This window comes from Oncorhynchus nerka, unplaced genomic scaffold (assembly GCF_034236695.1).
Source record: "Oncorhynchus nerka isolate Pitt River unplaced genomic scaffold, Oner_Uvic_2.0 unplaced_scaffold_1256, whole genome shotgun sequence".
NCBI lineage: Eukaryota > Metazoa > Chordata > Actinopteri > Salmoniformes > Salmonidae > Oncorhynchus > Oncorhynchus nerka.
The window spans coordinates 25078-97166 of NW_027040085.1; the positions used below are offsets into that span (position 1 = coordinate 25078).

General features: G+C 39.8%; 3 protein-coding genes across 3 annotated transcripts; 1 reads left to right on the plus strand and 2 right to left on the minus strand.

The window, feature by feature from the left end:
* Window positions 1–9618: 9618 nt before the first annotated feature.
* Window positions 9619–36616, minus strand: LOC115106022 (zinc finger protein 532). Its single transcript, XM_029628604.2, is given in 16 exon segments — window positions 9619–11650; window positions 12255–12396; window positions 12646–12758; window positions 14942–15205; window positions 15471–15633; window positions 16618–16794; window positions 19056–19237; window positions 19930–20258; window positions 20457–20620; window positions 20819–20975; window positions 20978–21047; window positions 21232–21480; window positions 25763–26158; window positions 26381–26513; window positions 26515–27552; window positions 35595–36616. Coding segments are annotated over 15 exon segments (4062 nt in total). The 5' UTR covers window positions 27528–27552; window positions 35595–36616; the 3' UTR covers window positions 9619–11140.
* Window positions 36617–50659: 14043 nt separating this feature from the next.
* LOC135569022 (gastrin-releasing peptide-like) lies at window positions 50660–52468 on the plus strand. The gene is made up of 3 exons (XM_065015837.1): window positions 50660–51053; window positions 51608–51882; window positions 52192–52468. Exons 1-3 carry the CDS (start codon window positions 50909–50911, stop codon window positions 52246–52248), a joined length of 477 nt encoding a protein of 158 aa, XP_064871909.1. The 5' UTR covers window positions 50660–50908; the 3' UTR covers window positions 52249–52468.
* Window positions 52469–69009: 16541 nt separating this feature from the next.
* LOC115104754 (gastrin-releasing peptide) lies at window positions 69010–70879 on the minus strand. Its single transcript, XM_029626104.2, has 3 exons — window positions 70487–70879; window positions 69661–69935; window positions 69010–69352 (listed from the first exon to the last, which is right to left on the minus strand). Exons 1-3 carry the CDS (start codon window positions 70629–70631, stop codon window positions 69296–69298), a joined length of 477 nt encoding a protein of 158 aa, XP_029481964.1. The 5' UTR covers window positions 70632–70879; the 3' UTR covers window positions 69010–69295.
* Window positions 70880–72089: the final 1210 nt, after the last annotated feature.

A 72089-nucleotide genomic window follows, 5' to 3' on the forward strand; every position in this document is an offset into this window, starting at 1 on the left:
CCAGTATGAGTTAGACACAGGGCTCAGTGGCAGGGTTAGGTGTCAGTGGTTAGGGTGAACTGTACTCACAGGCAGGTGACACCAGACCGGTCTGGAGCACCAGTATGAGTTAGACACAGGGCTCAGTGGCAGGGTTAGGTGTCAGTGGTTAGGGTGAACTGTACTCACAGGCAGGTGACAACAGACCGGTCTGGAGCACCAGTATGAGTTAGACACAGGGCTCAGTGGTTAGGGTGAACTGTACTCACAGGCAGGTGATAACAGACAGGTCTGGAGCACCAGTATGAGTTAGACACAGGGCTCAGTGGTTAGGGTGAACTGTACTCACAGGCAGGTGACAACAGACCGGTCTGGAGCACCAGTATGAGTTAGACACAGGGCTCAGTGGTTAGGGTGAACTGTACTCACAGGCAGGTGACAACAGACCGGTCTGGAGCACCAGTATGAGTTAGACACAGGGCTCAGTGGTTAGGGTGAACTGTACTCACAGGCAGGTGATAACAGACAGGTCTGGAGCACCAGTATGAGTTAGACACAGGGCTCAGTGGTTAGGGTGAACTGTACTCACAGGCAGGTGACAACAGACCGGTCTGGAGCACCAGTATGAGTTAGACACAGGGCTCAGTGGTTAGGGTGAACTGTACTCACAGGCAGGTGACAACAGACAGGTCTGGAGCACCAGTATGAGTTAGACACAGGGCTCAGTGGTTAGGGTGAACTGTACTCACAGGCAGGTGACAACAGACAGGTCTGGAGCACCAGTATGAGTTAGACACAGGGCTCAGTGGTTAGGGTGAACTGTACTCACAGGCAGGTGACAACAGACAGGTCTGGAGCACCAGTATGAGTTAGACACAGGGCTCAGTGGTTAGGGTGAACTGTACTCACAGGCAGGTGACAACAGACCGGTCTGGAGCACCAGTATGAGTTAGACACAGGGCTCAGTGGTTAGGGTGAACTGTACTCACAGGCAGGTGACAACAGACCGGTCTGGAGCACCAGTATGAGTTAGACACAGGGCTCAGTGGTTAGGGTGAACTGTACTCACAGGCAGGTGACAGCAGACAGGTCTGGAGCACCAGTATGAGTTAGACACAGGGCTCAGTGGCAGGGTTAGGTGTCAGTGGTTAGGGTGAACTGTACTCACAGGCAGGTGATAGCAGACAGGTCTGGAGCACCAGTATGAGTTAGACACAGGGCTCAGTGGCAGGGTTAGGTGTCAGTGGTTAGGGTGAACTGTACTCACAGGCAGGTGATAGCAGACCGGTCTGGAGCACCAGTACGAGACAGACACTGGGTCATGAACAGGCCCTGAGTGGACTGGGCCAGTAGGGTGAACTGTACTCACAGGCAGGTGATAGCAGACAGGTCTGGAGCACCAGTACGAGACAGACACTGGGTCATGAACAGGCCCTGAGTGGACTGGGCCAGTAGGGTGAACTGTACTCACAGGCAGGTGATAGCAGACAGGTCTGGAGCACCAGTACGAGACAGACACTGGGTCATGAACAGGCCCTGAGTGGACTGGGCCAGTAGGGTAGACGGTACTGGAGGGATCAGGGAGGTCCTGGCCTGCTGGAAGGTCTCTGAGGACACAGACACAATGGGTGCCAGTCATAATAACAACATAATACATGCTTATAACTGTTTATAAATGCTTTATGGATAATTATAAATGCTATTCATGCTATTGCAGACAAAGCTACTGACCGTAAACAACTAGTGTCTGAACCTCTTCTTCCACACAGGAATCAGGAACACATATTCCAACAAAGTACTGGATTGGGTCCTGTGTCAGAACAACATTATAGTACCGTAATTCATTTATCTGAATGTACATACTGTAGTTAGAATCAAATAGAATACAATAACATATGATATAATTAAATACAGTAGAAACAGTAGAAAGTTGCAGCAGTGTGACTATATATATATATATATATAAAAAAGAAGGGTTTATTTCCTCACTTGTTTGAGGAAGACCTGGCAGTACTGTCCAGTAAAGGAGGGTCCCTGGACAGACAGACACTCCTGGAGAGACCCAGGCCTGTTCACGTTGCCCCCCACCACATCACTACCCATCTTCCCAAAGGCATCATACACTAGATGGACACAAAACATACACATAATCAATGAGTGATTGCTACGCTAAGCTATGAGATATCTTTTGAAATGTTTTGAAAATGGTGTTTTAAAACTAATGCAGTCGTGTCTCTGACAAGACATGTTGTTATAAAACTAATGCAGTCGTGTCTCTGACAATACATGTTGTTATAAAACTAATGCAGTCGTGTCTCTGACAAGACATGTTGTTATAAAACTAATGCAGTCGTGTCTCTGACAAGACATGTTGTTATAAAACTAATGCAGTCGTGTCTCTGACAATACATGTTGTTTTAAAACTAATGCAGTCGTGTCTCTGACAAGACATGTTGTTATAAAACTAATGCAGTCGTGTCTCTGACAATACATGTTGTTTTAAAACTAATGCAGTCGTGTCTCTGACCATACATGTTGTTATAAAACTAATGCAGTCGTGTCTCTGACAATACATGTTGTTATAAAACTAATGCAGTCGTGTCTCTGACAAGACATGTTGTTATAAAACTAATGCAGTCGTGTCTCTGACAATACATGTTGTTTTAAAACTAATGCAGTCGTGTCTCTGACAATACATGTTGTTATAAAACTAATGCAGTCGTGTCTCTGACAATACATGTTGTTATAGAAATAAATAACTATTAATTTAATTAACATTAATAAAAGGTTTGCCCCAAAAATATTTGTTGTAAGTAACGAGACCCTGAGAATTACAGAGAAATCTGAGAAGGATCGTAATTAAGCCCCCTGATAAACTTCAGACAAGTGAAAACATAGCAAATAGTCAGTCCTATCTTTCTTCAATCACATTTTATTTTAAATGTAACCTTTATTTAAGTCAGTTAAGAACAAATTGTTATTTACAATGACGGCCTACCAGGGAATAGTGGGTTAACTGCCTTGTTCAGGGGAAGACTAACAGATTTTTACCTTGTCAGCTCAGAATTTGATCCAGCAACCTCTCGGTTACTGGCCCAGGTGCTCTAACCACTAGGCTACCTGCCGCCTCTACGCTCTAACCACTAGGCTACCTGCCGCCTCTACACTCTAACCACTAGGCTACCTGCCGCCTCTACACTCTAACCACTAGGCTACCTGCCGCCTCTACACTCTAACCACTAGGCTACCTGCCGCCTCTACACTCTAACCACTAGGCTACCTGCCGCCTCTACACTCTAACCACTAGGCTACCTGCCGCCTCTACACTCTAACCACTAGGCTACCTGCCGCCTCTACACTCTAACCACTAGGCTACCTGCCTCCTCTACACTCTAACCACTAGGCTACCTGCCGCCTCTACACTCTAACCACTAGGCTACCTGCCGCCTCTACACTCTAACCACTAGGCTACCTGCCGCCTCTACACTCTAACCACTAGGCTACCTGCCGCCTCTACACTCTAACCACTAGGCTACCTGCCGCCTCTTCACTCTAACCACTAGGCTACCTGCCGCCTCTACACTCTAACCACTAGGCTACCTGCCGCCTCTACACTCTAACCACTAGGCTACCTGCCGCCTCTACACTCTAACCACTAGGCTACCTGCCTCCTCTACACTCTAACCACTAGGCTACCTGCCTCCTCTACACTCTGAACCACTAGGCTACCTGCCTCCTCTACACTCTGAACCACTAGGCTACCTGCCTCCTCTACACTCTAACCACTAGGCTTCCTGCCGCCTCTACACTCTAACCACTAGGCTACCTGCCGCCTCTACACTCTAACCACTAGGCTACCTGCCGCCTCTACACTCTAACCACTAGGCTACCTGCCGCCTCTACACTCTAACCACTAGGCTACCTGCCGCCTCTACACTCTAACCACTAGGCTACCCTGCCGCCTCTACACTCTAACCACTAGGCTACCTGCCGCCTCTACACTCTAACCACTAGGCTACCTGCCGCCCCACATGTCAACAATAAGAATTTAATTTAAACATATATCTTTTTTTAAATAGAGGTCAAGTACTCACTTAAAGCAGCATATTCACTGGGCAGGTCCTTGTTTAGCTCTGAGAGGAAAGTCTTGGTGTCCTGCGTGCATTTCTCAGAGACATTCATGGAATATACTGCTAAAGAACACAACATTAAGCAGTGGACCAAACAACAAGCCCTCCACAGTTGCACCATCTTGGGGAGGATAGCATCCTTCCATTTCGTGACTAGGACCTTTAAATAATGTTAAGAGTCACATGGTCACAGTGGAAGTGATGATGACTTCCTGTTAGGTAATCTGTAGCTTGACCAATCAGTGTGGTAATTGGTGGCTTCACACATGGATGTGAGTGACCAGTCCCCTGGCACTCTAAACCAGCTGTCAATGGCTTTTGATGCAACAGGTACATGTAATGGTTCTTTCATCACAATTATCATTCATTCAAACGTTCATTCATGAAGCAATAACGATCTTCTCTCATAATATTGATTGATTAGTGAGGCCATACAGGCTTGAATTCAAATGTTACGGTGTCACTAAGTTGTCAGTCTAATCAAATCTAATTGAAATTCAAATCCCATGAAGACCAACTACGCATTTTGGACAGGAAATTAGTACATCATGTGTGTTGAAGGTCAAATGTGACTCATAACATGGATGTAATTGGCAGTTAAGAAGTCTGTAAACTGCTTGCTTGACGTCAACACATGTATTACTGTGTGTCCTAATGACACCCTTGGATGGGATTAACGTACACCATACAGCCTTGAAGCAAAGAGAGAGGAGAGAAAGAGACCATAGCAGGGAAGACTAGGGAGAGACAGTCTGTAGCAGGGAAGAGAAGGGAGAGACAGTCTGTAGTAGGGAAGAGAAAGGAGAGACAGTCTGTAGCAGGGAAGAGAAAGGAGAGACAGTAGCAGGGAAGAGAAAGGAGAGACAGTATGTAGTAGGGAAGAGAAAGGAGAGACAGTAGCAGGGAAGAGAAAGGAGAGACAGTCTGTAGCAGGGAAGAGAAAGGAGAGACAGTAGCAGGGAAGAGAAAGGAGAGACAGTATGTAGTAGGGAAGAGAAAGGAGAGACAGTCTGTAGTAGGGAAGAGAAAGGAGAGACAGTCTGTAGTAGGGAAGAGAAAGGAGAGACAGTAGCAGGGAAGAGAAAGGAGAGACAGTCTGTAGCAGGGAAGAGAAAGGAGAGACAGGAGCAGGGAACAGAAAGGAGAGACAGTATGTAGTAGGGAAGAGAAAGGAGAGACAGTCTGTAGTAGGGAAGAGAAAGGAGAGACAGTAGCAGGGAAGAGAAAGGAGAGACAGTATGTAGTAGGGAAGAGAAAGGAGAGACAGTCTGTAGTAGGGAAGAGAAAGGAGAGACAGTCTGTAGTAGGGAAGAGAAAGGAGAGACAGTCTGTAGCAGGGAAGAGAAAGGAGAGACAGTAGCAGGGAAGAGAAAGGAGAGACAGTATGTAGTAGGGAAGAGAAAGGAGAGACAGTCTGTAGTAGGGAAGAGAAAGGAGAGACAGTCTGTAGTAGGGAAGAGAAAGGAGAGACAGTAGCAGGGAAGAGAAAGGAGAGACAGTCTGTAGCAGGGAAGAGAAAGGAGAGACAGTAGCAGGGAAGAGAAAGGAGAGACAGTATGTAGTAGGGAAGAGAAAGGAGAGACAGTAGCAGGGAAGAGAAAGGAGAGACAGTAGCAGGGAAGAGAAAGGAGAGACCGTCTGTAGTAGGGAAGAGACAGGAGAGACAGTCTGTAGCAGGGAAGAGAAAGGAGAGACAGTCTGTAGCAGGGAAGAGAAAGGAGAGACAGTCTGTAGCAGGGAAGAGCAAGGAGAGACAGTCTGTAGCAGGGAAGAGAAAGGAGAGACAGTCTGTAGCAGGGAAGAGAAAGGAGAGACAGTCTGTAGCAGGGAAGAGCAAGGAGAGACAGTCTGTAGTAGGAAAGAGAAAGGAGAGACAGTCTGTAGCAGGGAAGAGAAAGGAGAGACAGTCTGTAGCAGGGAAGAGAAAGGAGAGACAGTAGCAGGGAAGAGAAAGGAGAGACAGTCTGTAGCAGGGAAGAGAAAGGAGAGACAGTAGCAGGGAAGAGAAAGGAGAGACAGTCTGTAGCAGGGAAGAGAAAGGAGAGACAGTCTGTAGCAGGGAACAGAAATGAGAGAGTCTGTAGCAGGGAAGAGAAAGGAGAGACAGTAGTAGGGAAGAGAAAGGAGACAGTCTGTAGTAGGGATGAGAAAGGAGAGACAGTCTATAGCAGGGAAGAGAAAAGAGAGACAGTCTATAGCAGGGAAGAGAAAAGAGAGACAGTCAGTAGCAGGGAATAGAAAGGAGAGACAGTAGTAGGGAAGAGAAAGGAGAGACAGTCTGTAGCAGGGAAGAGAAAGGAGAGACAGTAGCAGGGAAGATAAAGGAGAGACAGTCTGTAGCAGGGAAGAGAAAGGAGAGACAGTCTGTAGCAGGGAAGAGAAAGGAGAGACAGTCTGTAGTAGGGAAGAGAAAGGAGAGACAGTAGCAGGGAAGAGAAAGGAGAGACAGTAGCAGGGAAGAGAAAGGAGAGACAGTAGCAGGGAAGAGAAAGGAAAGACAGTCTGTAGCAGGGAAGAGAAAGGAGAGACAGTAGCAGGGAAGATAAAGGAGAGACAGTCTGTAGCAGGGAAGAGAAAGGAGAGACAGTCTGTAGCAGGGAAGAGAAAGGAGAGACAGTCTGTAGTAGGGAAGAGAAAGGAGAGACAGTAGCAGGGAAGAGAAAGGAGAGACAGTAGCAGGGAAGAGAAAGGAGAGACAGTCTGTAGCAGGGAAGAGAAAGGAGAGAGTCTGTAGCAGGGAAGAGAAAGGAGAGACAGTAGCAGGGAAGAGAAAGGAGAGACAGTCTGAAGCAGGGAAGAGAAAGGAGAGACAGTCTGTAGCAGGGAAGAGAAAGGAGAGACAGTAGCAGGGAAGAGAAAGGAGAGACAGTAGCAGGGAAGAGAAAGGAGAGACAGTAGCAGGGAAGAGAAAGGAGAGACCGTCTGTAGTAGGGAAGAGACAGGAGAGACAGTCTGTAGCAGGGAAGAGAAAGGAGAGACAGTCTGTAGCAGGGAAGAGAAAGGAGAGACAGTCTGTAGCAGGGAAGAGCAAGGAGAGACAGTCTGTAGTAGGAAAGAGAAAGGAGAGACAGTCTGTAGCAGGGAAGAGAAAGGAGAGACAGTCTGTAGCAGGGAAGAGAAAGGAGAGACAGTAGCAGGGAAGAGAAAGGAGAGACAGTCTGTAGCAGGGAAGAGAAAGGAGAGACAGTAGCAGGGAAGAGAAAGGAGAGACAGTCTGTAGCAGGGAAGAGAAAGGAGAGACAGTCTGTAGCAGGGAACAGAAATGAGAGAGTCTGTAGCAGGGAAGAGAAAGGAGAGACAGTAGTAGGGAAGAGAAAGGAGACAGTCTGTAGTAGGGATGAGAAAGGAGAGACAGTCTATAGCAGGGAAGAGAAAAGAGAGACAGTCTATAGCAGGGAAGAGAAAAGAGAGACAGTAGCAGGGAAGAGAAAGGAGAGACAGTCTGTAGTAGGGAAGAGAAAGGAGAGACAGTAGCAGGGAAGAGAAAGGAGAGACAGTCTGTAGTAGGGAAGAAAAAGGAGAGACAGTAGCAGGGAAGAGAAAGGAGAGACCGTCTGTAGCAGGGAAGAGAAAGGAGAGACAGTAGCAGGGAAGAGAAAGGAGAGACAGTCTGTAGCAGGGAAGAGAAAGGAGAGACAGTAGCAGGGAAGATAAAGGAGAGACAGTCTGTAGCAGGGAAGAGAAAGGAGAGACAGTCTGTAGCAGGGAAGAGAAAGGAGAGACAGTCTGTAGTAGGGAAGAGAAAGGAGAGACAGTAGCAGGGAAGAGAAAGGAGAGACAGTAGCAGGGAAGAGAAAGGAGAGACAGTCTGTAGCAGGGAAGAGAAAGGAGAGAGTCTGTAGCAGGGAAGAGAAAGGAGAGACAGTAGCAGGGAAGAGAAAGGAGAGACAGTCTGAAGCAGGGAAGAGAAAGGAGAGACAGTCTGTAGCAGGGAAGAGAAAGGAGAGACAGTAGCAGGGAAGAGAAAGGAGAGACAGTAGCAGGGAAGAGAAAGGAGAGACAGTCTGTAGTAGGGAAGAGAAAGGAGAGACAGTAGCAGGGAAGAGAAAGGAGAGACAGTCTGTAGTAGGGAAGAAAAAGGAGAGACAGTAGCAGGGAAGAGAAAGGAGAGACCGTCTGTAGTAGGGAAGAGAAAGGAGAGACAGTCTGTAGCAGGGAAGAGAAAGGAGAGACAGTCTGTAGCAGGGAAGAGAAAGGAGAGACAGTCTGTAGTAGGGAAGAGAAAGGAGAGAGTCTGTAGCAGGGAAGGGAAAGGAGAGACAGTCTGTAGCAGGGAAGAGAAAGGAGAGACAGTCTGTAGCAGGGAAGAGAAAGGAGAGACAGTAGCAGGGAAGAGAAAGGAGAGACAGTCTGTAGCAGGGAAGAGAAATGAGAGAGTCTGTAGCAGGGAAGAGAAAGGAGAGACAGTCTGTAGCAGGGAAGAGAAAGGAGAGACAGTAGCAGGGAAGAGAAAGGAGAGACAGTCTATAGCAGGGAAGAGAAAGGAGACAGTCTGTAGCAGGGAATAGAAAGGAGAAAGTCTGTAGCAGGGAAGAGAAAGGAGGAGAAAGGAGAGTCTGTAGCAGGGAAGAGAAAGGAGAGACAGTCTGCAGGGAAGAGAAAGCAGGGAAGAGAAAGGAGAGACAGTCTATAGCAGGGAAGAGAAAGGAGAGTCAGTCTGTAGCAGGGAAGAGAAAGGAGACAGTCTGTAGCAGGGAAGAGAAAGGAGAGACAGTCTGTAGCAGGGAAGAGAAAGGAGAGACAGTCTGTAGCAGGGAAGAGAAAGGAGAGACAGTAGCAGGGAAGAGAAAGAAGAGACAGTCTGTAGTAGGGAAGAGAAAGGAGAGACAGTCTGTAGCAGGGAAGAGAAAGGAGAGACAGTCTGTAGCAGGGAAGAGAAAGGAGAGACAGTCTGTAGCAGGGAAGAGAAAGGAGAGACAGTCTGTAGCAGGGAAGAGAAAGGAGAGACAGTCTGTAGCAGGGAAGAGAAAGGAGAAAGTCTGTAGCAGGGAAGAGAAAGGAGGAGAAAGGAGAGAGTCTGTAGCAGGGAAGAGAAAGGAGAGACAGTCTGTAGCAGGGAAGAGAAAGGAGAGACAGTCTGTAGCAGGGAAGAGAAAGGAGAGTCAGTCTGTAGCAGGGAAGAGAACGGAGAAACAGTCTGTAGCAGGGAAGAGAAAGGAGAGACAGTAGCAGAGAAGAGAAAGGAGAGACAGTAGCAGGGAAGAGAAAGGAGACAGTCTGTAGCAGGGAAGAGAAAGGAGACAGTCTGTAGCAGGGAAGAGAAAGGAGACAGTCTGTAGCAGGGAAGAGAAGACTCAGTCGGCTGTTCTAATTGCTTAAACATCCGTCCTCTCCTCCCCTTCATCTGCACTGACAGGAACAGGCTTGATGGGTAAAATACTATATGGTGGAAGAAAGCTCATCGCTGTATCATATAGTGGTTTATCTCAGCATTGAGATTAGATGGCAGTAGAGACAGTATTTCCCAAGGAGGGACTGATGCCTGATCATGTGCAGTCGACATCAGGGGCAGAATTCAGAATTTATTATTGACATCAAGAACTGCTTCTACACAAACATCTGACATCTCTAGCGAACAAGCAGCAAGACACATTCTAAGAAACAAATAAGAACCATTGACAGCTTCTCTCATGCACGTTGAGTTCTACACAAATAGATTCATATGTCATTTTCATAGAATAAAAAAGTTACTTCCAAAAACAATGTGTCCTTTTATGAAATACATACATGACAACAAAAAAAAACATGGAAATAAAAATGTACAGTATCGTGATCGTTTTCTAGTACAATTAATTTTCTCTTTTCAAATGTAAAACACATCTTGAAATGTAAAGACACTGAAATGAGGAAATGGGTTTCAATTCCAGTCTCACATTCACATTGACATTGTTTAATGCGAAGGCAAGTTTTTTCTATTTTATTGGTTCATTTACACTCTGAACTATGATCAGAGAAATGCATTGGCACCCTACAACCTTCCAAATGGTACACTTGGTGTTCAGGAAATCCAGAATCATAACTATTAGCCAGTGTAATCTTGTTAATTTGGCCAAATGAAAAGGCTGATATACAGTATGGTCAATTGAAAGGCAGAAGTCTATATACTGTATCTGTGTGTACATGCAAAGAAAGACACGTTGCTATCATCATAACTCAATTAATATCAAAACTGAGCTGCCAGAGAATAAGGAAATTGAAAAGACAAACATTCCGAGACATTCTGAAACAAAATGTCTCCGGTTTCTTTAAACAAAGAACAGAACGAATTGGCCCATAGACTGACGGAATAGAGGTGTGAAATAGACAGGCTACTCTCGTGTGGTCTAGTCTGGAGTCTGGACTGATTGTCCTGACAATATGAGCAGAGTTAGGGTCAAATCCATTCTATATCATTCGAGTCAATTCTAGAACTGACTTGAATTGACAGAATTGAAACAGAATTGACCCAAACCCTGTGAGGATGACAAAGTCATGCAGAGATAAAATGTTTCTTTATAAGCTGACCCCAGATCTGTTTGTACTGCATAGGCAATAGCCATAGGAGTTGACGGGACAGCACAAACAGATCTGGGACCAGGCTAGTTTCTTCAGACATTCCATGGACATTAGCAGCAGTTATAAAACGTAACACTGCCAATAGTTGAGAAGTCATCTCCCATAACATAAACATTTATACAGTACCTAACACAATTGAAACCTTTTCAAAATAAACATTTTCCTACAAAAGATCTATCCAACATCCATAGAAACATCTATATCGTAAAGTGTACAAAATGTTCTCATAGATTGATTTAAATACACATACATTTACTTTAAATATATTACATATTTTAAAACACATTAGAAATGTGTATATATATTGTGTATATACTGTATATTTAATATATGTGGGTAGACGAGTCAATGGAGAATGTCTTATTCCTACTCTAGCATTTACAACACAACATTCTGAGGCAAATTTGGTCAGAGACAACATTCTGGTAGATGCCACTATGCTTCAACAATAGTGTCCCGATGAGGCCGCTCCATCTCTATTTCTCTGTTGTGTTCAATCTCTTAGACCTGATAAAGGCCATGCCATGTGTCCTCATGTGTGTGTTCAAACTCCCCTCTGTCTCAAACATCTTGTCACACACTTTACATTTGGTTTCAGGGGTCCCGTCGTCCAGGCCGTCCCCCGAGCCGGAACCCAACTGGTTCTCTCTCTGGTTCTCATCGGCAGCAACGGTTCCATTACGTCTGGCCAGCTCCCGCGGCTCCTTCTGCTTGTGGATAATGAAAAGATGTCGGGCCAGGGAGCGGGGAGAAGTGTAGCACAGACCACACTCCCTGCACTGGAAGGAGGATCTGTCAGACTTGTGCTGCGGAATGTGGTCGTGGAAGGTGACGAGGTCCTCGGTGGTGAAGCTGCACACGGCACACTTGTGGACCTTGAACACGTTAACCTTGAGCTTCTTTAGGGGCTGGGTGGGTGTGGAGTTCCTGGAGCGAGAACCGGGAGGCCCCTCGTCATCCTGCTGCTTCCTCTTGGGGCTGAGGGCCTGCAGGGGGGCGAAATAGGGACATGAGGGTTGCTGCATGTACAGATTGCCATTCAACCCAACACAGATAAACAATCTTTGCATTGCCGTGATTTTTAGAGGCAAATTCCCTCATGTTCGCAGAGATCACGTTTGTTTTAAATGCCGTAGATGTTAGCTCAAGCACAAATCACCTTTTAAAAATCAATGGCAGTGCACAAGCCGTTAATCTGCGTTTCTTTGAATCCTGGTCACAGTATCAGGGAGAGGAACAGCACAAACTATGGATCAGTGGGTGCAGCTGATTGGTCAGTTACTGTGCCTTGTCAGGAGGGCGGGTGCAGCTCATTGGTCAGTTATTGTACCTTGTCAGGAGAGCGGGTGCAGCTGATTGGTCAGTTTATTGTACCTTGTCAGGAGAGCGGGTGCAGCTGATTGGTCAGTTTATTGTGCCTTGTCAGGAGGGCGGGTGCAGCTCATTGGTCAGTTATTGTGCCTTGTCAGGAGGGTGGGTGCAGCTGATTGGTCAGTTACTGTGCCTTGTCAGGAGGGCGGGTGCAGCTCATTGGTCAGTTATTGTACCTTGTCAGGAGGGTGGGTGCAGCTGATTGGTCAGTTACTGTACCTTGTCAGGAGGGCTGTCCTCTGTGTGAGCTGGGTCTGGCGCCATCTTCCCCTCAGCATCTTTAATGCCACCATGCATCAGCTGGATGTGTTTGTCCAGCATCACACGCTTAGTGAACGTACGGTTGGGGTCTGGACAGTGACTGTAGTCATACAAAGAGAGAGAGAGAGAGAGAGAGTTCTTAAAGAAGAGGCCATACACGTGACATATTAAATGCTAACATGTCATCACAGGAATTTGTTGCCCTATTGAATCTGTGTAGACTGAATAGTTGTGCATCCACATATAGGTTAAACTTATATATTCTAGCAGCAAATGCCACAATAACCGAACCCAAAAATGTACCCCCTCCCCCCCCCAAAAAAATGTGATCCAATCCAGCATTACTCACGGACAGGAGTAGACCTTACGTAGCCCCTTGTGCTTGATCCTGTTGTGTCGACACAAGCTGTGGGAGGAGCTGAACGACTTGTCACACTGTCGGCACGGGTGCTTCTTCAGTTGCTGCATTCATAGTGGGAGAACAAATAGAATTGAACAGTTATGGTTTTATTACGATCACCACGGCGATAGACTGTATCACAGCAGTCTGAGGCTCTGTCACTACAGACACCCTGGTTCCACTCCAGACTGTATCACAGCGGTCTGAGGCTCTGCATCTCAGTGCTAGAGGCATCACTCCAGACTGTATCACAGCGATCTGAGGCACTGCATCTCAGTGCTAGAGGCATCACTCCAGACTGTATCACAGCGGTCTGAGGCTCTGCATCTCAGTGCTAGAGGCATCACTCCAGACTGTATCACAACCGGCCATGATTGGGAGTCCCATAAGGCGGCGCACAATTTTCCCAGCGTCGTCCGGGTTAGGGTTTGGCCGGGGTAGGCAGTCATTGTAAATAATAATTTGTTTTTAACCTACTTGCCTAGTTAAATAAAGGTTAAATAAAAAAATATATATATATTGTTTCAACCTTTCCAATCCTTTCAGATCTACAGTTGAATTCAGAAGTTTACATACACTTGGGTTGTCATTAAAAATCATTTTTCAACCACTCCACAAATTTCTTGTTAACAAACTACAGTTTTGGCAAGTCGGTTGGGACATCTACTTTGTGCATGAAAATTAATTTTTCCAAAAATGGTTTACAGACAGATCATTTCACAGACAGATTAATTCACTGTATCACAATTCCAGTGGGTCAGAAGTTTACATTCACTAAGTTGACTGTGCCTTTAAACAGCTTGGAAAATTCCAGAAAATATCATGGCTTTAAAAACTTCTGATAGGCTAATTGACATAATTTGAGTCAATTGGAGGTGTACCTGTGGATGTATTTCAAGGCCTACCTTCAAACTCAGTGTCTCTTTGCTTGACATCATGGGAAAATCAAAATAAATCAGCCAATACCTCAATTATAACAATTATACACCTTCACAAGTCTGGTTCATCCTTGGGAGCAATGTCCAAATACCTGAAGGTGCCATGTTCATCTTTACAAACAATAATACACAAGTATAACCACCATGGGACCACGCAGCCGTCATACTGCTCAGGAAGGAGACACGTTCTGTCTCCTAGAGATGAACGTACTTTGGTGAAAAAAGTGCAAATCAATCCCAGAACAACAGCAAAGGACCTTGTGAAGATGCTGGAGGAAACAGGTACAAATGTATCTATATCCACAGTAAAACGAGTCCTATATTGACATAACCTGGAAGGCCACTCAGCAAGGAAGAAGCCACTGCTCCAAAACCGCCATAAAAAAGCCAGACTACGGTTTGCAACTGCACATGGGGACAAAGATCATACTTTTTGGAGAAATGTCCTCTAGTCTGATGAAACAAAAATAGAACTGTTTGGCCATAATGACCTTCGTTATGTTTGGAGGAAAAAGGGGGAGGCTTGCAAGCCGAAGAACACCATCCCAACCGCGAAGCACGGGGTGGCAGCATCATGTTGTGGGGGGTGCTTTGCTGCAGGAGGGACTGGTGCACTTCACAAAATAGATGGCATCATGAGGTATGAAAATTATGTGGATATATTGAAGCAACATCAGTCAGGAAGTTAAAGCTTGGTCGCAAATGAGTCTTTCAAATGGACAATGACCTCCAAGCATACTTCCAAAGTTGGGGCAAAATGGCTTAAGGACAACAAAGTCAAGGTATTGGAGTGGCCATCACAAAGCCCTGACCTCAATCCTATAGAAGATTTGTGGGCAGAACTGAAAAAGCGTGTGCGAGCAAGGAGGCCTACAAACCCGACTCAGTTACACCAGCTCTGTCAGGAGGAATGGGCCAAAATTCACCCAACTTATTGTGTGAAGCTTGTGGAAGGCTACCCAAAACGTTTGACCCAAGTTAAACAATTTAAAGGCAATGCTACCAAATACTAATTGAGTGTATGTAAACTTCTGACCCACAGGGAATGTGATGAAATAAATAAAAGCTGAAAGAAATCAATCTCTCTACTATTATATTGACATTTCCCATTCTTAAAATAAAGTGGTGATCCTAACTGACCTAAGACAGGGAATTTTTACTAGGATTAAATGTCAGGATTTGTGGAAAAACTGAGTTTAAATGTATTTGGCTAAGGTGTATATAAACTTCCGACTTCAACTGTACACACGTACTACGGGGTATTGGCTCAGGGTTGATTTGGGATTCAAACTAGGACTACACGGTACCTTGCCATGCTCCTGCCTGACGTGTGCTACGAAAACCTCTCTCTGGATGAAGAGACGGTCACAATCTCCACATGTCCAGACAGGAGCAGGTGGCTTCTGGGGGGCTGAGGTAGGGGTGATCTGGGCCTTTTTCAGGGGTGTAGTTGGGGCATTCTTGTCCACCCTGTCCAGACCGTTGGTGTTGGTGTTGGGGCTGGAACTGAGGGGCAGGTTGATACCCAGGTTGGGGGGACCCTCGATGGTCTTTAAGGTACCATGCATCGTCTACACAGGGATGACAAACAGCTCCGGTTCACTAACAGGCATATTAACTAATCATACAGACTGCACAAGGACAATGACTTATAATTATCACTTGCTGATTAGGATTATACACAAATATATTTCAAGTGCTTGTCATTACATTGTAGTAGATTTTGAATAATTTCCTGAAAAATAGAAGTGCCTGTTATAAGTTTTTATAAGTTAAATAAGTTATTTGTTCACATCGAGCACAAGAGAAGAAGATCTTTTCCCCTTCATACAGTACCTTGATGTGGTCCAACATGAGCTGTTTCTGGGCGTAGTGCATGGAACAGTCTGGGCATTTGAAGACAGACACCTTCTGGTTGGCTATGTGTTGATCAAAGTGTGACTGAAGCAGTGTCTGCTGGGTGAACACCGTGTCACACATGGAACACTTGTAGATCAACCTGGAAGACAACACAAAGAATGTTTTAACAACATATTCCACTCTGAGAGACATGTGGCTTGATAAAAATGAATGAGTTTCAATAAATCCTGTATACAGAAAAGGAATAAAATCAATGTTATCTAATAACAATGATTTTTTTCAATTGTACTAATGCATTGTATACGACAACAGTACCTATTCATGTCCATGAATACACTTAATAATGTTAATGTCCATAATAGGAGTTAATGATTTATTTCAAATCAATCCGTCAGTTCAAAAGGTCTATCACAGAACCTGGCAGCACACTGTCTGTCTGTTCTGTCTGTCTGTTCTGTTCTGTTCTGGTCTCTGTCTGTCTGGTCTGGTCTGGTCTGGTCTGGTCTGGTCTGGTCTGGTCTGGTCTGTCTGTCTGTCTGTGTGTGTGTGTGTGTGTGTGTGTCTGTGTGTGTGTGTGTGTGTGTGTGTGTGTGTGTGTGTGTACCTGTCTGTCTGTCTGTTTGTCTGAGAGACCACCTGGCACCTGCTCCTGAACAGGTTCAGTCATCAGTGTGCGTGTGTGTGTGTTCATTAGAGTGTGTTGACGGTGTTAGGAAAAGGTCAGGGTGCTGGAAAAACACTCAGTTAAAGCTACTGTGTCTAATAACATTAAACGCAAACCCATTCAACGTTGAAAATGAAGACGGTTCTGACAGGAACATGACTTGGATATGGATATCGGATAACTTTCCCTCATTGAAGCAGAATTAATTTGTGTTAAACAACTGAGGATGTTGGTGTCACCTTTCCAATCAATGATAGAACAGCATACAGTAGAATAGAACAATAATATCGTATATTCTATTAAATAGAAGACAAAGGTCTTCAACATAGAACGAAAACTTTCTAGGATAATATTAAGTTTAGATAAATACTTTACTAGACTAGACTAGACTAGACTAGACTAGACTATACTATACTAGATCACATGAATAATGGGTTGTGAGAATCTGAAGAGACTTACTTGGGCTCTCCTATCTTGACCCCAGGGTGCTGTGTGCGTGCGTGTGAGTGTGTGCCAGGAGCAGACTTGAAGGCCATGGGGCAGATGGGACACTTGTAAAAGATCTCACAGTGAGAGCTCTGGATGTGAGTCTTCAGAGCAGCCACGTCAGAGTAGATGACGCTACAATGCACACAGCTGGAGAGAGAGAGAGAGGGGGGGGGGAAATAAAAACATACATACATACAGTGAGCACCAGAATTCGTTGGACAGTGACCATTTTTCTGTTATTTTGGTTCTGTACTTTGAGTTTGAAAGGATACAATGGCAATGAGGGTGAAGTGCATACTGTCAGCTTTAATTTGAGGGTATTTTCATACATATCGGATGAAACGTTTAGAATTTATAGAAACTTTTGTACATGGTCCCCCATTTTCGAGCATCAAAAAACATTGGACAGTTGAACATAATGTAGAATAAAGTAATCATTGTTAATATTTGGTCGCACATCACCAGACGCTGGGTATCTTCCCTGGTGATGCTCTGCCAGGCCTGTACTGCAGCCATCTTCAGTTCCTTATTGACTTCAGTCTCCTCTTCAGCACGTAAAATGCATGTTCAATTGGATTCAGATCCGGTGATTGACTTGGCCAGTCAAGGATTCTCCACTTTTTGGCCATCAATACCCCTTCGTTGTTCTAGCAGTATGTTTAGGGTCATTGTCTTGTTGCGTGATGAAGTGCCGTCCAATGAGTTTGAAGGCATTTGGTTTTATCTGAGCAGATAAAATAGACTTCAGAATTAATTGTTCTACTTCTATCTACAGTCACATCATCGATGAAGACAAGTGAGCCTGTTTCCCTAGCAGCCATAGCCTGTTTCCCTAGCAGCCATAGCCCGTTTCCCTAGCAGCCATAGCCTGTTTCCCTGGCAGCAATAGCCTGTTTCCCTAGCAGCCATAGCCTGTTTCCCTAGCAGCCATAGCCTGTTTCCCTGGCAGCCATATCCTGTTTCCCTGGCAGCAATAGCCTGTTTCCCTGGCAGCCATATCCTGTTCCCCTGGCAGCCATACAGGCCCAAGCCATAACACCCCCTCCACCATGTTTCATGGATGAGGTGATATGCTTTGGATCATGGGCATGTCTTTTTTTCCTCCACACTTTCCATCACTCTGGTACATGTTCATCTTTGTCTCATCTGTCCACAATACTTGTTTCCAAAAATCTTGGGGCTCTTTTAGGTGCTTTTTAGCAAACTGTAATCTGGCCTTTCTGTTCTTCAGGCTTATCAGTGGTTTGTATCTTTGTAGTGTACCCTCTGTAGTCTTGGTGGTGTAGTCTTCTACGTATGGTAGACTTTGACACATCTACACCTGCATCCAGGAGAGTGTTTCTGATCTGTTGGGGTGTTGTCAGGGGGGTTTCTACACCATCGAGAGTATTCTCAGTGGTCTTCCTCAGTCTACCAGGTCTTTTGACATAATTGAGTTCACCGGTTGTTTTTATCTTGTTAATGATGAACCAAACTGTTAACTTGGGGATGCCCAGGGTTTTTGCAATGTTCCTGATTGATTGATGTTCCTTTCTGAGCCTTATGACGGCCAGCTTCATTTGCATCGACACTGCTGTCTTCCTCATGTTGTCACACCCCAACAACAACCTCCAAAGGCAACAGCAAAGTCTAGAATCAATACTCTTCATCAACAGCTCTCCTGCATTCACTAACGACACAAATGAATACACCTGTCTAACGACACACATCTGTGAAGCCAATTCAACAAATACTTGTAGTACCTTAAAATGGGGGAGACTATGTACAAAAAGTGCTGTCATTTCTAAATGGTTCATCCGATATGTATGAAAATACCCTCAAATTAAAGCTGACAGTCTGCACATCACCCTCATTGTATCCTTTCAAACTCAAAGTGCTAGAGTACAGAACCAAAATAACAGAGTACAGAGTACAGAACCAAAATAACAGAGTACAGAACCAAAATAACAAAATAAGGATGGTGCTCACTGTATATATATAAAACAAAATATACAGGACCTTTAACTCAACACTTTGGATGATTTTGATACTCAATGCAAGTTACAAAATCAACTGACATTGTAATTACTGTGATTAGCAAGCGGCACATTGATAGGTGAAATAAATAATTTTCAGTGTGGAGACTTAAAGGTGACATTATCAAAGAACTACAGTATTGCCTCTTCCAAGTATGCACCCTCCACATTGGGAAGAGCCGATATTGGGGGTCTCGTTGCTGTTGATTTCTGTAGGAAGAAAGTTGCCTTTCTGTATGGCGTCATATTGCTACGTCTACCTGAGTGAGTGGACCTTTTAAACAAAAGTCATCTGACTGCTCCTAAAGAAAATCTCTAGAGAAGAAGAAGAACCGTGGTAACAAGCTAGACAGAAGTGTTTCCTGTTCAGGCAGGAAGCAATGTCAGACTAACCGGTAGCCCACCCTGCGGGTGTAGTGCAGACAGTTCCTGGTCACATGGGACTGGAAGTGGATTGAGCGACAGATAGCCCCACACTCAGGGCAGATGTAGGGAGACTTGTGCTGATGGATCCGTTGGTGCGACGCAAAGCTGCACACGTTAGGTAGTAGCATTTGGCAGATTGTGCAGGTTTTCTACAGACGTAAACAGAGACAGAAATACACAAAACGGTATTATAATTCTCTAGAAGGAATGCAATCTTTGAGAGTTGGTTCAATAATGGAGTTAAATTAACATAACATTTGACAATTTACATCATTAGCTGGTGCTATAAAGGGATGATATGATGACAAAACACAATGCCATTAAAGATGGCATCTGCAGGGAAACAGCGCCACTGGCCGCCCCACCACCGTTGTTATTGTTGTTGTGGCTGAGCTGAGGAGCGTCATGTAGCATGGTGAAAACGAGGCAGTACATATTAAGCTCTTCTGTCGAGGCGTGCAATGATGTCAGGGTGGGGGGGGAGGGGACACATTCTCTGTTTGCAGTAACTTCTTTGTTGTAATATGACAGATGGACGTGGTTCATTTACCATAAAGGATTCCAGCTTTAATATATATATATATATATATATATATATATATATATATATATATATATTTTATTCATGATATATTATTCAAAAGGGAGTGATGGATGGATTGTAAAAGGGAGTGTTGATTAGAAGTGGTGACACAGTGGGTGTGACACAGTGGGTGTGACACAGTGGGTGTGACACAGTGGGTGTGAAATACACAATAGACAAGGGAAGTTTAAAAAGAGCAAGAAAACAATCACTCAACACCCGCTTATAGACATAGACACAGTAACCACACATACACACCTGTCCGCTGGACTCTGGCGCCTGCTGATAGTGCATTGCTAGAGAGTTCTCATCCAGGAACATCTCACTGCACTCTAAACACTTCAGACTGGTTCTGCAGAGCCGGGACACATCCTCATCCAGGGGCATGGCAGCAACCGGAGGGGCGTTGGAGGGGGCACAGATCACCGCTGCCTGGGCCTGAGTACCAGCACCCTTCCCTGGGTAGTGGCCGGTGGAGCTGTAGGTAGATCCAGCGGTGGTGGTGGAGGATAGCGGAGGTGATGTAGTGATCATCTGGTCTGTAGGGATGGGCTTGAGGATGAGGTGGGAACACTGCATAACCACCCCTTTGAGGAGAAGAGAAGAAGAGACGAGGTTAGAAGACAAGAGGAGAGGAGACAAAAGGAGAGGAGAGAAGACAAGAGGAAGAGAGAAGAGGAAAGGACAAGAGGAGATAAGAGGTTTTATTAGTCTCAATTTAGAAGCATTGCAGAGTATCAACGGCAGTGAACGCTTTAGGCATTTCATATTTGAAGAAAAGTCACCTTTGTCTTTGTGTCCCCGGGCGTGGGAGAGCAGACTGCACTTGTTGTAGAAGACCAGGTTCTTGACACAGTGGTTGCAGGTGACCTCGATGCGGACACTGCGACGGTCGTAATGCTGGCTCAGGCTTCTCTCCAGGGCAAACGAGTCACCGCACTCCAGGCACCTGTAAATAATAATATACATTTACATTTACATTTAAGTCATTTAGCAGACGCTCTTATCCAGAGCGACTTACAAATATAAATGAATATACATTCATTCGAACATATATATTATATAAACTGCATTTCAAGAAGCCCAAGGACACTGTATAAAATAGGAAGAAACAATTAAAATGCTATATAGCTAGCTAGCATTTTACCTATAGCCGCGGGAGGGTAGGGAGATACAGGCGGCCGAGGGGGGGCTGAGGTTGGGGACGTAGACTGGGACGGGGTTGATGCTGCTCAGGACCTTATTGAAGGCCTCCACTACAGAACTCTGGGAGCTGGCTAACACCTGGACTCTAGAGACACCTTCTTCTGGGCCTGGGCAGCCAGCAGGGCTTGCTTCACCGGCTGCTGCCCCTGGGGCTTGGAGCTGGACAGCACCTGGTGAAACGAACAGACATTCAAGGAGTTACTGAATGAAATGTTAGGGATTTATTGTTGTTATTATTACTCATGTTCCTCATGTTTATTTCATTATTACTGTATGATGTTATATTTTGTTGTCTATAGCGTGTTAGCATAGAAGATTAGTTCTGATGTACAAAATGAGGTTAATAAACCAAACCTGGTGGAGCTCAGACACAGAGGTGGCCTTGGTCAGGGGGAGTAGGTTGAGGTTGGTGAGGTGGACAGTCTTTGGCACGGTGAGTTTGGCGTTTGCCAGGCTGGATGCGGGCACCATGACAGTCTGCTGTTGTTGTTGATGGATGGCGTTGGCAGCTTTGAGGATGGCGCTGCTGGCACTCTGTACCGACGCAGCGGGGATCACTGTGGCTTTGACCATGGTGTTGTTGGCCAGCTTTAGGTTAATGACCTGAATAGGGGGAGGAGAGGATGGGAAATACAATTGTATTTGTCATATGTAGACTAACATTGAAATGCAGTGCGTGCTAACCAAGGTTGCCAGGTGCACGGTGTTTCCTCCGACACATTGGTGCGGCTGTCCTTGTTTTCCATGAAAACATACATGAAATGAGTTGCAAAATGAATAGGAAATATAGTCAAAATGTTGACAAGGTTATAAATAATGACTTTTAATTGAAATAATAATTGTGTCCTTCAAACTTTGCTTTCGTCAAAGAATTTGGAGCAATTACAGCCTTGCAGACCTTTGGCATTCTAGTTGTCAATTTGTTGAGGTAATCTGAAAAGATTTCACCCCATGCTTCCTGAAGCACCTCCCACAAATTGGATTGGCTTGATGGGCACTTCTTATGTACCATACGGTCAAGCTGCTCCCACAACAACTCAATAGGGTTGAGATCCGGTGACTGTGCGGGCCACTCCATTATAGACAGAATACCAGCTGACTGCTTCTTCCCTAAATAGTTCTTGCATAGTTTGGAGCTGTGCTTTGGGTAATTGTCCTGTTGTAGGAGGAAATTGGCTCCAAATAAGCGCTTTTCCACAGGGTATGGCATGACGGGCAAAATGGAGTGATAGCCTTCCTTCTTAAAGATCCCTTTTTACCCTGTACAAATCTCCCACTTTACCACCACCAAAGCACCCCCAGACCATCACCCCAGACCATCACCCCGGACCATCACCCCCGGACCATCACCCCGGACCATCACCCCCGGACCATCACCCCCAGACCATCACCCCCAGACCATCACCCCCAGACCATCACCCCCAGACCATCACCCCCGGACCATCACCCCCAGACCATCACAATGCCTCCACCATGCTTTACAGATGGCATCAAGCACTCCTTCAGCATCTTTTCATTTTTTCTGCGTCTCACGAATGTTATTCTTTGTGATCCGAACACCTCAAACTTAGATCCGTCTGACCATAACACTTTTTTCCAATCTTCCTCTGCCCAGTGTCTGTGTTCTTTTGCCCATCTTAATCTTTTATTGGCCAGTCTGAGATATGGCTTTTTCTTTGCAACTCTGCCTAGAAGGCCAGCATCCCAGAGTTGCCTCTTCACTGTTGACGTTGAGACTGGTGTTTCGCAGGTACTATTAAATGAAGCTGCTTGTGAGGCGTCTGTTTCTCAAACTAGACACTCTAATGTACTTGTCCTCTTGCTCAGTTGTGCACTGGGGCCGCCCACTCCTCTTTCTATTCTGGTTAGAGACAATTTGTGCTGTTCTGTGAAGGGAGTAGTACACAGCGTTGTATGAGATCTTCAGTTTCTTGGCAATTTCTCGCATGGAATAGCCTTCATTTCTCAGTACAAGAATAGACTGACCAGTATCCGAAGAAAGTTATTTGTTTCTGACAATTTGAGCCTGTAATCAAACCCACAAATGCTGATGCTCCAGAAAAATCAACTAGTCTAAAGAAGGCCAGTTTTATTGCTTCTTTAATTAGAACAACAGTTTTCAGCTGTGCTAACATTTTTCTTATGTAGCAGTTTTGGAGCAGTGGCTTCTTTCTTGCTGAGTGGCCTTTCAGATTATGTCGATATAGGACTCGTTTTACTGTGGATATAGATAATTTTGTACCTGTTTCCTCCAGCATCTTCACAGGGTCCTTTGCTGCTGTCCTGGAATTGATTTGTACTTTTCGCACCAAAGTACTTTCATCTCTAGGAGACGCATCTAGGAGAACGCATCTCCTTCCTGAGCGGTATGACGGCTGCGTGGTCCCATGGTGTTTATACTTGCGTACTGTTGTTTGTACAGATGAACGTGGTACCTTCATGCGTTTGTCAATTAGGCTATCAGAAGCTTCTAAAGCCATGACATAATTTTCTGGAATTTTCCAAGCTGTTTAAAGGCACAGTCAACTTAGTGTATGTAAACTTCTGACCCACTGGAATTGTGATACAGTGAATTATAAGAGAAATAATCTGACTATAAACCATTGTTAGAAAAATGACTTGTGTCATACAGTAGATGTCCTAAACAACTTGCCAAAACTATCATTTGTTAACAAGAAATTTGTGGAGGGTTTGAAAAACAAGTTTTAATGACTCCAACTTAAGTGTATGTAAACTTCCAACTTCAACTGTATATATATATAGAGAGAGAGTACTGGTCAAAAGTTTGGACACACCTACTCATTCATGGATTTTCTTTATTTTTTAAAACTATTTTCTACATTGTAGAATAATAGTAAAGACATCAAAACTATGAAATAACACATGGAATCATGTAGCAACCAAAAAAGTGTTAAACAAATCAAAATATATTTTATATTGAGATTCTTCAAAGTAGCCACCCTTTGACTTGATGACAGCTTTGCACATTCTTGGCATTCTCTCAACCATCTTCATGAGGTAGTCACCTGGAATGCATTTCAATTAACAGGTGTGCCTTGTTAAAAGTTCATTTGTGGAATTTCTTTCCTTCTTAATGCGTTTGAGTCAGTCAGTTGTGTTGAGTCAAGGTAGGGGTGGTAAACAGAAGATAGCCCTATTTGGTAAAAGACCAAGTTCAAACACTCCCATATACAGTGACCTCCATAATTATTGGGACAGTGAAGCATTGTTTCTTATTTGGCTATATACTACAAAATATGAGGTTAAAGTGCAGACTGTCAGATTTAATTTGAGGATATTTTCATCCATATCGGGTGAACCATTTTGTTCCCCTAAACTAGTCCCCCCCCCCCCCCCAATTTAAGAGTAGCGAAAGTATTGGGACAAACACTAACACTGTATTAAAGTAGTAGTCAACACATCCATCAACACAGGGGCCACTCAGGGGTCTGTGCTTTGTTCTATGTCATCTCTGGGGACTGGGGAGAAAACGCAATAACTCTCTCCAAATATGGGGAAGTTTTTCTGTGCAAAATTTCCAAATGACATCTGATTGACCGGATGTAAGCTAATAGAAAGCTGTGTAAACAGCCCAAATTGTGTCTCATTAGATTTCAGTTCAGCTTGGATGCATATGGATGTGGTTGAAATACTATCAGCTTTAATGACGCTGATAAAAGACAGCACCTGTCACGTTCTGACCGTAGTTCTTTTGTTATGTCTTTGTTTTAGTATGGTCGGGCGTGAGTTGGGTGGGTTGTCTATGTTCCTTTTTCTATGATTTGGGATTTCTGTGTTTTTGGTATGGTTCTCAATCAGAGGCAGCTGTCATTCGTTGTCTCTGATTGAGAACCATACTTAGGTAGCCTGGTTGTCTCTGATTGAGAACCATACTTAGGTAGCCTGGTTGTCTCTGATTGAGAACCATACTTAGGTAGCCTGGTTGTTCCTGATTGAGAACCATACTTAGGTAGCCTGGTTGTCTCTGATTGAGAACCATACTTAGGTAGCCTGGTTGTCTCTGATTGAGAACCATACTTAGGTAGCCTGGTTGTCTCTGATTGAGAACCATACTTAGGTAGCCTGGTTGTCTCTGATTGAGAACCATACTTAGGTAGCCTGGTTGTCTCTGATTGAGAACCATATTTAGGTAGCCTGGTTGTCCCTGATTGAGAACCATACTTAGGTAGCCTGGTTGTCCCTGATTGAGAACCATACTTAGGTAGCCTGGTTGTCCCTGATTGAGAACCATACTTAGGTAGCCTGGTTGTCTCTGATTGAGAACCATACTTAGGTAGCCTGGTTGTCTCTGATTGAGAACCATACTTAGGTAGCCTGGTTTCACCTTTGAGTTGTGGGTGATTATTTTCCGTGTCAGTGTTTGTTCCACACAGTTTTGTTTATTTAATTTATTCACGTTGTTATTTTGTACTTTTCAGTGTTCTATTAAAAGTAAGCAATATGAACACGTACCACGCTGCACATTGGTTCTCCGATCCTTCCTACTACTCCTATTCGTCAGAAGCACCTCTACAAACTATCCCTAACTGTGCATTTGCATTCTCTCAAGATTCTGAAAGAAAATTCATAGACCTACAGTCAGTGTCCAGATTACAGTTTCCATTTAATGATGAGTGAGAAAGTTACAGACGCACAAATGTCATACCCCCCAAAGATGCAAACCTCCCCTGTTATTGTAATGGTATTGGTGCATCTATAACTTCTCACACATCATTTTTAACGATTCATTCATTTTAAGTCTGCATTTTAACCTCTTAGTCATTGTTTGATTTCAAATCCAAACTGCTGGAGTGCAGAGCCAAAACAAAACAGTCACTGTCCCAATACTTACAGAGGGCACTGTACAAAGAAAAAGGTTGGTTACCTGGGAACCCGCTGTCTTGACTGCCGACACAGGGAGGAAAGCAGTGGCCACAGGTTTGATGGTCATCTGCTTGTTGATCTCCATGGCAACACCTGGGGTGGTGGTGGGCAGGGAGGAAGTCCGCGTCGAGTTCGGGGAGGACAGGAAGGAGGAGACCATGATTGAAGACCCTCTCTTCAGGCGTTCAGGGTCTGACTCTACCTGGGCCAACGGCAGCACTCTGGTGACGGTGCGTTTGATCTGGCCAGAGGAGGTCTTAATGGTTTTGATCCGGACCTTTGGGATGACGGGTGTGGACGGGGAGGAGGAGGGGGAACCAGAGCCTCTACTGCTGTCCTCGCTGGTGGTTGGGCTGCCGGGGCCCTCTGGCTGTTTGGACTGCAGCCTCCTGGCCAACTAGGATAGGATAGAATAGGATAGGATGAACTTTTTTGTCCCGGGCGGAAATTTGTCTGGGACTAATCTATTGTGGACAGACTGCATAACATAAATGTTACCGTAGTCGTTAATGGAGCATCTAACCCTTCCTAGAGGTTAGTCTTAGACACATAGTACTGATGTATACAAGTAGACAGTACAGTAAAACATTTACACACTTGACTTATACACAATCCATACCTCCAGAGCTGAGGGGGACTCCTGGTCTGGGGGCTTCTCCGGGACCAGGTCCCTGGGGCTCTCCCTCTCCTTGGCCTCCTTGGGTGCTTCCCTCTGGGTGTGGATGTCAGGGATGGTGGTAAATGAGTCTCTGGGTGGTAGTGGGGGACTCAGAAACTACAGAGTTAGTGGTGTCTGATACTGTGGCTTTCTTAGCACTGAGAGCTGCAATAGCAGCAATGCAGGAGGAAAGTTTGGCTGATGAATTGGCTTGTTTGGCCTGCGAGAGACTGGTGGACACAGCCTGGACACAGGGCTCCCCAGCCTCCCTCCCCGACCCCTCCTGGGTGCGAGGGGCCGTTGTCTCTTTGGCTTTCTCTTCTTCAAGTTTCCTTGATTTAGAGGACTCGTAAAGGTTCAGACTAACGGTGACCAAAGTCTTGTTGTTGTTTTTATCAAGTTTTGATTTGTCGCAGTCTCCATTAGACTTGTTCGCAGGTTTGGCCGTGCTATGGGAGTCTGCCAGTACGGCTTTTGTGGTCAGCTCCTCCTCTCTCTTGGCAGGTGGTTCTGTCAGAGGGTTTGTCCTAAAAAATGGCAGGGTGCTCTGCTTGACCCTGTCCAGAGAGTCATCAACTTCAATCTTATCGTCATCGTCAAACTCCTCAGCGCTGGAAATGGGACTGAACTGGTTAAAAGTAGAGTGGGAGATGAAGTTGGAGGTGATAGCCAATCCATGATGAGCCTCCACATCTCTCAGAACCTTTTCGGCTCCGTTGTTCTTACTGTACCGGTCGTTAGGTGACATTGACAGGTACCCGTTATGAAGCCCATTGTGGTTCACCATGGTGGTGGGGTCAGCCTGAACCACCTCCTCTGGTCGTGTGTGTTCTTCACCGCCGGCGTCCATTTTGTGGACATTCTTGACGATGACGCTGACGCCCACGTCTGGAGCTCCAGAGGGGGTGTGTGCCTCGTCCTCGTGGGGGACGCTTGGGTGTTTGAGCTGGCCATCATGAGGGTCCTCGTGGGGGACGCTGGGGTGTTTCAGCTGGCCATCGTGGGGGTCCTCGTGGCCTGACTCTATGGCTGTCTTCGGGTCTACCATGTCTGGGATGTCAAAGGCTGCCAGGAGGTCGTCAAAGTCTGGGGTCTTCATATCGCCCATGTTTTTGATGTGATGATGCAAGAACCTGGAAGAGATATAACGAAAAAATACAACTAGTTAGCTAGTACACAAATTAATACACAAACTCATTTTGTGGGACACGCTGTATATTGTCAAATTCAACTGCGCGACAGACCACACATCATTTAATGGGGCGGCAGGGTAGCCTTATGGTTAGAGCATTGGACTAGTAACCGGAAGGTTGCAAATTCAAATCCCCGAGCTGACAAGGTACAAATCTGTTGTTCTGCCCCTGAACAGGCAGTTAACCCACTGTTCCTAGGCCATCATTGAAAATAAGAATTTGTTCTTAACTGACTTGCCTGGTTAAATAAAGGTTTAAAAAAAAGTCCAACTTTTTACCTGAATTATTCATAGTTATTTATATGTTAGTATCTACTTTCTCAAAACATAAGATTAATCTGTAAAATAAACAAGACTTTATTTGGTTACAACACTGAAGAAGATGTGAAGAACCAGGCTACGCAATGAAAAGTTGACAGGCAAGTCTTGTTTTTTTACTGAAAAGCTAGCCAACTATCTAGTAAAAACTTGACACGAGGTTGGTGTCTCTTTTTAACAAAATGAAATGGATATATCTTGTAATTGAACAAAATAGTAAGGTGTCCATTAACTGGAGACTGTATGCCAATAATACGGGAGGTTTATCTTTGCTAAACCGCATATCAAAAAGCTGATACAGTAGTAGTAGTATTTCCACTGAAATGTCAAACATGCTAATCACTAACCCGTTAGCTAACATTTTTACGACACCAATAATCACAAAATATTTATAGCTCGATCACGAGATAACACTGTTGAAGGTAATATATTTCTTAAACGCTGTTGAATACGCCGATAATAAAGGGTGCTACGCTAGCAGGTTAGGATAACTAAATGTAGCAGGTTAGTATAACTAAATGTAGCAGGTTAGTATAACTAAATGTAGCAGGTTAGGATATCTAAATGTAGCAGGTTAGGATAACTAAATGTAGCAGGTTAGTATAACTAAATGTAGCAGGTTAGTATAACTAAATGTAGCAGGTTAGTATAACTAAATGTAGCAGGTTAGTATAACTAAATGTAGCAGGTTAGTATAACTAAATGTAGCAGGTTAGGATAACTAAATGTAGCAGGTTAGAGAATCACCAGCAGCAAGAGCGACATCATTGATGTATACAGAGAAAAGAGTCGGCCTGAGAATTGAACCCTGTGGCACCCCCATAGAGCCTGCCAGAGGTCTGGACAGCAGGCCCCCGATTTGACACACTGAACTCTGTCTGAGAAGTAGTTGGTGAACCAGGCGAGGCAGTTATTTGAGAAACCAAGGCTGTTGAGTCTGCCGATAAGAATGTGGTGAGTGATAGAGTCGAAAGCCTTGGCCAGGTCGATGAATACAGCTGCACAGTACAGTATTGTCTCTTATCGATGGCGGTTATGATATCGCTCCATTCCGTTTCTTTTTCATCCTAAAAAAACTCCCCAGTCTTTATTGATTACACACATACACCTAACATGATACAGTCACCACTATGCTTGAAAATATGGAGAGTGGTACTCAGTAATGTGTTATATTGTATTTCCACCAAACATAACACTTTGTATTTAGGACAAAAAGTGAATTGCTTTTCAGTATTACTTTAGTGCCTTGTTGCAAACAGGATGCATGTTTTGGAATATTTTTTATTCTGTACAGGCTTCCTTCTTTTCCCCTCGGTCAATTAGGTTAGTATTGTGGTTGTGGTTAGTACTACAATATTGTAGTTACTCCTCAGTTTTCTCCTATCACATCCATAAGTCACCATTGCCCTCACTGTGAAATCCCTGAGTGGTTTCCTTTCTCTCCGGGCAACTGAGTTAGGAAGGCCGCCTGAACCTTTGTAGTGACTGGGTGCTGATACACCATTCAAAGTGTAATTAATAACTTCACCATGCTAAAAGGGAAATTCAATGTCTGTTTTTTTTTTCATCTACCAATATGTGCCCTTCTTTGCGAGGCATTGGAAAACCTCCCTGGTCTTTGTGGTTGAATCTGTGTTTAAAATGCACTGCTCGACTGAGGGACCTTACAGATCATTATATTTATGGGGTACAAATAGGGTTGAAAAAAGGCAGACACAGTCCGGTAAATTTCCATGGCAACTTAAGCCCTGGAATTTGGAGAATTTTGCTTAAATTCATCAAAAAAAGTTAGCTTATAACAGTGAACCGTTTTTTGTGGGATACACAAGGCAATTCTAGGTCTTGTGGCATATTTTGGTTAAACTATCCTCAATTCAATGGAATTGTAACCCTCTGCATGCACAGTGCATTCTTCCATCACATGTACAGCTGATTCTTAAGATCTTGCACACTAATGAGATGCTATTGAGCCCATACTATTACACTCTGAGCCAAGGACTACATGCTTTCTGGTAAGTTTTGATTACAATACTGGGTGGGGTGAATATATTTTATACGACATACATTATTTTTTGTTAACTAGTAAACAGTAGCCTACAGCAAAGTGTGTTTAAATAATTTATAACTTGTTAACAATTTCTGCTAGTTTGTTTTTGCTACCATGTGGGTTTTAGCTTGCTTGAGCCTGCTAACTGAGGAGTGTTAATTCACCTGTTTCCATACATGTTTCATTTTAAGACATTTATCTTACAAAGGAGTTGTTTCTTCTAACTGCTTAACTATTTATCTGTACATGGAATTGTATTTGGGTTTTTTACTTGTTTTTTTTATAATCTTTACAGGAAAATGCCACAGGCATTATCTGATGTGTGGAGACATTTCACTGCAGCTAATGTAGAAGGAAAAATTGTGTACATTTGCAAATACTGTGCTAAATCATGTGCATAAAGTTCCCTCAGCGCTCACAACCTCTGACAAAAAGTCCCTCTACTTCTTTCGAGGTGAAAAGGATGAATCAGACACCTTATCGATAGCAACAGCTCAAGTTCTTTTTCCTCAATGGAGGAACGTAGTCAGAGAAATGCTGATGAATGTCTTGCTCAAGCTGTGTATGCAACTGGTTCACCTCTGGTGCTCACAGACAATGTGCATTGGAAGAGATTTCTGAATGTTCTGAAATACATCAAAAAGCGTGACGACTTCTGCCTGAAGCCCATACACACCACAGCGTACACGTTGGACCCCAAATATGCTGGCAAGAGCATTGTGTATGGTGCAAAGATCAACAAGGCCTATGGTGTCATCACTACCGTGTCTCGCCACTTTGGCCTGGATGAGGGCAAGGTTCTTGGCATCTGGCGTAGTACACTTACAAGCAAGGGCTTTGGGATGGAGATGCAGTATGGCAGTTATGCCAACATATCTCGTCAGCCACCTGGTGGAAGGGACTTTGTGGATCTGAGGCTCTTTCCCCTGTTGCCTCCATCATCCTCCAAATCCCACCAACATCAGCCGCCTCAGAGTGCAACTGGTCCTTGTTTGGGAACACACATACCAAAGCAGGCAATAGGCTGACCAATACAAGGGCTGAAAAATTGGTGGCCATCCGGGGAAATTTGAGGCTTTTTGAGCCTGACAACGAGCTATCCTCAACCAGGTTGGAAAGTGACAGTGAAGATGAGGCCTCAGAGTCTGATGTTCAAGAGGTGGACATAGAGGAGGTCCAGGGAGAAGACATGGAAGCCTGAGAGGAGGACAACCAAAGCTTTAGTTTCTAGACTATAATTTTACAGATGTATGTTGAAAACATTTTTGGGAGAGGCGATAGGTCATTGGGGATCATTCATATTCCCTTCCTTTTGTTGTTCAGTGAAATCATCCCATGTGAAGAGTCAACTCACTTAATTAAAGTTACATTTGTAACTAAATTGTTTTTAAAAATTTCTATTGGAAGGATTTAATCATTTGTAATTATGTCTACTTATGATGAGGTAAAAGGTTTATGTTTCTGTCTCCATATGATATGGTAAATATATCCAATGCAAAAAAACATCTACATTTAAATGGTATTAATATTAATTTGCATATATTGCCGTTAATTCCCATATATTCCCGTTAATTCCCATGGAAAGTTTCCACCTCTGAATATTCCCCAAAATGTGCAAGTAGTCATTCAAAATTCATGTTAAAATGCTATTATTGTCAATACAATTTATTATGTGACTTTTTAAAGAACATTTTTACATCTGAACTAATTTAGGCTTGACATAACATACTTATTGACTCAAGACATTTCAGATTTAAAATTTGTAACACTTTTGAAAAAACATAATTGCACTTGGACATTGAGGCCAGTGACAACAAAAAATAAATCTATATTTAATAAAATGTTAAATTCAATCTGTCACACAGCAAAATGTGGAAAAAGTCAACAGGTGTGAATACTTTTTGAAGGTACTGTACATGGAACTCTCGGTCACCCCAGGTAACTCAAGTTAGCAATAAAAACAGATTTTAAAAACCAGATAAAATAGCACTTTCACTGTGAAGAGACTAACATTTTGATATATTTTGTATTACATTACGTATTGCATTACGTAGTGTTATATATTCTATGTATTTTATGCATTTTGTTTTGTTTCATGTTTGGACCCCAGGAAGAGTAATTGGGGATCCTCATAAAATCAGAATTGGGCTGCCTGTCTAAACGCAGCCAATGAGACACTATCTTATACCGACTTTATTTGGCTTCAATGCGCTATTGAGTCTTCACATAGGAATGCATTGTGTCATGAGATCGATGGCTTTGTCCATTCATGTACAGTGCCTTGCGAAAGTATTCGGCCCCCTTGAACTTTGCGATCTTTTGCCACATTTCAGGCTTCAAAACAAAGATATAAAACTGTATTTTTTTGTGAAGAATCAACAACAAGTGGGACACAATCATGAAGTGGAACGACATTTATTGATATTTCAAACTTTTTTAACAAATCAAAAGTGAAAAATTGGGCGTGCAAAATGATTCAGCCCCTTTACTTTCAGTGCAGCAAACTCTCTCCAGAAGTTCAGTGAGGATCTCTGAATGATCCAATGTTGACCTAAATGACTAATGATGATAAATACAATCCACCTGTGTGTAATCAAGTCTCCGTATAAATGCACCTGCACTGTGATAGTCTCAGAGGTCCGTTAAAAGCGCAGAGAGCATCATGAAGAACAAGGAACACACCAGGCAGGTCCGAGATACTGTTGTGAAGAAGTTTAAAGCCGGATTTGGATACAAAAATATTTCCCAAGCTTTAAACATCCCAAGGAGCACTGTGCAAGCGATAATATTGAAATGGAAGGAGTATCAGACCACTGCAAATCTACCAAGACCTGGCCGTCCCTCTAAACCTTCAGCTCATACAAGGAGAAGACTGATCAGAGATGCAGCCAAGAGGCCCATGATCACTCTGGATGAACTGCAGAGATCTACAGCTGAGGTGGGAGACTATGTCCATAGGACAACAATCAGTCGTATATTGCACAAATCTGGCCTTTATGGAAGAGTGGCAAGAAGAAAGCCATTTCTTAAAGATATCCATAAAAAGTGTCGTTTAAAGTTTGCCACAAGCCACCTGGGAGACACACCAAACATGTGGAAGAAGGTGCTCTGGTCAGATGAAACCAAAATTTAACTTTTGGCAACAATGCAAAACGTTATGTTTGGCGTAAAAGCAACACAGCTCATCACCCTGAACACACCATCCCCACTGTCAAACATGGTGGTGGCAGCATCATGGTTTGGGCCTGCTTTTCTTCAGCAGGGACAGGGAAGATGGTTAAAATTGATGGGAAGATGGATGGAGCCAAATACAGGACCATTCTGGAAGAAAACCTGATGGAGTCTGCAAAAGACCTGAGATTGGGACGGAGATTTGTCTTCCAACAAGACAATGATCCAAAACATAAAGCAAAAATCTACAATGGAATGGTTCAAAAATAAACATATCCAGGTGTTAGAATGGCCAAGTCAAAGTCCAGACCTGAATCCAATCGAGAATCTGTGGAAAGAACTGAAAACTGCTGTTCACAAATGCTCTCCATCCAACCTCACTGAGCTCGAGCTGTTTTGCAAGGAGGAATGGGAAAAAATGTCAGTCTCTCGATGTGCAAACTGATAGAGACATACCCAAAGCGACTTACAGCTGTAATCACAGCAAAGGTGGCGCTACAAAGTATTAACTTAAGGGGGCTGAATAATTTTGCACGCCCAATTTTTCAGTTTTTGATTTGTTAAAAAAGTTTGAAATATCCAATAAATGTCATTCCACTTCATGATTGTGTCCCACTTGTTGTTGATTCTTCACAAAAAAATACAGTTTTATATCTTTATGTTTGAAGCCTGAAATGTGGCAAAAGGTCGCAAAGTTCAAGGGGGCCGAATACTTTCGCAAGGCACTGTATACAGTCATTGATACAAATTCACTACTTTTTTTGTTGTAGAAAATCGCCCACTAATGTACAAGTAGGAACTCATTCTGCTCCAATTCCCCTCCCAACTCTCAGTTGCCCAATTCAGGGTTTTTCAAAAACCTCTCCTCTGGGATCTCTAGCCGTTCCATGCCTTTGAACTATTCCACAGCTGGCACACCTTATTTAACTCGTCAACTAATTATCAAGTCCTTGAATAGGTGAATCAGGTGAGCTAGTTCAAGGCTAGATCAAAATTGTGAAATGTGTGGGGGTCCCTGAGGAGAGGTATGAAAACCACTGCCTTCAATCAAGCCCTCCTAGAGAGGAACAAAGGAAAGCAGAGGTAGGTAGTCAACTAGGCCCACTCAAGACCCAGGACATTCAAATCTGGCCACTAATTTCCTACTGCAATCACTTCATCATCCATGGAATTAGGCTAAAATCGCAGTAGCTAATGCCCATTTGAACGTAACAAAATGCAGTGGACCCTCATAAAACCAGCATCCAAATCAAACTCTGTGAATACTCATCAGTTGGAAAAACCAGACTACACTTTTGGTGATCTTCATTCAAATGGGCATTTTTCTCTTCTTTTCACGTATGTCAGATGACTTCAGACCAAGGTCACTAGGTGTTTACAGAGAATGAATGACATATCTCCAGTGATTATGCTGGTTTGTTTATGAAGGAAACATGAGAGAGGTATACAGTAACATGGCTACTCAGCGCTAGATGAGCTAGCTTATCATTCTGACCTACTTTATGAATGGGATGGAGACAGATAATGCCTGTCCTCTAAATAGCTAATAACTAGCCAAATTGCTTCATGTACATTAGCCTGTATCTGAAGTATTATAAATACGTTTATTTCAAACAACCCAATAGCCAAGGACAGTTCGGAGGTGGATGTACTGTATGTATGTACAATGCTTCTGAAACAAGTAGTGCTTTTTGTGTTGTTGTACTGAAATGAATTTTCACAAGAGGAATCCTCATAGGAAATGTGATGGATGAAGACAATGGGCTACGGATATCATATCATGTGGTGCGTCTTTGCGCTGCCTCTTCAGTCTGCACGTAGCATGTAGCCAAGGAGGGCTGCCTGAATGCTTGCTGCCTCCTCATTAAAATGGATGACAGATCAGTCTGCACACTGCACTGCAGCCCCGGCCACATCCATTTCACCTATTAACATCTGCACTCCCCAGTCTCCCTCCCTGCTAAACCACCAGTGAAATGGCCTCCTCTCCTCAGCTGCAGACAATGAGATAACCAGGCAGTAGTGAACAGAACAAGAAAAGTAGAGAACGAGAGAGAGCGAGAGAGACAGAAACAGATTTGGAGATTGGAGAAAAGGAATGGCTGCTGCCGAGCTGAGGTGAGGAAAAGCTGCATCAGAAAAAAAGGAAAGATGGCTGCTGCCGAGCTGAGGAAAAACTGCAGCAGAGGAAAGAGAATCGCAGGGCCTAGTGCAAGAATACGGCCAATAAAAGCAAAGCTGTCTGACATAGAAAAAATGATATTTAATGCAGAGAGATTAAGAATACTGTACTGTATACATATTGACGCCCAGCTATATTAACCCCAGTTTCATGTATATGCTGTTCTCACCACCACCCCTTTCAAGTGCACATACAGTACATCTACCTACAGAGTAACTCACATTAGGAAACACAGCAGTAGAAAGAAACATGAAACAGTCCTCACCCTGTGATCTGTAGCCAGCCTGTCCCCAGCCAGCCACTACTGTAGTCACAAAACCACCTTCCTTCCTTCCTGCTACCACACAGTCAGTCAGGCACAACAACCACCCCCCTTTTCCTGCAGAAAAAAAAATCAATTTCCCAAAGCAGGCAGGGCCCAAAAAGAGGCAGAGAGATGGAGGTGGTGTGCTCCCGATCAGTCATCCATTTCCTCCTGTCCTGCACCATCACCAGCTGACTGACAATGACCCTGTGCTGTGAGACAGGCCTCCAGAGTTGCAGTCTCATCCCCTCTCCCCTGCCTGAGCACTGCTCTCTCTGCCTTCAGCGAGGTGGCCAGCCCTGCTTGCCCCACATCCCACAGCCTACACCCTGTATCCCATAGCCTAAACCCCCACACCCAGTGTACTGTACCACCACCATACTGCTGGGGATCGATGGTGCCTTTCTGCAGCCTCCTCTGCTAGGCTACAGCCTTCTAGTTTGGCTGCCATTATTAAGCAGCCAGGGAAGCTCTCTCTCCCCCTGTAGCACAGAGCCGGCATTGTTCCTCAGCCCTCTGTCTGCTGGCTCAAACCTGTTTCAGCCGGTTCCGGTCACCACACATAAAGCCTGCTCTGCTGCAGTACAGCTACACACACACAGACAGGCAGAAAGAGACACAGCTAGCGCCCACTTCTCAGGCTGATCACAGAGCACTGATACTGCACCATTTTGACCTGAAATACAACATCTGGTTAAAAGATAAGAGATGATTAAAAAGGTAATAGTTCTCTGGGTTCAAAATACAAAAGGTTTGAAGAGATCCTTGTCCAAAACAAATCTGGAATCCAGGTCATTACCCCAGCAACAAAAAAACAGCTAGGCCTCGAGAGTACAAACCATAACATCCTCCTCTGGGTTGTGCAACGGGACAAAATACACACGCAGTTAGAAATCTAACTCTGTTACAGATACAAAACGAGATGTCAGGAAAAAAGGACACAGCTCAAAACACAGACAATAATACCGCCTGAATCCGGATGGCTTATTATGTGAGTCATGACAGTTACGATTCCTGGTCTGGGATGAGGACGTGCCACAACGCTGGGTGAAAATGGAGAGGGAGGAGGCTGAAGCAGCCATGACAGAGTAGTAGTAGTGGTAAAACCTGGTCTATACGTGGCCTGCTTGTCTGCATGAGCCCCAGTGTTTTAGTACAGCCTCGGCTGAGCTGGTGAGGGTCTCTCCACCTCTATCCTCTCTATTCCATGCCCATGGTTCCCTAATCTCTGTCCTAGAGAGGCTGATCTTTGTCATGATAATCCCTGTAGCCTCAGGCAATTGAGCATCCCATCCGTCTGTCTGTGATAAATGACAAGGAAAACAAAGGGCCATCATGATGCCACACACCCTATCCCTGTCACAGGCACAATACATGCAGACACACACAATATATATATATAATATATATGTATCTGATATAGATATATAGATATATATATATACACACAAATACTAGGGGAGGAAAAGGAGATTGTGCCATACCCTCGTGATCCCCTGACTCTGATTTTCCACTAAGAGAGGAGAAATCTTCCTGTTGAGGCCTGCTTCATAAACACAGAGTCAATCCAGACTAGCAGCCCCCATCCTGCCAGGCAGCCCCCTATAAACAGTGTTCTTGTGCCTCTGCTCTGTGGCTGCAGTAGGTCAGCCAGTCCAGGCTGCTCCCTCCAGACGAAGCCGAGCGCTGCATGGAAAAAGGGGGCAGTGTTCGACAGGCGAATCAGGCCTTTTGTCTATGCATGTATGTGCAGGGTAAGGGGGTGAGGGGACTCTCCAGGCTCTCTCGGCTACGGCAGGGAGCAGCAGCTGGTGCAGGAAGGAGAGCAGAGAGGGGAAAGGAAAATATAGAAATATGAGAAGAGGGCACAAAGAAAAGGATACCAAGAAATCTCCTAAGTCTCTCTTGACCAATGACAAATATAGGCTAAATATTGACTTGAAGAAAATAGGGCCTAGTATGGTCTGTGCGGTCTGCATATTGTAGAGATATTGTCATCAATTGATACTGATAGGCTACTTACTCAAATAATTTAACAAAGGCTCACTTTGTACATGGTCCTGCATAATGCAATTATTTAAAACCATGTTCTTTCTGAGTAATTACAAAGATAAATAGCAGACTATAGGCTAACTACTTTAAAAAGACAGCACATTATTGTTTATGTTATATAACAGAACCTCACAAGGCCCGGGCCTGTACCTATAAAGTCATCAACCCAAACCCCAGATTCAGACAATTCATCAACCAACACCTGAACAATAGATTATTACCTACCTGGGTGGTGGGTATGGTGACAGATTAGCACATAGCTGTCTCTCTGCAGAATGTTTTTTATATATGACAGCAGCTCACTCTCAGACAATGAAGTCATGGGTAGCCCCTTCTGTAATAGGTTCAGCACCTTTCCATCAGCAACACATCAAAATGCAAAGGCATCAGACTGCATTTTATCTAAGAGGGGGATATAAACTGCCCTGCTCCAGACTGTTGTTTCCAGATGTTGAACATGTATGTTCATAATAAAGAAAGGCCTATAAAATACCCCCCCTGCTCACTGCTCTCCGGTGAAGTCTATTCTTTCTGAGCTGAGCAGAGCAGAGGTTGCTGCTCAGTGCTGCCCACCCCCAAGATTGCCATTGTCACGTGATGAGAAATATTGCCTTGACGCTTGATCATAACGATATCTCAAGTCAGCAGATCAGCCATGTCGTACCTATTATAATGTAGACAAATCAATATCGGAACGTTACGTATGTAAGGTCGTAGGTATCAGACGTTTATTTTATGGATACTTTGTTTTGACAAGATGTGATGACGTTGAAAATCAGAACACAGTTTTCACACCCAGAATGCATTTCGCGGTCGTTCAAACGTGTAAAAATAAATAACGCTTTCTTCGGGGAAATATTGATCGTCTTGTTGGCGGTGTCATCACCGATATATTTCAATGAGCATTCGTTACGAGTCTCGCTTTTATTTTATTTTTTTAATCTGATATATTTGATATAAGTGAACTGCGCTAGCTAACTGGCTAGTTTCTTCAAGAGCTGCACTTAATTATCAGCTAAATCCATGCAAAGAAATCATCTCGTCCATGGTTCAATGTCATACTATACTTACCCGCATCCTCCGTGATTAAAACGGTCATTAATTATTAGAATGCTGGCTTTGTGTAACTACATTAGAAACGTAAATACTGAAAGTATTCTGTTTGAATCTTTTGGCAAAATGTATTTTTGGATAGAGCTGTAGACTTGAGTGTCAGTTCCTGATGTGTGTCAGTCATGTATCAACTCAGCACTCCATCATCACCGTTACAATTGTTCATATTTTCAGCTTGGCAATTATTTTTTAGCATTTGCTTGTTTTCAGAGTTATGCAGCAGCATAATAATGCAGAATTGAATTCAACAGGTTTAGATTTTTTTTTTACATCCTTTGTGCTGCACCTTTGGTCTTGATAAATCAATTAATCAATCACATGTATTTATAAAGCCATTTATATATCAGCAGAGAGCACAAAGTGGTGTACAGAAACCCAGCCTAAAACCCCAAACAGCAAGCGATGCAGATGTTGAAGTACTTCATTGTAGAAGAGCTACAAATGGAAAAACATGTGGTGTTTTTTATTACAGGAATAAGGAATCTAAAAATGGTTGTGGCAAAAGGCTTTAATGATCTCTGTTCCTATGTGACACCTTTGTTAGCCGGAGGTCCTTGATGGGCTACTACACTAGATCATTTTGTCAAAACGATATATGGCTTTCCTATGACATCATGTGACCTTTTCATCATATTTTCCTTCAGGTCTTTTTGGCTATTGTTGTTCATATTGGTCTTCATTTTTGAGGAAATGCAGTTTATTTAAATTCACGTAACAAAATGTATCCCCCCTTTTTTTTTGACTACTTGTACATAGGCTACATGGGAAGTAAACAATTTTAAAAAGTTACTTTGTAAAGTTATTCAAACAATATCTGTGTTTGAATATAACACTTGTCTTGCTTCAATGAAGGTTTTTACACACGTATCAATATAATTATTTCATGTGCAAGGTAGCTATCATTTTGTCATTATTTCAACAAGTGTGATTTCATTTCAGGTAGTTGAATGGAAGGACACCTCATATTTCATATTTGACTCATCCTACCAGTCAGCGATGTGACAGTCAACAAAGGTTTTAATTAACACTGGCTGCCCCTTAAATTACCCGTATTACCCATTAAAACGCCACTGTGGACGTGTATCAAAAAGTGGACGAATGAAATGTGGGGCTTTTTTAGTCATGTTTGCAAATGTCAAGTAATTGTAGTTCTTCTCAACAATATACATGGGATCCTGTAATATGACTCCCGTCTAGCCTGCTCCAAGCGATTAGAGGGAGCCGCTATGTAATATGAAAATACAGTATATTTGACTCTTGCAAAAACAATTGCTACATTCAACCTCTAAAGTGTGTTGAAATGAATATCCGCAAAATTCACTCAACACTGCCATCTAGTGTTCATGCTAGACAGATACAAAGTGTCCGTCTACAACGTCACTTATCTCATATGTTGGTCAACTAGTGAAATCAATCAACTCGTCGTGACATGTGTCGTGATCGATGGTTGTCATTGATGCCGCATTCACAACAACTGGGACTCGGAAAAATACGAGGTCAAATCATGACGTAAGTCTAGAGGCCCGAGTTGGATGACCGTCAAATCGATTTTTTTTCAGTCGGAGCTTGTTTTTTTCCGAGTTACCAGTTGCTTTGAACGTCTTGATGTCGGAAGTCGGAGTTATCCGAGTTCCCAGTTGTTTTGGACGCGGCATAAAATACCGATGACGTAACAAGTGATCGTTCAAATGACAGCTAATCATTACGTGTGGCCTGAGTTGACTGTGATGCCTATGGCATGAGTAGATGAGCCGGTCTCTGTCTGTCTGACTTTCTATGTGATCATTATCTTATCATTATTCAGACTATTGAATGGCTGATAGCTGCAGAAGTGTTCATGCCAATATCTGGTCACAAACATCTGACTGTATCGTGAGACATATGTTCTAATAAATATTCAATATGACTCATATTTCTACTTTTCTATTAGTATATTCTAGGACATTGTGAAAAGAGAACGAAGACAAAACATTACATAGAACATCTCCGGAAACAAGTTGTTACATTGACTAAAAAATAACTGACAATATGTGAAACATTGCCAAAGACTCCAGCCACCCAAGTCTCTCTGCTACCGCAAGGCAAGCTGTGTTGGTCCAAAAGGCTTCTTAACAGCTTCTACCCCCAAGCCATAAGACTGCTGAACAACTAATCAAATGGCTACCTGGACTATTTGCATTGATCCCCCCTTTGTTTTTACACTGCTGCTACTTGCTGTTTATTATCTATGAATAGTCACTTTACCACTACCTACATGTACATATTACCTCAATTACCTCGACTAACCCACACATTGACTCGGTACCCCCTGAATATACAGCCTCGTTATTGTTATTTTATTGTTGCTCTTTATGTTTTTTTTTTAATTTAAATAACTCTTATTTTTCTTCAAATTGCATTGTTGGTTAAGGGCTTGTAAGTAAGCATTTCACAGTAAGGTCAACCATGTGACAAATAACATTTGATTTGATGATTTGATGTGATATGCTCAGATCTGACTAACTCATGATCTTCTAATGACAGAGCCTTTATAGTGATCTAAAATACACCCAACTAAAATATAAACGCAACATGTAAAGTGTTGTTTCCATGTTTCATGAACTGATATAAAAGATCCCAGGAACGTTCTATGTGCACAAAAACCTTATTTCTCTCAAATGTTGTGCATTTGTTTACATCCATGTTAGTGAGCATTTTTCCTTTGCCAAGATAATCCATCCACCTGACAGGTGTGGCATATCAAGAAGCTGATTAAACAGCATGATCATTACACAGGTGCAACTTGAGCTGGGGACAATAAAAGGCCACTCAAAAACGTGCAGTTTTGTCACACAACACATTGCCACAGATGTCTTAAATGTTGAAGGAGCGTGCAATTGGCATGCTGACTGCAGGAATGTCCACCAGAGCTGTTGCCAGAGAATTTCATGTTAATTTCTCTACCAACGTCGTTTTAGAGAATTTGGCAGTATGTCTAACTGGCCTCACAACCACCGATCATGTGTAACCACGCCAGCCCAGGACCTCCACATCTGGCTTCTTCACCTGCGGGATCGTTTGAGACCAGCCACCTGGACAGCTGACAAAACTGAGGAGTATTTCTGTCAGTAATGAAGCCCTTATGTGGGGAAAAACTCATTCGGATTGCCTGGCTCCTCAGTGGGTGGGCCTATGCCCCACCCATGGATGTGCCCTGCCCAGTCATGTGAAATCCAAAGATTAGGGCCTAATTAATTTATTTCAATTGACAGATTGACAGATTTCTATATGAACTGTAACTCAGTAAAATTGTTAAAATTGCTGCATTGTTGCTTTTATATTTTTGTTCAGTATAGTTCCATCGGAGCCTGACTTTTTCCTATGGCCCAAACTGACTCATAATGTTTCCACTTATAGGTTATTCTCTTGATGTCATCCAATGAGGAAGAGCTGAGTACCAGGCCAACTCACCAACTTCCTGCGGGGCTTTCCTGAGATGTGACAATGCCCCCGGGCACCACTCAACCTTATCAGACCAAATGTTATCTGTATGTACCTTCAAAAGACCGGCGAGTGGACAACGGATCTGTCAACACTAATCCTCTATTACTTTACCTCTGCAATGATCTGTATGTCAATACAGGATATGAATGTCATCATTCGAGTATGAATGTTTCGCAAGGATGTGTACTTACAGTAATAGACTCATTTAATTGAATGAAATAACATGGACATGTTTTTGTACATGTTGTTGATCTTTCCTATTCACTGATGCAGATTCCATAATATCATTTCTGCATGGTAACCAACCAATGGTTGTGTGGGTCATTCATTCATCATTGTGTCTAAATTAATGAACAAAAGTCAAACCACTTTTGTTTGTTAGCCTTGACCCTACAGTACCATTCCTGACACCTGTTGTCAGCTGTGTTTCTACCAGTCTCCAATATAAAACCTCTTTCAGCTGTGTTCCGACCGGTCTCCAATATAAAACCTTCTTTCAGCTGTGTTCCTACCGGTCTCCAATATAAAACCTTCTTTCAGCTGTGTTTCTACCAGTCTCCAATATAAAACCTCTTTCAGCTGTGTTTCCGACCGGTCTCCAATATAAAACCTCTTTCAGCTGTGTTTCTACCAGTCTCCAATATAAAACCTCTTTCAGCTGTGTTCCGACCGGTCTCCAATATAAAACCTCTTTCAGCTGTGTTTCTACCAGTCTCCAATATAAAACCTTCTTTCAGCTGTGTTCCGACCGGTCTCCAATATAAAACCTTCTTTCAGCTGTGTTCCTACCGGTCTCCAATATAAAACCTTCTTTCAGCTGTGTTCCTACCGGTCTCCAATATAAAACCTTCTTTCAGCTGTGTTCCTACCGGTCTCCAATATAAAACCTTCTTTCAGCTGTGTTCCTACCGGTCTCCAATATAAAACCTTCTTTCAGCTGTGTTCCTACCGGTCTCCAATATAAAACCTTCTTTCAGCAGTATATTTTTATTTATTTAACTAGGCAAGTCAGTTAAGAACAAATTCTTATTTTCAATGACGGCCTAGGAACAGTGGGTTAACTGCCTTGTTCAGGGGCAGAACGACAGATTTTTACCTTGTCAGCTCGGGGATTTGAACTTGCAACCTTTCGGTTCTTAGTCTAACCACTAGGTTTCGTATCGAAACCCATTGTGAGAATCTTAACACTTGGACAGAAGTTAGTGTGTCACCGGATAGGTGCGGCTGGTCTTATTCACATCCAGTGGAATAGAACTGCAATTACTAAATAGCCAGCTATTGGTGTAACGTTTAGTTTGTTTCTAATGTGGGTGATGAAATGTATTCTATTCTACTCTAATGTATTCCATGTAATCGTATTCTATTCTAGGCCTACTCTACTCTAATGTATTCCATGTAATTGTATTCTACTCTAGGCCTACTCTACTCTAATGTATTCCATGTAATTGTATTCTATTCTAGGCCTACTCTACTCTAATGTATTCCATGTAATTGTATTCTATTCTAGGCCTACTCTACTCTAATGTATTCCATGTAATTGTACTCTACTCTAGGCCTACTCTACTCTAATGTATTCCATGTAATTGTATTCTATTCTAGGCCTACTCTACTCTAATGTATTCCATTTAATGTGATTCTACTCTAGGCCTACTCTACTCTAATGTATTCCATGTAATTGTATTCTATTCTAGGCCTACTCTACTCTAATGTATTCCATGTAATTGTATTCTACTCTAGGCCTACTCTACTCTAATGTATTCCATGTAATTGTATTCTATTCTAGGCCTACTCTACTCTAATGTATTCCATGTAATTGTATTCTATTCTAGGCCTACTCTACTTAATGTATTCCATGTAATTGTAATTCTAGGCCTACTCTACTCTAATGTATTCCATGTAATTGTATTCTATTCTAGGCCTACTCTACTCTAATGTATTCCATTTAATGTGATTCTACTCTAGGCCTACTCTACTCTAATGTATTCCATGTAATTGTATTCTATTCTACTCTAATGTATTCCATGTAATTGTATTCTACTCTAGGCCTACTCTACTCTAATGTATTCCATGTAATTGTATTCTATTCTAGGCCTACTCTACTCTAATGTATTCCATGTAATTGTATTCTATTCTAGGCCTACTCTACTCTAATGTATTCCATGTAATTTTATTATACTCTAGGCCTACTCTACTCTAATGTATTCCATTTAATGTGATTCTATTCTAGGCCTACTCTACTCTAATGTATTCCATTTAATGTGATTCTACTCTAGGCCTACTCTACTCTAATGTATTCCATGTAATTTTATTCTACTCTAGGCCTACTCTACTCTAATGTATTCCATTTAATTGTATTCTACTCTAGGCCTACTCTACTCTAATGTATTCCATTTAATGTGATTCTACTCTAGGCCTATTCTACTCTAATGTATTCCATGTAATTTTATTCTACTCTAGGCCTATTCTACTCTAATGTATTCCATGCAATTGTATTCTAGGCCTATTCTACTCTACTCTAATGTATTCCATGTAATTGTATTCTATTCTAGGCCTACTCTACTCTAATGTATTCCATGTAATTGTACTCTAATGTATTCCATGTAATTGTATTCTATTCTAGGCCTACTCTACTCTAATGTATTCCATTTTAATGTGATTCTACTCTAGGCCTACTCTACTCTAATGTATTCCATGTAATTGTATTCTATTCTCTATCTAATGTCTAGGCCTATTCTATTCTAGGCCTACTCTACTCTAATGTATTCCATTGTAATAGGCCTACTCTACTCTAATGTATTCTACTATTCTAGGCCTACTCTACTCTAATGTATTCCATGTAATTGTATTCTATTCTAGGCCTACTCTACTCTAATGTATTCCATTTAATGATTCATGTAATTGTATTCTATTCTAGGCCTACTCTACTAATGTATTCCATGTAATTGTATTCTACTCTAGGCCTATTTACTCTAATGTAATGTATCTACTCTAATGTATTCCATGTAATTGTATTCTATTCTAGGCCTACTCTACTCTAATGTATTCCATGTAATTTTATTATACTCTAGGCCTACTCTACTCTAATGTATTCCATTTAATGTGATTCTATTCTAGGCCTACTCTACTCTAATGTATTCCATTTAATGTGATTCTACTCTAGGCCTACTCTACTCTAATGTATTCCATGTAATTTTATTCTACTCTAGGCCTACTCTACTCTAATGTATTCCATTTAATTGTATTCTACTCTGTATTCCATTTTAATGTGATTCTACTCTAGGCCTATTCTACTCTAATGTATTCCATGTATTCCAGGCCTATTCTACTCTAATGTATTCCATGCAATTGTATTCTATTCTAGGCCTACTCTACTCTAATGTATTCCATGTAATTGTATTCTATTCTAGGCCTACTCTACTCTAATGTATTCCATGTAATTGTATTCTATTCTAGGCCTACTCTACTCTAATGTATTCCATTTAATGTGATTCTACTCTAGGCCTACTCTACTCTAATGTATTCCATGTAATTTTATTCTACTCTAGGCCTACTCTACTCTAATGTATTCCATTTAATGTGATTCTATTCTAGGCCTACTCTACTCTAATGTATTCCATTTAATGTGATTCTACTCTAGGCCTACTCTACTCTAATGTATTCCATGTAATTTTATTCTACTCTAGGCCTACTCTACTCTAATGTATTCCATTTAATGTGATTCTACTCTAGGCCTATTCTACTCTAATGTATTCCATGTAATTTTATTCTACTCTAGGCCTATTATACTCTAATGTATTCCATGCAATTGTATTCTATTCTAGGCCTACTCTACTCTAATGTATTCCATGTAATTGTATTCTATTCTAGGCCTACTCTACTCTAATGTATTCCATGTAATTGTATTCTATTCTAGGCCTACTCTACTCTAATGTATTCCATTTAATGTGATTCTACTCTAGGCCTACTCTACTCTAATGTATTCCATGTAATTTTATTCTACTCTAGGCCTACTCTACTCTAATGTATTCCATGTAATTTTATTCTACTCTAGGGCCTCTCTACCTAATGTATTCCATGTAATTGTATTCTATTCTACTCTAATGTATTCCATGTAATTTTATTCTACTCTAGGCCTACTCTACTCTACTGAAGGGGGATACATCAGATGCACAACTGAATGCATTCAACTGAAATGTGTGTTTCGCATTTAACCCAATCTCTCAGAGAGTTGCAGGGGCTACCTTAATCGACATCATCGGCACCTGGGGAGCAGTTGTTGGGGGTTAACTGCCTTGCTCAAGGGCAGAACAGCAGATTTTTCCACCTTGCCTGGCTCAGGATTCAAACCACTGACCCAACGCCTTACCGCTAGGCTACCTAATGTTTTCTAATTTGATTTTATTATTCTCTACTCTCGTCTCTTATACTGTTGTCACACCCTGACCGTAGTATTCTTTTTTTTTCTTTATTATTTTGGTTAGGTCAGGTGTGACGAGGTTGATATATGTGTTTTTGTCCTGTCTAGGGTTTTTGTATGTTTATGGGGTTGCAACTCGTCTAGGTGTTTTTATGTCTCTGGTTACCTAGATTGGTTCTCAATCAGAGGCAGCTGTTTATCGTTGTCTCTGATTGGGGACCATATTTAGGTAGCCATATTCCTTGGGTATTTTGTGTTAGTGTCTATGTAAAGTTGCCTGTGTCAGCACTAGTGTTTATAGTGTCACGGTCATTTTGTTAGTTTGTTTAAGTGTTCTTCCTCTTAATAAAGAGGAATGTATTCTCATCACGCTGCGCCTTGGTCTCCTGCATAACAAACGTGACAACTGTACTATACAGTCGTGGCCAAAAGTTTTGAGAATGACACAAATATTAATTTCCACAAAGTTTGCTGCCTCAGTTTGTATGATGCCAATTTGCATATACTCCAGAATGTTATGAAGAGTGATCAGATGAATTGCAATTATTGCAAAGTCCCTCTTTGCCATGCAAATGAACTGAATCCCCAAAAACATTTCCACTGCATTTCAGCCCTGCCACAAAAGGACCAGCTGACATCATGTGAGTGATTTCTCTAACACATGTGTAAGTGTTGACGAGGACAAGGCTGGAGATCACTCTGTCATGCGGATTGAGTTTGAATAACAGACTGGGAATCTTCAAAAGGAGGGGTGCTTGGAATTATTGTTCTTCTTCTGTCAACTATGGTTACCTGCAAGGAAACACCTGCCGACATCATTGCTTTGTACAAAAGGGCTTCACAGGCAAGGATATTACTGCCAGTAAGATTGCACCTAAATCATCCATTTATCGGATCATCAAGAACTTCAAAGGAGAGCGTTCAATTGTTGTGAAGAAGGCTTCAGGGCGCCCAAGAAAGTCCAGCAAGCGCCAGACCGTCTCTTAAAGTTGGTTCAGCTGCGCGGATTGGGGCACCACCAGTACAGAGCTTGGTCACCAACGGCAGCAGGCAGGTGAGACTGCATCTGCACGCACAGTGAGGCAAAGACTTTGAGATGGCCTGGTGTCAAGAAGGGCAGCAACGAAGCCACTTCTCACCAGGAAAACATCAGGGACATACTGATATTCTGCAAAAGGTACAGGGATTGGACTGCTGAGGACTGGGGTAAAAGTCATTTTCTCTGATGAATCCCCTTTCCGATTGTTTGGGGTATCCGGAAAAAAAGCTTGTCCGAGAAGACAAGGTGAGCGTTACCATCAGTCCTGTGTCATGCCAACAGTAAAGCATCCTGAGACCATTCATGTGTGGGGTTGCTTCTCAGACAAGGAGTGGGCTCACTCATAGTTTTGCCTAAGAACACAGCCATGAATAAAGAATGGTACCAACACATCCTCCGAGAGCAACTTCTCCCAACCATCCAGGAACAGTTTGGTGATGAAACAATGCCTTTCCAGCATGATGGAGCACCTTGCCATAAGGCAAAAAGAGAGAACTATGACTCGGGAAACAAAACATCAATATTTTGGATACATGGCCAGAAACTCCCATTGAGAACTTGTGGTCAATCCTCAAGAGGAGGGTGGACAAACAAAACCCACAAATTCTGACAAACCAAGCATTGATTATGCAAGAATGGGCTGCCATCAGTGGCCCAGAAGTTAATTGACAGCATGCCAGGCGGATTGCAAAGGTCTTGAAAAAGAAGGGTCAACACTGCAAATATTGACTCTTTGCATCAACTTCATGTAATTGTCAATAAAAGCCTTTGACACATGAAATGCTTGTAATTATACTTCAGTATTCCATGGTAACACCTGACAAAAATATATAAAGACACTGAAGCAGCAAACTTTGTGGAAATTAATAATTGTGTCATTCTCAAAACTTTTGGCCACGACTGTACTCTACTCTACTATACTATACTGGACTATAGTCTACCGTACTCTACTGTACTATACTCTACTGGACTCTGCTATACTCTGCTGTACTCTACTGTACTATACTGTACTCTACTATACTCTAATATACTCTACTCTACTGTACTACAGCAGGTAGCCTAGTGGTTAGAGCCTTGGGCCAGTAACCGAAAGGTTTCTGGATTGAATCCCCGAGCTGACAAGGTACAAATCTGTCGTTCTGCCCCTGAACAAGGCAGTTAACTCACTGTTCCCCGGTAGACCGTCATTGTAAATAAGAATTTGCTCTTAACTGACTTGCCTAGTTAAATGTAAAAAAATACTATACTGTATTACACATTTTGTTTTATTTGTTCTACTCTGGGCCTACCCCACTCTACTCTAGGCCTACTCCCCTCCATTCCACTCTACCCCACTTCTACTCTAGGCCTACTCCACTCCACTCTACTCCACTACTCTAGGCCTACTCCACCCCTCTCTACTCCACTCTACTCTACTCTACCCACTCTACTCTAGACCTACTCCACTCCACTCTACCTAGGTCTATCCACTCTACTCTACTCCACTCTACTCTAGGCCTACTCCACTCCAATCTACACCACTCCACCCACTCCACTCCACCTACTCTACTCTACCCACCCACTCTAGGCCTACTCCACCCACTCTACTCCACTATACTCTACCTACTCTTACCCACCTCTCTACTCCACTCCACTCTACTTTAGGCCTACTCTACTCTACTCTACTCTACTCTACTCTACTCTACTCTACTCTACTCTACTCTACTCTACTCCAGTCTAGGCCTACTCTACTCTATCTAATCCACTCCATTTAGTTGTATTATATTCTAATCTAGCATACTGTAACTGATCACCAGAACACATGGCATGACACTGGCCATCACACAGCCTAGTGAAGAACTGGCATACTGTAACTGGTCACCAGAACACAGGGCATGACACTGGCCATCACACAGCCTAGTGAAGAACTGGGCATACTGTAACTGGTCACCAGAACACAGGGCATGACACTGGCCATCACACAGCCTAGTGAAGAACTGGCATACTGTAACTGATCACCAGAACACAGGGCATGACACTGGCCATCACACAGCCTAGTGAAGAACTGGCATACTGTAACTGGTCACCAGAACACAGGGCATGACACTGGCCATCACACAGCCTAGTGAAGAACTGGCATACTGTAACTGGTCACCAGAACACAGGGCATGACACTGGCCATCACACAGCCTAGTGAAGAACTGGCATACTGTAACTGGTCACCAGAACACAGGGCATGACACTGGCCATCACACAGCCTAGTGAAGAACTGGCATACTGTAACTGGTCACCAGAACACAGGGCATGACACTGGCCATCACACAGCCTAGTGAAGAACTGGCATACTGTAACTGGTCACCAGAACACAGGGCATGACACTGGCCATCACACAGCCTAGTGAAGAACTGGCATACTGTAACTGGTCACCAGAACACAGGGCATGACACTGGCCATCACACAGCCTAGTGGGGAACTGGCATACTGTAACTGGTCACCAGAACACAGGGCATGACACTGACCATCACACAGCCTAGTGAAGAACTGGCATACTGTAACTGGTCACCAGAACACAGGGCATGACACTGACCATCAAACAGCCTAGTGAAGAACTGTAATAAGTAATATGAATTAATAACCTGCTGTAAGGGGAAGCAATTAACTGCCTGTTATTAATAACAGACTGTCGCAAATGGCACCCTATTTGCTACATAGTGCACTACCCCTTATAGGGAATATATAGGAAATAGGTTGCCACTTGGAATGTCCCAGGCTATACAGGCTCTGCAAAGAGGAAAAACAACCCGTCAATGTTAATGAAATGACGCTGACGTGCAAATGCAATCTCTACACACACATTATCCAGGCGTGTTTCGTAATGGCAGGTTATCACAATTTGTCACATTTTCATTTAACATCATGGGTGTATTTTTTTTTTTTAAGGATCTCTGACGTATAACACTCAGGAAAGGCATTTAACTTTCAACGTCGCCTACTTCAGAGCTATCGCTCTTATGGAGTCACTCCCGTATAACTTCGCAAAGACAACAAACTTGAAGGTCGGTCGCGGTATTATATAAATGAACTGATTATGGAAGACCACCATTAGTTTAGGAATTTTTCAACTGGACGGATATACAGCCAATAAGGATTATAATACCTTATTGTTACGCTTGTTCCTCTCTCTGCGATATAATGGGCGACCTGTGCCATGCATGGACCTACAAACCTTCCTTATCGATTGCTATTATATTGGTATCAATTTTATGTATGGTGCATTGTTCAGAGAATACTGGAGCCATTGGAAAAGTGTTCCCACGAGGGAATCACTGGGCAGTAGGTAAGATACCTATTATTGTTGCTATTTATATTACAGAATAATATATTATTATTTATAATAAAATTACAAAGTGTTATTATTGTTATGATCTACTTCGGTTTTTGAGATTCTGCTGGATAGATGAAAAGTTTGTTTCGAGATAAATAAATAAAATGTAACGATGGGAAACCACTGCACAAATCATGTTTAATGGTGAAACAATTTTCTGATTGAATTGTTGAGCTGATGTATATAAAAAAAATAGGACTTAATGTGGACAGTCGAATGTTGCCTTTGTTTTGATTAATCACCTTGGTTACCCAGAAAAAGGAGTATTCTATTTGGTGGGCAAGTTACATTTCCTGTGAAAAGTTTAGTTGAAATGTTCCTGGGTGAGAAAGCTCAGAGCAAACGAAGACATTGTGACGCAGGACATCGGTTGTTCAAATAACAACCCAGCGTTGAATTGTCTTACTCTCCAAACCAGAATTGGACTCAAAAGAACACTAACTTCAATATTCAATCTTCCTCAATGTCCATCCGTACATTCTTTATGTATAAACCTTTTTTATTAGGTCACTTGATGGGGAAGAAAAGCCTTGACAGTCTCTCTGGATCAGAAGATAGCAGCAACAGGGACAATATACCGTCTTCAGAGGAAGACACGCTGTTGGATAGATATGTGCAGCCGTCCAAGCTGGTGCAAGGCTTCATCAGGACTCTCTGGGGACTGGAGAACAAGAGGCAGAACCAGACCCAGAGACAGGGACAGGAACATGTTCTCTCTCGAATGGGGGTACTCAAGACCACAAAGTGGGAAGAGACAGATAGACACCGATACCTCAAACAGGTTAGTAATGGTGAGAGGTTAGTGTCAATTAGGTGAATGTTGTTGTTCCGGTCTTTCCCTTTACAGTATGTAGCCTATGTATTCATCGCATCCCCTAATATCCAGTAGGCTATTTATCAGAATATAAATGTTTGACTTCATTCTTAACTTAATGTTCAGTAGAAACAACATATTTATGAAGTATAATTATTTAAAAACGCATGTTTATGAAGACAGATTATTTAAAACCGGTAATGATATTTTATTGCAGGTTTACGTGGTTCAGGTATGAGTGCTACATTGTTGTATTTCTGCGTTTCCTCTCCGTAGCTGACAGACCTCATTCGATTGGCTTTCAACATGAAGGAGAACACTATCTTCAACTGAAGACAGGCAGTCAGCTCTAGTCTGCAGCTGTCCTATGATGAACGACACTACACGCCTCAGAGACTCAGTTCGAGTCGTTGCATCCAGCGCACCTGTTCACAATATTTTGAAAACAATATAGCCTATATTAGAGTTGACTTTATATGATATATAATAACATAATTATCATAATAATTACATGACGTCATCTACTATTTATTGTATCCCCCTCAAAATACTACTCCCCATCAACAACAATGTGTAAGGAACATTGAATAAATCTGAAATTGTTGTGATAACTGCATTGTGGATATCTGGGTGTTCCTTTACATAACCATACAGAGGTATCCAAAACAAATATCAAAAAAATATTTGGCCTTTATTACTATAACCCATAGAAACACATTAAATGACACATTCATAAATGGCAAATAAGACCAAAAGTCCAAAAGTAAATAATGAGGAATAAGGTTTTGAAGTGTCTATACCTCCTTACTTCCATAAAACCGTTTTAATGTACTGGTTACCTTCAGATGAGTCCCATAGGTTCAGTCAAACCGTTCGGACGCTACAGACGTTTTCACGAGAAGACTGATTTTCGGGATGTCTCGTGCTCTGACCAACACCGCATCTCTGTCACCTTTCACCGCAGATGTGAACGTGTTACAAACAACATATATCGCTAGCTTAAACTGGCGCTATTTTGATGGGGATTTTATTATGTTACTTCGATAATCGACTCTAGGAGGTATATATACTATAGTACTGTATGTACTTCATTTTCAACTGACAACGGGTGAAGAAGTGCAGAGGCAACATATTCACCACAAGATGGCAGACAAGCGTCTCATCAGAGCCTGTTCACAGTTACGACTGCGTTCCTCATTCCACTTTCTAATAAAGACATTTTTAATTATATAATCTTTTTTGATTTTTACAAAATGTATATCTATCTATCCCATATTTAAATCAGACAACTGATATGCATCCTTACATTTCTCTAAACTACCTAAGATACTCAAAGTTTAAAATATAAGCTTCAGTATCAATGAAGTTAGTTCTTAAAGCTATTCAATTTCTGTTAGAAGTTTTCGGGCAACAATTTGGCAATCACTACGATTAGGCTACATTTCGACAAAGGACAAAATACTGGCTTGTATCTTTCAGTGAGCCAGCAATACATAAATCTAATGACAAGCTGATCTTTGTGAGGCATAATGTGCAGACAGACAGTCATTACGTTCCAAATGGCACCCTACTCCCTATATAGTGCACTACTTTAGACCAGAGCCCTATCGGAAAGTAGTGCACCATATAGAAAATAGGATGCTATTTGGGACGTAAAACAGTGTGTAAGGAAGGACTCATGCCTCTCTACTCAGCTGTCCCCTGACAACAATGGCCTCAATTATCTGCTCCAGACTTTCTCACAATGAGAAATCTTAATTGGAACAATTTAATTTGGTTAAGGCGCATCCTGTTGGCATAAACCAGGCTTGTTCTCCACTCTGTTTTCTCCCCTCATTTGTCACAGATAATAGTAGATGATATTAGTGGATAATAGTAGATAGTATATAATAGTAGATACAGTGCCTTGCAAAAGTATTCATCCCCTATGGCGTTTTTCCTAATTTGGTTGCAATACAACCTGTAATTTAAATGGATTTTTATTTGGATTTCATGTAATGGACATACACAAAGTAGTCCAAATTGGTGAAGTGAAATGGAAAAAATAACTTGTTTCAAAATATTTAAAAAATATTAAAAAACGGAAAAGTGGTGTGTGCATATGTATTCACCCCCTTTACTATGAAGCCCCTAAATAAGATCTGGTGCGACCAATTACCTTCAGAAGTCACATAAATAGATAAATAAAGTCCACCTGTGTGCGAGCTTAGTGTCACATGATCTGTCACTTGATCTGAGTATATATATATATATATATATATATATATATATATATATATATATATATATATACCTGTTCTGAAAACACCACTAAGCAAGGGGCACCACCAAGCAAGTGGCACCATGAAGACAAAGGAGCTCTCCTAACTCACGGACCAGGTAAGGAAGGCAACAAAGACACCAAAGATAACATTGAAGGAGCTGCAAAGCTCCACAGCGAAGATTGGAGTATCTGTCCATAGGACCACTTTAAGCCTTACACTCCACAGAGCTGGGCTTTACGGAAGAGTGGCCAGAAAAAAGCCATTGCTTATAGAAAAAAATAAGCAAACACGTTTGGTGTTTGCCAAAAGGCCTGTGGGAGAGTCCCCAAACATATGGAAGAAGGTACTCTAGTCAGATGAGACTAAAATGGAGTTTTCTGACATCAAGGAAAATACATCTGGCACAAACCCAACACCACTCATCACCCCGAGAACCCCATCCCAGTGAACCCCAGTGAACCATGGTGGTGGCAGCATCATGCTGTGGAGATGTTTTTCATCGGCAGGGACTGGTAAACTGGTCAGAATTGAAGGAATGATGGATGATGCTAAATACAGTGAAATTCTTGAGGGAAACCTGTTTCAGTCTTCCAGAGATTTGAAACTGGGATGGAGGTTCACCTTCCAGCAGGACAATGACCCTAAGCATGCTGCTAAAGCAACACTCGAGTGGTTTAAAGGGAGACATTTAAATGTCTTGGAATGGCCTAGTCAAAGCCCAGACCTCAATCCAATTGAGAATCTGTGGTATGATTTAAAGATTGCTGTACACCTTGAAGAATGGGCAAAAATCCCAGTGGCTAGATGTGCCAAGCTTATAGAGACATACCCCAAATATTTTGCATCTTCAAAGTGGTAGGCATGTTGTGTAAATAAAATGATGCAAACCCCCCAAAAATCTATTTTAATTCCAGGTTGTAAGGCAACAAAATAGGAAAATGCCAAGGGGGTGAATACTTTTGCAAGCCACTGTAGTAGATCATAGTCGATAGTAGTAGATAGTAGATCATAGTAGATAGTAGATAGTAGATCATAGTAGATAATAGTAGATAGTATATAATTGTGATTTGGGATTTGGGTGGGCATTCTATGTTCCTTTTTCTATGTTTTGTATTTCTTTGTTTTGGCCGGATATGGTTCTCAATCAGGGACAGCTGACTATCATTGTCTCTGATTGGGAACCATACTTAGGTAGTGTTTTCCCTCCTATGTTTTGTGGGCAGTTATTGTTTAGTGTTTAGTGTTTTCTGCACCTGACAGGACTGTTTCGGTTTTGTTATTCACTTTGTTATTTTTGTTTCAGTGTTCAGTTAAATAAAAGTCATGAACACTTACCACGCTGCGCTTTGGTCCGATTCCTCCTCATCAGACGACGGCACCCGTACAGAACTACCCACCACCAACGGACCAAGCAGCGTGGTATGGAGGAGCAGAGGGTTCAGGACTCCTGGACATGGGAGGAGATATTGGATGGAAAGGCACCCTGGAGACAGGCTCGGGAATATCGCCGCCAGAAAAAGGAACTGGAGGTAGCTAAAGCTGAGAGGCGGCGATATGAGGCAAGTGAGCGAAGCAGGTACGAGAGGCAGCCGGATTGACGGAGTCAGGCTATAGTGTTTTCTGCACCTGACAGGACTGTTTCGGTTTCGTTATTCACTTTGTTCTTTTTGTTTCAGTGTTCAGTTAAATAAAAGTCATGAACACTTACCACGCTGCACTTTTGTCCGATTCCTCCTCATCAGACGACGACACCCGTTACAATAATAGGAGATAATAGTAGATAGTAGATAATATAATAGCAGATATCATTGTATAGTAGTTGTTTTATTTCTTTACTTACGTACACACACACACACACACACACCATTCCCCGCACCATTGGTTAGAGCCTGTAAGTAAGCATTTCACTGTAAGGTTGTATTCGGTGCACATGACAAATAAACTTGGATTTGATTTGATTTGATAACAGTAGATACTAGTAAATATTAGATTATAGTACATAATAGTAGATAGTATTAGATAGTAGATAACAGTAGATAATAGATAGTAGTAGATAATAATAGATAGTAGATAGTAGTAGATAATACTAGATAGTAGATAGTAGTAGATAATAGTAGATAGTAGATAATAGTAGATAACAGTAGATAATAGATAGTAGTAGATAATAGTAGATAATAGATAGTAGTAGATAATAGTAGATAACAGTAGATAATAGAGTAGATAATAATAATAGATAGTAGTAGATAATAGTAGATAATAGATAGTAGTAGATAATAGTAGATAGTAGATAGTAGTAGATAATAGTAGCTAGTAGATAATAGTAGATAGTAGATAGTAGTATATAATAATAGATAACAGTAGATAGTAGATAGTAGTATATAATAATAGATAGTAGATAGTAGTAGATAGATAGATAACAGTAGATAGAATAGTAGATAATATAGATAGTAGATAATAATAGATAGTAGATAATAGTAGATAATAATAGATAGTAGATAATAGATAGATAAGTAGTAGATAATAGATAGTAGTAGATAGTAGTAGATACTAGTAGATAGTAGATAGTAGTAGATAATAGTAGTAGATAGTAGATAGTAGTAGATAATAGTAGCAGTAGATAGTAGATAGTAGCAGATAATAGTAGATAGTAGTAGATAATAGATAGTAGTAGATAATAGTAGATAATAGTATATAGTAGATATAGTAGATAATAATAGATAGATAGTAGTAGATAATAGTAGATAGTAGTATAGTAGATAATAGATAACAGTAGATAGTAGATAGTAGTAGATAATAATAATAAAGTAGATAATAGATAGTAGATAATAATAAGTAGATAGTAGTAGATAGTAGTAGATAATAGATATAGTAGATAATAGATAGTAGTAGATAGTAGATAATAGTAGATAACAGTAATAATAGATAGTAGTAGATAATAATAGATAGTAGATAGTAGATAATAGATAATAGTAGATAATAATAGATAGTAGATAATAGTAGATAAACAGTAGATAATAGATAGTAGTAGATAGATAGTAGATAGATAGTAGATAGTAGATAGATAGTAGATAGTAGTATATATTAGATAGTAGATAGTAGTAGATAGATAGTAGATAGTAGTATATAATAGATAGATAGTATAGATAATAGATAGTAGTAGATAATAGTAGATAGTATATAGTATATAGTAGATAATAATAGATAGATAGTAGTAGATAGATAGATAGTAGTAGATAATAGTAGCTAGTAGATAGTAGTAGATAATAGATAGTAGTAGATAAGTAGTAGATAGTAGATATAGTCACATTCTTTAGATAGTGTAGATACACTACCAGACTTTTGTAGATTCCTCCTCATAGATAGTAGTAGATAGTAGATAGTAGATAGTAGCAGATAATAGTAGATAATAGATAGTAGTAGATAATAATAGATAGTAGATAGTAGTAGATAATAATAAATAGTAGATAGTAGATAATATAATAATAGATAGTAGTAGATAGTAGTAGATAATAGTAATAGTATAATAGATAGTAGTAGATAGTATAGATAGTAGTAGATAGTAGTAGATAATAGATAGTAGTAGATAAGTAATAAATAGTAGATAGTAGTAGATAATAGTAGATAGTAGATAGTAGTAGATAATAGTAGATAACAGTAGATAATAGATAGTAGAAGGTAATAATAAATAGTAGATAGTAGTAGATAATAGTAGATAACAGTAGATAGTAGATAGTAGTAGATAATAGATAGTAGTAGATAGTAGTAGATAATAGATAGTAGAAGGTAATAATAAATAGTAGATAGTAGTAGATAATAGTAGATAACAGTAGATAATAGATAATAGTAGATAACAGTAGATAATAGATAGTAGTAGATAATAGTAGATAATAGTAGATAGTAGTATATAATAGATAGTAGTAGATAATAGTAGATAGTAGTAGATAATAGTAGATAATAGTAGATAGTAGTAGATAATAGTAGATAACAGTAGATAATAGATAGTAGTAGATAATAGTAGATAATAGTAGATAGTAGTATATATTAGATAGTAGTAGATAATAATAAATAGTAGATAGTAGTAGATAATAGTAGATAGTAGTATATAATAGATAGTAGTAGATAATAGTAGATAATAGTAGATAGTAGTATATAATAGATAGTAGTAGATAATAATAAATAGTAGATAGTAGTAGATAATAGTAGATAGTAGATAATAGTAGATAGTAGTATATAATAGATAGTAGTAGATAATAGTAGATAACAGTAGATAGTAGTAGATAATAGATAGTAGTAGATAATAATAAATAGTAGATAGTAGTAGATAATAGTAGATAATAGTAGATAGTAGTATATAATAGATAGTAGTAGATAATAGTAGATAGTAGTATATAATAGATAGTAGTAGATAATAGTAGATAATAGTAGATAGTAGTATATAATAGATAGTAGTAGATATAGTAGATAGTAGTATATAATAGATAGTAGTAGATAATAGTAGATAGTAGTATATAATAGATAGTAGTAGATAATAGTAGATAATAGTAGATAGTAGTATATAGATAGTAGTAGATAGTAGTAGATAATAATATATAGTAGTATATAATAGATAGTAGTAGATAATAATAGATAGTAGTATATAATAGATAGTAGTAGATAATAGTAGATAGTAGTAGATAATAGATAGTAGTAGATAATAGTAGATAGTAGTATATAATAGATAGTAGTAGATAATAATAGATAGTAGTATATAATAGATAGTAGTAGATAATAGTAGATAGTAGTATATAATAGATAGTAGTAGATAATAATAAATAGTAGATAGTAGTAGATAATAGTAGATAGTAGATAATAGTAGATAATAGTAGATAGTAGTATATAATAGATAGTAGTAGATAATAGTAGATAACAGTAGATAGATAGTAGATAATAGTAGTATATAGTAGATATAGTAGATAAGATAATAATAGTAGATAGTAGTAGATAGTAGTAGTAGATAATAGTAGTAGATAATAGTAGATAGTAGATAATAGATAGTAGTAGATAATAGTAGATAGTAGTATATAATAGATAGTAGTAGATAATAGTAGATAGTAGATAATAGTAGATATATAATAGATAGTAGTAGATAATAGTAGATAGATAATAGTAGATAGTAGTATATAATAGATAGTAGTAGATAGATAGTAGATAGTAGTATATAATAGATAGTAGTAGATAATAATAGATAGTAGATAGTAGTAGATAATAGATAGTAGTAGATAATATATAGATATAATAGTAGATAGTAGTATATAATAGATAGTAGTAGATATAATAATAAGTAGATAATATAGATAGTATATATATAGTAGATAGTAGATAGATAATAATAGATAGTAGTAGATAGATAGTAGTATATAATAGATAGTAGTAGATAATAGTAGATAGTAGTATATAATAGATAGTAGTAGATAATAGTAGATAGTAGATAGTAGATAATAGATAGTAGTAGATATATAGATAGTATATATAGATAATAGTAGATAATAGTAGATAGTAGTATATGGTAGATAGTAGTAGATAATAATAAATAGTAGATAGTAGTAGATAGTAGTAGATAATAGTAGATAGTAGATAATAGTAGATAATAGTAGATAATAGTAGATAATAGTAGATAGTAGTAGATAATAGTAGATAGTAGATAATAGTAGATAGTAGATAATAGTAGATAATAGTAGATAATAGTAGATAGTAGTAGATAATAGTAGATAGTAGTATATAGATAGTAGTAGATAATAGTAGATAGTAGTATATAATAGATAGTAGTAGATAATAATAATAGTAGATAATATAATAGATAGTATAATAGTAGATAGTAGTAGTAGTAGATAATAATAGTATATAATAGATAGTAGTAGATAATAGTAGATAATAGTAGATAATAGTAGATAGTAGATAATATAATAGATAGTAGTAGATAATATAGATAATAGTAGATAGTAGTATATAATAGATAGTAGTAGATAATAATAAATAGTAGATAGTAGTAGATAATAGTAGTATATAATAGAAGTAGTAGATATAGTAGATAATAGTAGATAGTAGTATATAGATAATAGATATAGTAGATAGTAATAGTAATAGATAGTAGTAGATAATAGTAGATAGTAGTAATAGATAAGTATATAATATAGATAATAGTAGATAATAGATAGATATAATATATAATATATAGTAGATAAATAGATAGTAGTAGATAATAGTAGATAATAGTAGATAGTAGATAGTAGTATAATAGATAGTAGTAGATAGTAGTAGATAATAGTAGATAGTAGTATATAATAGATAGTAGATAATAGTAGATAGTAGTATATAATAGATAGTAGTAGATAATAGTAGATAATAGTAGATATAGTAGATAGTAGTAGATAATAATAAATAGTAGATAGTAGTAGATAATATATAGATAATAGTAGATAGTAGTAGATAATAGTAGATAGTAGATAATAGTAGATAAGTAGATAGTAGTAGATAATAGTAGTAGATAATAATAAATAGTAGATAGTAGTAGATAATAGTAGATAATAGATAGTAGATAGTAGATAGATAGTAGTAGATAATAGTAGATAGTAGTATATATAGATAGTAGTATAGATAATAGTAGATAGTAGTAGTAATATAGTAGTATCTAGTAGATATTAGTAGATAATAGTAGATAGATAATAGTAGATAGTAGTATATTAGATAGTAGTAGATAATAGTAGAGTAGATAGTAGTATATATAGATAGTAGTAGATAATAGTAAATAGTAGTAGTAGTAGATAATAGATAGTAGATAGATAGTATATATAATAGATAGTAGTAGATAATAGTAGATAGTAGTACTATAATAGATAGTAGTAGATAATAGTAGATAATACTATTATCTACTACTATATATAGTATATATAGATAGTAGTAGATAATAGTAGATAGTAGTATATAATAGATAGTAGTAGATAATAGTAGATAATAGTATTTATTATCTACTACTATCTATTATCTATTATCTATTGTTATCTACTATTATCTATTATATACTACTATCTACTATTATCTACTACTATCTATTATATTATTATTATATACTATTATCTACTATTTATTATTATATATCTACTATCTATTATTATCTACTACTATCTATTATATACTACTATTATCTATTATCTACTACTATCTATTATATATCTACTATCTACTATTATCTACTATTATCTACTATTATCTATTATATACTACTATCTATTATTATCTACTACTATCTATTATATACTACTATCTACTACTATCTACTACTATCTATTACTATACTACTATCTACTATTATCTACTATTATCTACTACTATCTACTATTTATTACTACCTATATCTACTATTATCTACGTTATCTATCTATTATCTACTACTATCTACTATTATCTACTATTATCTACTACTATCTACTATTTATTATTATCTACTACTATCTATTATCTACTACTATCTACTATTGTTACTATCTATTATCTACTACTACTATTATATCTACTATCTACTATTATCTACTACTATCTACTATCTACTATTATATACTACTATCTACTATTTATTATTATCTTATTATCTACTATCTATCTATTATATACTACTATCTACTATTATTATCTACTATTATCTATCTATTTATACTACTATCTACTCTATTATATACTACTATCTCTATTATACTATTATCTACTACTATCTACTATTATCTACTATTATCTACTATCTACTATTATCTACTACTATCTATTATCTACTACTATCTACTATTATCTACTATTATATACTATCTATCTACTATTATCTACTACTATCTATCTTATCTACTATTATCTACTACTATCTATTATATATTACTATCTACTATTATCTACTATTATCTACTACTATCTACTATTACTATCTACTACTATCTATTATCTACTACTATCTACTACTATCTACTATTTATTATTATCTACTACTATCTATATATCTACTATCTACTACTACATATTTATTATTATCTACTACTATCTATTATATACTACTATCTACTATTATCTACTATTATCTATTATATACTACTATATCTACTATTATCTACTACTATCTATTATCTACTACTATCTACTATATACTATTATTATCTACTACTATCTATTATATACTACTATATATTATTATATACTACTATCTATTATATCTACTATCTATTATCTACTATTATCTACTATTATCTACTACTTCTATTATCTACTATCTACTATTATACTACTATCTACTATCTATTATTACCTACTACTATCTATTATATCTACTATCTACTACTATCTATTATATACTACTATCTACTATCTACTATTATCTACTACTATCTATATATACTATATATACTATTTATACTACTATCTACTATATCTATTATATCTACTATCTACTACTATCTATTATATACTACTATCTACTATTATCTACTATTATCTACTATTATCTACTATTATCTTTATTACTATCTATTATCTACTACTATCTACTGTTATCTACTATTATCTACTACTATCTATATATATTATTACTATTATCTACTATCTACTATTATCTACTACTATCTACTATTTATTATCTTATCTATTACTACTATTATATACTACTATCTACTATTATACTACTATACTATCTACTATTATATTATATACTACTATCTATTATATCTATTACTATCTATTATATACTACTATCTACTATTATCTATTATCTACTATCTATCTACTATTTATCTACTTATCTACTATTATCTATTATCTACTCTATTATATATCTACTATCTATTATTATCTACTACTATCTATTATATACTACTATATATTATTATCTACTACTATCTATTATATACTACTATCTACTATTATCTACTATTATCTACTACTATCTATTATATACTACTATCTACTATTATCTACTACTATCTATTATATACTACTATCTACTATTATCTACTACTATCTACTATTATCTACTATTATCTACTATCTACTATTATCTACTACTATCTATTATCTACTACTATCTACTATTATCTACTACTATCTACTATATACTATTATCTCTACTATACTATCTACTATTATCTACTACTATCTACTATTTATTATTATCTACTACTATCTATTATTTATTATTATCTATCTACTATCTACTATTATCTACTACTATCTATTATATCTACTACTATCTACTATTATCTACTATCTACTATTATCTACTATATCTACTATTTATTATTATCTACTACTATCTATTATATACTACTATCTACTATTATCTACTACTATCTACTATTTATTATTATCTACTACTATCTAATATATACTACTATCTACTATTATCTACTATTATCTACTACTATCTATTATCTACTGTTATCTACTATTATCTACTACTATCTACTATTATCTACTATTATCTACTACTATCTACTATTATCTACTACTATCTATTATATACTACTATCTACTATTATCTACTATTATCTACTACTATCTATTATCTACTGTTATCTACTATTATCTATTATCTACTGTTATCTACTATTATCTACTACTATCTACTATTTATTATTACCTTCTACTATCTATTATCTACTACTATCTACTACTATCTATTATCTACTACTATCTACTATCTACTGTTATCTACTATTATCTACTACTATCTACTATTTATTATTACCTTCTACTATCTATTATCTACTGTTATCTACTATTATCTACTACTATCTACTATCTACTATTATCTACTACTATCTACTATTTATTATTACCTTCTACTATCTATTATCTACTACTATCTACTACTATCTATTATCTACTACTATCTACTATCTACTATTATCTACTACTATCTACTATTATTATTATATACTACTATCTACTATTTATTATTATCTACTATCTACTATCTATTATTATCTACTACTATCTACTATCTACTATTATCTACTACTATCTACTATCTACTATTATCTACTACTATCTACTATCTACTAGTATCTACTACTATCTACTACTATCTACTATCTACTATTATCTACTACTATCTATTATCTACTACTATCTACTAGCTACTATTATCTACTACTATCTACTATCTACTACTATCTATCTATTATTATCTACTATATACTATATACTATCTACTATTATCTACTACTATCTATTATCTACTACTATCTACTAGCTACTATTATCTACTACTATCTACTATCTACTATTATCTACTACTATCTACTATCTACTAGTATCTACTACTATCTACTACTATCTATTATCTACTGTTATCTACTATTATCTACTATCTATTATTATCTACTACTATCTACTATCTATTATTATCTACTACTATCTATTATCTACTGTTATCTACTACTATCTACTATCTATTATTATATACTACTATCTACTATCTACTGTTATCTATTATTATATACTACTATCTACTATCTACTACTATCTATCTATTATTATCTACTATATACTATATACTATCTACTATTATCTACTACTATCTATTATCTACTACTATCTACTAGCTACTATTATCTACTACTATCTACTATCTACTATTATCTACTACTATCTACTATCTACTAGTATCTACTACTATCTACTACTATCTATTATCTACTGTTATCTACTATTATCTACTATCTATTATTATCTACTACTATCTACTATCTATTATTATCTACTACTATCTATTATCTACTGTTATCTACTACTATCTACTATCTATTATTATATACTACTATCTACTATCTACTGTTATCTATTATTATATACTACTATCTACTATCTACTATTATCTACTAGCTACTATTATCTACTACTATCTACTATCTACTATTATCTACTACTATCTATTATCTACTATTATCTACTACTATCTATTATCTACTGTTATCTACTATTATCTACTACTATCTATTATCTACTATTATCTACTACTATCTATTATCTACTGTTATCTACTATTATCTACTATCTACTATTATCTACTACTATCTACTATCTAGTATTATCTACTACTATCTACTATCTATTATTATCTACTACTATCTATTATCTACTGTTATCTACTATCTAATACTATCTACTATTATGTACTATAATCTAATATTTACTAGTATCTACTGTTATCAAATCAAATCAAATCCAAGTTTATTTGTCATGTGCACCGAATACAACCTTACAGTGAAATGCTTACTTACAGGCTCTAACCAATGGTGCGGGGAATGGTGTGTGTGTGTGTGTGTGTGTACGTAAGTAAAGAAATAAAACAACTACTATACAATGATATCTGCTATTATATTATCTACTATCTACTATTATCTCCTATTATTGTAACGGGTGTCGTCGTCTGATGAGGAGGAATCGGACAAAGTGCAGCGTGGTAAGTGTTCATGACTTTATTTAACTGAACACTGAAACAAAAGAACAAAGTGAATAACGAAACCGAAACAGTCCTGTCAGGTGCAGAAAACACTATAGCCTGACTCCGTCAATCCGGCTGCCTCTCGTACCTGCTTCGCTCACTTGCCTCATATCGCCGCCTCTCAGCTTTAGCTACCTCCAGTTCCTTTTTCTGGCGGCGATATTCCCGAGCCTGTCTCCAGGGTGCCTTTCCATCCAATATCTCCTCCCATGTCCAGGAGTCCTGAACCCTCTGCTCCTCCATACCACGCTGCTTGGTCCGTTGGTGGTGGGTAGTTCTGTACGGGTGCCGTCGTCTGATGAGGAGGAATCGGACCAAAGCGCAGCGTGGTAAGTGTTCATGACTTTTATTTAACTGAACACTGAAACAAAAATAACAAAGTGAATAACAAAACCGAAACAGTCCTGTCAGGTGCAGAAAACACTAAACACTAAACAATAACTGCCCACAAAACATAGGAGGGAAAACGCTACCTAAGTATGGTTCCCAATCAGAGACAATGATAGTCAGCTGTCCCTGATTGAGAACCATATCCGGCCAAAACAAAGAAATACAAAACATAGAAAAAGGAACATAGAATGCCCACCCAAATCCCAAATCACAATTATATACTATCTACTATTATCTACTATGATCTACTATCTACTATCTACTATGATCTACTATCTACTACTATCGACTATGATCTACTACAGTGGCTTGCAAAAGTATTCACCCCCTTGGCATTTTTCCTATTTTGTTGCCTTACAACCTGGAATTAAAATAGATTTTTGGGGGGTTTGCATCATTTTATTTACACAACATGCCTACCACTTTGAAGATGCAAAATATTTGGGGTATGTCTCTATAAGCTTGGCACATCTAGCCACTGGGATTTTTGCCCATTCTTCAAGGTGTACAGCAATCTTTAAATCATACCACAGATTCTCAATTGGATTGAGGTCTGGGCTTTGACTAGGCCATTCCAAGACATTTAAATGTCTCCCTTTAAACCACTCGAGTGTTGCTTTAGCAGCATGCTTAGGGTCATTGTCCTGCTGGAAGGTGAACCTCCATCCCAGTTTCAAATCTCTGGAAGACTGAAACAGGTTTCCCTCAAGAATTTCACTGTATTTAGCATCATCCATCATTCCTTCAATTCTGACCAGTTTACCAGTCCCTGCCGATGAAAAACATCTCCACAGCATGATGCTGCCACCACCATGGTTCACTGGGGTTCACTGGGATGGGGTTCTCGGGGTGATGAGTGGTGTTGGGTTTGTGCCAGATGTATTTTCCTTGATGTCCAGAAAACTCCATTTTAGTCTCATCTGACTAGAGTACCTTCTTCCATATGTTTGGGGACTCTCCCACAGGCCTTTTGGCAAACACCAAACGTGTTTGCTTATTTTTTTCTATAAGCAATGGCTTTTTTCTGGCCACTCTTCCGTAAAGCCCAGCTCTGTGGAGTGTAAGGCTTAAAGTGGTCCTATGGACAGATACTCCAATCTTCGCTGTGGAGCTTTGCAGCTCCTTCAATGTTATCTTTGGTGTCTTTGTTGCCTTCCTTACCTGGTCCGTGAGTTAGGAGAGCTCCTTTGTCTTCATGGTGCCACTTGCTTGGTGGTGCCCCTTGCTTAGTGGTGTTTTCAGAACAGGTATATATATATATATATATATATATATATATATATATATATATATATATATACTCAGATCAAGTGACAGATCATGTGACACTAAGCTCGCACACAGGTGGACTTTATTTATCTATTTATGTGACTTCTGAAGGTAATTGGTCGCACCAGATCTTATTTAGGGGCTTCATAGTAAAGGGGGTGAATACATATGCACACACCACTTTTCCGTTTTTTAATATTTTTTAAATATTTTGAAACAAGTTATTTTTTCCATTTCACTTCACCAATTTGGACTACTTTGTGTATGTCCATTACATGAAATCCAAATAAAAATCCATTTAAATTACAGGTTGTATTGCAACCAAATTAGGAAAAACGCCATAGGGGATGAATACTTTTGCAAGGCACTGTATCTACTATTATATACTATCTACTATTATCCACTAATATCATCTACTATTATCTGTGACAAATGAGGGGAGAAAACAGAGTGGAGAACAAGCCTGGTTTATGCCAACAGGATGCGCCTTAACCAAATTAAATTGTTCCAATTAAGATTTCTCATTGTGAGAAAGTCTGGAGCAGATAATTGAGGCCATTGTTGTCAGGGGACAGCTGAGTAGAGAGGCATGAGTCCTTCCTTACACACTGTTTTACGTCCCAAATAGCATCCTATTTTCTATATGGTGCACTACTTTCCGATAGGGCTCTGGTCTAAAGTAGTGCACTATATAGGGAGTAGGGTGCCATTTGGAACGTAAGACTGTCTGTCTGCACATTATGCCTCACAAAGATCAGCTTGTCATTAGATTTATGTATTGCTGGCTCACTGAAAGATACAAGCCAGTATTTTGTCCTTTGTCGAAATGTAGCCTAATCGTAGTGATTGCCAAATTGTTGCCCGAAAACTTCTAACAGAAATTGAATAGCTTTAAGAACTAACTTCATTGATACTGAAGCTTATATTTTAAACTTTGAGTATCTTAGGTAGTTTAGAGAAATGTAAGGATGCATATCAGTTGTCTGATTTAAATATGGGATAGATAGATATACATTTTGTAAAAATCAAAAAAGATTATATAATTAAAAATGTCTTTATTAGAAAGTGGAATGAGGAACGCAGTCGTAACTGTGAACAGGCTCTGATGAGACGCTTGTCTGCCATCTTGTGGTGAATATGTTGCCTCTGCACTTCTTCACCCGTTGTCAGTTGAAAATGAAGTACATACAGTACTATAGTATATATACCTCCTAGAGTCGATTATCGAAGTAACATAATAAAAATCCCCATCAAAATAGCGCCAGTTTAAGCTAGCGATATATGTTGTTTGTAACACGTTCACATCTGCGGTGAAAGGTGACAGAGATGCGGTGTTGGTCAGAGCACGAGACATCCCGAAAATCAGTCTTCTCGTGAAAACGTCTGTAGCGTCCGAACGGTTTGACTGAACCTATGGGACTCATCTGAAGGTAACCAGTACATTAAAACGGTTTTATGGAAGTAAGGAGGTATAGACACTTCAAAACCTTATTCCTCATTATTTACTTTTGGACTTTTGGTCTTATTTGCCATTTATGAATGTGTCATTTAATGTGTTTCTATGGGTTATAGTAATAAAGGCCAAATATTTTTTTGATATTTGTTTTGGATACCTCTGTATGGTTATGTAAAGGAACACCCAGATATCCACAATGCAGTTATCACAACAATTTCAGATTTATTCAATGTTCCTTACACATTGTTGTTGATGGGGGGGAGTAGTATTTTGAGGGGGATACAATAAATAGTAGATGACGTCATGTAATTATTATGATAATTATGTTATTATATATCATATAAAGTCAACTCTAATATAGGCTATATTGTTTTCAAAATATTGTGAACAGGTGCGCTGGATGCAACGACTCGAACTGAGTCTCTGAGGCGTGTAGTGTCGTTCATCATAGGACAGCTGCAGACTAGAGCTGACTGCCTGTCTTCAGTTGAAGATAGTGTTCTCCTTCATGTTGAAAGCCAATCGAATGAGGTCTGTCAGCTACGGAGAGGAAACGCAGAAATACAACAATGTAGCACTCATACCTGAACCACGTAAACCTGCAATAAAATATCATTACCGGTTTTAAATAATCTGTCTTCATAAACATGCGTTTTTAAATAATTATACTTCATAAATATGTTGTTTCTACTGAACATTAAGTTAAGAATGAAGTCAAACATTTATATTCTGATAAATAGCCTACTGGATATTAGGGATGCGATGAATACATAGGCTACATACTGTAAAGGGAAAGACCGGAACAACAACATTCACCTAATTGACACTAACCTCTCACCATTACTAACCTGTTTGAGGTATCGGTGTCTATCTGTCTCTTCCCACTTTGTGGTCTTGAGTACCCCCATTCGAGAGAGAACATGTTCCTGTCCCTGTCTCTGGGTCTGGTTCTGCCTCTTGTTCTCCAGTCCCCAGAGAGTCCTGATGAAGCCTTGCACCAGCTTGGACGGCTGCACATATCTATCCAACAGCGTGTCTTCCTCTGAAGACGGTATATTGTCCCTGTTGCTGCTATCTTCTGATCCAGAGAGACTGTCAAGGCTTTTCTTCCCCATCAAGTGACCTAATAAAAAAGGTTTATACATAAAGAATGTACGGATGGACATTGAGGAAGATTGAATATTGAAGTTAGTGTTCTTTGAGTCCAATTCTGGTTTGGAGAGTAAGACATTCAACGCTGGGTTGTTATTTGAACAACCGATGTCCTGCGTCACAATGTCTTCGTTTGCTCTGAGCTTTCTCACCCAGGAACATTTCAACTAAACTTTTCACAGGAAATGTAACTTGCCCACCAAATAGAATACTCCTTTTTCTGGGTAACCAAGGTGATTAATCAAAACAAAGGCAACATTCGACTGTCCACATTAAGTCCTATTTTTTTTATATACATCAGCTCAACAATTCAATCAGAAAATTGTTTCACCATTAAACATGATTTGTGCAGTGGTTTCCCATCGTTACATTTTATTTATTTATCTCGAAACAAACTTTTCATCTATCCAGCAGAATCTCAAAACCGAAGTAGATCATAACAATAATAACACTTTGTAATTTTATTATAAATAATAATATATTATTCTGTAATATAAATAGCAACAATAATAGGTATCTTACCTACTGCCCAGTGATTCCCTCGTGGGAACACTTTTCCAATGGCTCCAGTATTCTCTGAACAATGCACCATACATAAAATTGATACCAATATAATAGCAATCGATAAGGAAGGTTTGTAGGTCCATGCATGGCACAGGTCGCCCATTATATCGCAGAGAGAGGAACAAGCGTAACAATAAGGTATTATAATCCTTATTGGCTGTATATCCGTCCAGTTGAAAAATTCCTAAACTAATGGTGGTCTTCCATAATCAGTTCATTTATATAATACCGCGACCGACCTTCAAGTTTGTTGTCTTTGCGAAGTTATACGGGAGTGACTCCATAAGAGCGATAGCTCTGAAGTAGGCGACGTTGAAAGTTAAATGCCTTTCCTGAGTGTTATACGTCAGAGATCCTTAAAAAAAAAAAATACACCCATGATGTTAAATGAAAATGTGACAAATTGTGATAACCTGCCATTACGAAACACGCCTGGATAATGTGTGTGTAGAGATTGCATTTGCACGTCAGCGTCATTTCATTAACATTGACGGGTTGTTTTTTCCTCTTTGCAGAGCCTGTATAGCCTGGGACATTCCAAGTGGCAACCTATTTCCTATATATTCCCTATAAGGGGTAGTGCACTATGTAGCAAATAGGGTGCCATTTGCGACAGTCTGTTATTAATAACAGGCAGTTAATTGCTTCCCCTTACAGCAGGTTATTAATTCATATTACTTATTACAGTTCTTCACTAGGCTGTTTGATGGTCAGTGTCATGCCCTGTGTTCTGGTGACCAGTTACAGTATGCCAGTTCTTCACTAGGCTGTGTGATGGTCAGTGTCATGCCCTGTGTTCTGGTGACCAGTTACAGTATGCCAGTTCCCCACTAGGCTGTGTGATGGCCAGTGTCATGCCCTGTGTTCTGGTGACCAGTTACAGTATGCCAGTTCTTCACTAGGCTGTGTGATGGCCAGTGTCATGCCCTGTGTTCTGGTGACCAGTTACAGTATGCCAGTTCTTCACTAGGCTGTGTGATGGCCAGTGTCATGCCCTGTGTTCTGGGTGACCAGTTACAGTATGCCAGTTCTTCACTAGGCTGTGTGATGGCCAGTGTCATGCCCTGTGTTCTGGTGACCAGTTACAGTATGCCAGTTCTTCACTAGGCTGTGTGATGGCCAGTGTCATGCCCTGTGTTCTGGTGACCAGTTACAGTATGCCAGTTCTTCACTAGGCTGTGTGATGGCCAGTGTCATGCCCTGTGTTCTGGTGACCAGTTACAGTATGCCAGTTCTTCACTAGGCTGTGTGATGGCCAGTGTCATGCCCTGTGTTCTGGTGATCAGTTACAGTATGCCAGTTCTTCACTAGGCTGTGTGATGGCCAGTGTCATGCCCTGTGTTCTGGTGACCAGTTACAGTATGCCAGTTCTTCACTAGGCTGTGTGATGGCCAGTGTCATGCCCTGTGTTCTGGTGACCAGTTACAGTATGCCAGTTCTTCACTAGGCTGTGTGATGGCCAGTGTCATGCCATGTGTTCTGGTGATCAGTTACAGTATGCTAGATTAGAATATAATACAACTAAATGGAGTGGATTAGATAGAGTAGAGTAGGCCTAGAC

Bases quoted from the DNA above. Each gene is read 5' to 3' on its own strand.
- LOC135569022 (XM_065015837.1), top strand. From the start codon at position 50,909: ATGGGCGACCTGTGCCATGCATGGACCTACAAACCTTCCTTATCGATT. The intron at 51,054-51,607 runs GTAAGATACCTA...CTTTTTTATTAG, and splicing joins AGGGAATCACTGGGCAGTAG to GTCACTTGATGGGGAAGAAA. The intron at 51,883-52,191 runs GTTAGTAATGGT...TCCTCTCCGTAG, and splicing joins GACACCGATACCTCAAACAG to CTGACAGACCTCATTCGATT.
- LOC115104754 (XM_029626104.2), bottom strand. From the start codon at position 70,631: ATGGGCGACCTGTGCCATGCATGGACCTACAAACCTTCCTTATCGATT. The intron at 69,936-70,486 runs GTAAGATACCTA...CTTTTTTATTAG, and splicing joins AGGGAATCACTGGGCAGTAG to GTCACTTGATGGGGAAGAAA. The intron at 69,353-69,660 runs GTTAGTAATGGT...TCCTCTCCGTAG, and splicing joins GACACCGATACCTCAAACAG to CTGACAGACCTCATTCGATT.